This window comes from Abramis brama (genome assembly GCF_963993115.1).
Source record: "Abramis brama genome assembly, chromosome: 1".
In the NCBI taxonomy this organism is placed as follows: domain Eukaryota; kingdom Metazoa; phylum Chordata; class Actinopteri; order Cypriniformes; family Leuciscidae; genus Abramis; species Abramis brama.
The window spans coordinates 71,292,328-71,364,416 of NC_139963.1; the positions used below are offsets into that span (position 1 = coordinate 71,292,328).

Genomic DNA, 72,089 nt, shown 5'->3' on the forward strand with positions numbered 1-72,089 from the left:
GCTCAAGTCAGCAGGAGCGATTTAAATACAACTAAAGATTTTGTGCTAAACTGTGCGCTAATCATACGTGGGTGTATCTGCACTTTTTCACAAAGACCAACACTGGGAAGTTTAATGTTTATTAAAAATAAGGAGCAAGGAAAGTCTTGCAAAATCCAAGGAGCTGAGACTGAAGGTGAGGGTACAGCGTCAATGCAGGGAGTCTTCAGGATCCACTAGATCCCCTTTGTGCTTCTTGTGTTGAAAGAGACAAAGGACACAAAAATGGGACAAATGATAAACAGTAGTAGTAATACAGTTATGGTATTATGATTCCCCATTTAGCCTCGTGTGATTTGTTTGTTTAAAAAAAAAAAAAAAAAAAAATCACTGCTTTTAAGCATTGTTTTTAATCTTACTTATATAACTTCCATCTCCCTTTCCCATCAATCCAAAACACAATATAGACAGGTAACAGAAACACAATGCCTAAAAAACTCCACCCATACATTTTTGTTACTCAAATATGCAATCTAAAATAAGGATTTTTTTTTTCTGTTATTGCACATTTAATAAGGAATGAACTGGATATTTTCTTATTACCACTTCCACCCATCACTATCACACCAATGTTATATTTAATCCCTGTTTAGAAGCCGTTCCTTCTTATTACACAACAAAGGATAACAACTGTCATAGCCAGTGGCCCATGCATGCATATCGACTGTCACTAAAGTGGTAAAACGTGAGGAAATGCTAGATTTTTTTTATAGCTGGCAAAGTTAAAGTCTAATGAAATACACTAACGCCTTATTTTTGTCCTTTCAAAAGTAACTGAATGCCCTGCTACATATATTAGCCTACATTAATTATAATTGTATTTAAAACATATAACATGTATATGTATAATTATGTCATTATAAAATATATATTTGTTTATATACACACTATAAATGCATATTTGAAAATAAGAAATTTTCTGCTTAAAAAAAAAGTTCAGTACATAGCCTAGATCTACGCGCCCCCTAAACCCACATAATAAAGATGGACAGTGACATAGAAATTTGCACAAATTCGTTCCATACAATTGAGGTATTATCGAAATATCAAAAGTTTAATAACGAGTGATTATTTAACAAAAGGCATGTAAAACAATCAGGGTTACATTTTAGACACACACAAACCTCTGAAACGATAGAAAAGGAGGGTGGAGGGTTGCGCGTTGTTCATTATGCTATTTTAAGGGCGCATGCTTGACCATAATGTATAGCGTGTGCACAACGCGCATACACTTTGATTCTCTAATCTACACAGAAGCAGCAGTTTTCATTTTTGCAAATCATATTATTACAAACGATAGAACGATAGATAGATAGATAGATAGATAGATAGATAGATAGATTTATTATAAAAGCATACATCTAGCTTACACATTTACCCACATTATTATATACCTGTTTAACCGAAGCTAATTTGGGTGTGTTTCTCCATCCCCAATGTCACTTCTCTCTCTTTTACGGCCGTGACGAGAGCGTTGCTCTCCTCGGCTGTGAACCGCTCCTGGCGCGCGCCTGGCAAAACCGCCGTTATAATAGCAATACGCCAAGGAAAAAGCGCGTCTGCTCTTAAAGGGAATGTGAGATGATGCTCTGATTGGTTTATTTCACGTTACGCCCAAACCACACCTATGAATAATGAAGCTACTTCAGACCAACCCCTTTTAGATTTGCGCCTGGCGCAAGAGTCATTTATCCCGCCGGGAAAATAGCAACAGTGCCAAGACCCGCCCACAAAGTTACTTGCGCTTTGCGCTTTGACACTTGCGTTTCAGATCGTTAAAATAGGGCCCATAGTTTAGATGTGTCTGTGGTTGATGGCCAACTGCCCGCAGTCAGAGTCTAGCCCAGGCAGCATCGCGGGGAAAGATGCACTGGAACTTTTGCACCACGAAAACAAATGCGCGTCCCATCACATATTATCACATATTTATTTACTATTATTTATCTTTTGTAACCACCACAAGCATGAGGAGAATATGTTGAGTTCATTCAGACCTGAGCGATTTTGTGTTCGTTTGTCTGATTGTTTCGTCAAGTCAAAAGTCAAAGATTAAGATCTGTGAAGGGAATTAATGTGAATCGATCTCAAGTGTCATACTGGAACAGAGACTGCTAAATGCTTTACTAATAAATATGAATAGCGTTTTACTCTTGGAACAATAGTGCTTTTTAGTGGTGCTCTTTAACTTTAAAAGATTTATGAAAATTTTCAGTTTCTTCGCATATAAAATGTTATTCTTTTAACGATCTAACTACTTTATAGTGATTAATGTTATCATACGATCAAACTATATTTAGATTAATGTGGACATATTATGCTGCTGTAATTACTTCTCTGTAGTGGTTGATGAAGATGAGTGTCATAGTGATTGTTTTTGTGTTATTGATGTTTTATCCATGTCATACTGTGAGAAATTACAATATTTTCTTTCAGTAGAGCAGTTTTACAGGCTTTTATCATGTATCCTGACTCAAATAATGTGTTTCTAACAGCAAACACTCAGAATAAAGTGAGATGATCTGCTGATGATCCTGAATGGCTTGTTGAATGAGTGTTGATAGTCTGAGGCTCATCAATATTAACAGATCTGCTGAAAACACTCTTTATTTCATGACAATAGTTCCTGTTTTCACCTCATTTATTATGCTGATGTCTTCAGATCTCCTGTAAATTGACACTTAAAGCTCATTTCATTGGTGTCAGCAGACTGAGGGGATTTGTTGGCTACTTTATGTACCTTTTATTGCTGTTTTTATGATTTTAACAGTTTTTCTTACCATTATTTATATTTGAAAGAATTAAAATTATTTATATTATTTTCTATATTTCTAGATACCTGTATTTTAATGAAGAAGCAGAATAATGTTAGGATTAGCAATAAAAATAATTAATGAATTGGCATCAGTTACTGTACGATGAATAGATAGACAGACATAAATGCTTAGAAGTGTCATTTATTATAAAAACAAACTCAGTGATTTATATTTTTGATTTTGGCAGATCAGCTCCTCCCACTGTAATTCATCAGAGAAGCTCCTCCCACTGCAATCACATCATCAGTGAAGCTCCTCCCACTGTTATCACATCATCAGTGAAGCTCCTCCCACAGTAATTCTCCAATAAATGCTGTAAATTCCCATCAGCTACAAGTGAAGACGAGCATCAGAGCATCAGGAAGAGCTGAAATCTGCAAAGACTGAGTTTATTAAAGAGGACAGTGAGAACATGAGTGATCCAGAACCCTGCAGAATGAAACACACTGAAGATCCTGAAGAACAAAGAGGTTGGTGTTTATTCTTCATTCATTCATGATGCTGAAGAACATTCATGTTAGAAACATTCAAGCACTTCATCACATTTAGATAAACAGTTCAACTATGAAACGGTACAGAATGTTCTGGGTTTTTCTTCAACAAATGGTCAGTAAAGGGAGATTTGAGACATTTTTATATTGATTGTCAACATCAGATCAAGCTAAATACTATTTTATCTGTTTTATTTTACATTTATTTTATATCTGGTTCCCAATTTGCAACAACGTTACCAGAAGTTTAGTCATTTTCAACATAGTTTACAAAATATATATTTTTAGGAATAATCAGTAAACACCAAGTTACTGATAAAGTTGTATTTGTTAAATATCATACAAGTTATTCATAGTTATAGAGATTCTTCTTACAGTAACTTTGGTGACAGGGTTGATGAATACAGTCAATGCTACAGTTTGTGTAAAAACTGAGACAATGGATTGAGAATAGGCTTGTTTGAGATGCGCCTTGCCTCGCCTGAAATGTAGTCGAGAGTAGGCGGCTGCAGTGAGAGGAGGAGTGAAAAAAGCGCAGGCAAGCCGGACAGTTGTCTCTTCTCGCAGTGGATCTGACACCTGTGAGATCAGAGATGGATATCGCGGGATTCACCGGATTCACGCTCATGCACAGTGTTGCTAATAAACTGGATGTAATTTAAGTTCTGTTGCTTTTATATGAAAATAAATATAATAAACAAGATACCCAAAGTACTTGTTATTTTATTACATACCCCAAAGACGTGTTTATCATTAATTTTTACTTTAATTATAGACATGTTTTATAGGCTATATATATTTTTTTATATATAAATATGACAACAATCAAATAACCCATAGAGATTACTGTCAGAGAGTTTGGGAATACTCACACATAATGTATAGACATAAAAACACGATATCAGAGTTTTAAATTCAAACATTTATACAGAGAACAATACATCACGGTTGTTTAAACCAATGAGCAATAAGCTGTGTCGTCAGCAAGTCATTTCCCATCGTGCTTTTGATCAGCGCAGTCGGTGGAGAGCAACTGCCCTCGACTGCAGAATCTGCCTTGCGCTCGCGAGAGTTTCAGACACACGTCATCATGACATCAGAGCAAGGCGGACCGCACTCGGACACATTTCTAACCAGCATGCATCTCGCGGTGATCACTCTCGAGATGATTTTGCTAATCTCAAACAAGCCTATTATTTTCTTGTCTTCCCAGCATGCAGTAGAAAGAGCCCAGATTATGTCACTTCCTGTGTGTGTCAGTTTTTAAAAGGAGGAAAATCATGTCAGGAGTAACAGGGTTGAGTGAAACATTTAGGACACAGATAATGCTAATAAAATAGTTAATTTAAAGCCAGTTAAAGTTATGGCCACTCTACACTTTGAGCTTGTGAAGTTTCTACAGACGCTGCAACAGTCGTGAAATGACGTCAATAAATTTAACAAATAACAAATAATAATAATTCAAAATGTAAAAATAAACAATCCTCTCCACTTGAATGCTAAACGCTTGTGTTATTTCTCACAGGGTAATTCACTTGAGCTTGTGTTTCTGGTGTCCCACTTTCACATGCGCATGAATGGAAGTCAGTGCAAGGAAAAGTCTTCTGTGAACGGCCATTAATAATTAAAATGTTTTAGTCAAATAAATATCAATCTCAAAGTTGGTGTCAAAATATGGCAGTGTTGTATATGTAAGGGTTAATGCCCGACGAGGTGTCCATTATCAGGTATTAATGGATGACGGCAGAAGCGGTTGCCTCCGCCAAAGTCCATTAATACCTGACAATGGACACCTCGAAGGGCATTAACCCGCTTATACCATGGTCACTTGCCAAATAACACATTTTTAAAACATTAGTTTATATTTTAATTAGTTTTACAATCGAAATCTAAAGTTACAAGTTACAAACAATAACTTGGTTTCCTTGGTTACGCCTGACGGTTTATTTAGGTGTACATTATCACTTTTTAACGGACACCCTGCAGCCAATCAGAATCGAGTATTCACCCAGACCATGGTATAATTTAATGTTAATATCATGTTAGATAATTGTGTCATTGATCAAATATATTTAATAGTTCTTGCTAAAGAAACATGGGATTCGTGCCTATAATGTTTTAAAAATAATAATTGGAAGATAAATTTTCCTCATTCATGGAAAGTTTCAAGGACATATAATCAATTTATAAAAAGGTATCAAATTATCACAATATTTCATAACAGTTGTCTACTTTCTACTATTACATCAGGGCTCACTTTCATGTCCTTTCACTTTATATTCCTCTCTTTGAGTTATTTTGATGTACTGAAAATTAAATGTAATATTTGTTTCTTTCATGTCAGACCCGATGGAAGTGAAGGAGGAGAGTGAAGAACCGAGTGAAGTGAAGGAGGAGAGTGAAGAACCGAGTGAAGTGAAGGAGGAGAGTGAAGAACCCCGAGTGAAGTGAAGGAGGAGAGTGAAGAGCTGAGTGAAGTGAAGGAGGAGAGAGAAGAACTGAGTGAAGTGAAGGAGGAGAGTGAAGAACTGAGTGAAGTGAAGGAGGAGAGTGAAGAACCGAGTGAAGTGAAGGAGGAGAGTGAAGAGCTGAGTGAAGTGAAGGAGGAACATCATGTCCAACCTGGAGAAAAACCTTTAAGGCGAGACACGGCACGAGACACATTTGTTTCTTTCATGTCAGACCCGATGGAAGTGAAGGAGGAGAGTGAAGAACCGAGTGAAGTGAAGGAGGAGAGTGAAGAACTGAGTGAAGTGAAGGAGGAGAGTGAAGAGCTGAGTGAAGTGAAGGAGGAGAGTGAAGAGCTGAGTGAAGTGAAGGAGGAGAGTGAAGAACCGAGTGAAGTGAAGGAGGAGAGTGAAGAGCTGAGTGAAGTGAAGGAGGAACATCATGTCCAACCTGGAGAAAAACCTTTAAGGTGAGACACGGCACGAGACACATTTGTTTCTTTCATGTCAGACCCGATGGAAGTGAAGGAGGAGAGTGAAGAACCGAGAGAAGTGAAGGAGGAGAGTGAAGAACCGAGTGAAGTGAAGGAGGAGAGTGAAGAGCTGAGTGAAGTGAAGGAGGAGAGTGAAGAACCGAGTGAAGTGAAGGAGGAGAGTGAAGAGCTGAGTGAAGTGAAGGAGGAACATCATGTCCAACCTGGAGAAAAACCTTTAAGGCGAGACACGGCAGGCAAAAACGTCGATTTTTCATGCAGTGCTCAGTTTTGAGATTTTGGGCTAGTTTACTCCTTCAATATGTGTTCTTTCAAACTGCTATAAAGAAAACATTGAAAATATACATTAAGATGTTTATTTTATTACATTTTGTTTATTTGCGGCAGTAAGTTTCTCCCGAATTTACCAGGAAGTTATTATTCCAACGCGACATGCCAAGATCCGTCTGTTTACTGAAGTCTGTCATGACCGGTATCATTGTGAAGCTCTGAGTCTCCTGCACAACGCTATGTAACCCAAATATGGGCATTTCCTTTCTATCAGTAACCAATCGTGAATGTCCAAAGGGGGATTTAAAGCTAACAACGATTTCTCATTTAGAGCTATTTAAATCTTTATCTACCGTTTTCTCAAAATGATTTTTTTGTCATTCTCCAGTACAAACATCTCAGCCTATGTAGCAGCTGTGTACACCAAACTTTCCAGTTATACACTTAGCAGTATTCTGAAGATATTTTCAGAGGGATTTGTTAATAAATCATTCATGGCCTGATTTATGTGACATTTTAATAAAAACAAAATATGGTGAAAATAATTTTTTTATGGCTATGGACAGTATATTTTGATTCCCTAGGTAATGAAAGCATATATCCTGAAATCCCCCTGAGTTTTTATTTTCATCTTGTGTGTAAACAAAATGAAAAAAGAATTTTGCACCAGGCTTTATCATATGTTCAGATCTATCTACCGAAAATATATGCAAAATCGTGCATATTTAATGAGATAATGTCTAATTTGCATAATTAAACATACACATTTCTAAAACTTGTAATACATTTTTTTATATACTTGTGTAAGTAATCAACTGAGGAAGTTTCATGGAGATATCTATTAATTTAAAATTTTACCCTATTCACCTGTAGTGTCTCGCCTTAAGTCACTCAAAGACTAAAAATATATTTTTAAAGAAAAGAAGAGCCAAGAAATCTTTCACCTGCACTCAGTGTGGAAAGAGTTTCACAACCAAACAAAGTCTCGAGATTCACATGAGAATTCACACTGGAGAGAAGCCGTTCACATGTGATCAATGTGGAAAGAGTTTTACACACATAACACATCGTAATCAACACATGAGGATCCACACCAGAGAAAAGCCGTTCACATGTGATCAGTGTGGAAAGAGTTTCAGTCGAGAGAGTACATGTGCTTTGAGTGTGAGAAGACTTACTACAGCGGACGGTTTAAAACTGCACCAGAGAATTCACACTGGAGAAAAACCTTACAAGTGTTCACACTGTGACAAGAGATTCAATTAGTCATCACATCTTAAAACACATGAGAGGATCCACACTGGAGAAAAACCTTACAAGTACAGTACAGACTGCAACAAGCCTCTTTTTGGCCACAAAGGAAAGACAGGATTTGATTCTAAAGTAAAAACCCAATTTCATGTTCAATCTTTTCACCAATTGCTGAACATGAGCGCCAAAGGAGAGAGCGTCATCAATTAAAATCCCCAAATACCTATACTGAGACACAAAATCAATCTCTGAACCTTGGGACATAGTAATAGGAAGATTGAGGGATTGATTTTGATTTAGAAAACATGAATTTTGTTTTATCAGCATTTAAAACTAGTTTTAATTTTAATAAGTTACGCTGAACAATATTAAAACGCAAGTTGTAACAGAGAGCCAGATTGGGTGTGGATACTGAACTATAACTGTATCAGTGTAATAATGAAAATTCACATTATGAACATTTTAATTAATATTATTTATATAGAGTAAATAGGAGTGGTCCTAGGACTGACCCCTGTGGCACACCTTTAGTTACATTGAGTGAACCAGAGATAAAACATTCTGCCTGTACACATTACGTTCTATTTGAGAGATAGTTATTAAACCAACCAATAGAATGTTCAGATAATCCAATACTGACAAGTCGTTATCTCAGTAAGTTGTTGTATCAGTTGTTATCAACAGATTCAATAAAATCATTTAGTACTTTAAGGCGGCTGTAGTTGTGCCATGTTTTCTAAAACCAGATTGAAAATCAGACAGGGTATTATTAACAGACAGAAAGTCCTTAGACAAATGTTCCGAGGACTTTGGCCAAGACGGACAGCTTGGAAATGGGCCGGCAATTATTTGGCTGTGTGGCATCTCCACCTTTAAACAGGGGAATTTTTAATTTCCATAGTGTAATTTCATTTAAGACAAGAGAAAGGTTAAAAATATGAATCAGAGGTGAGGCAATAAAATCAGCTGCTAGCTTTAAAAAGTAAGGTTCCAAACACCCAATACACTCAAACAACTCGAAACAACTTATGAGTTCATTCACACAAACAATAAATGTACCAAACAGACCCCACAAACACACAGTCCTCCAGTTGAAACAGTGCGGGGGTGTCCAAACGGATTAATACTCAGGTCTCACAATCTCCTGATGTCAAGGTCACTTGATGTGGGCTTGTCTGACAGGTGCAAATGATGAGGTGAGACGGAACATTGCGGCAATGCGCAACAAAGTGTTCAGAACAACAGAAGATAAGACAAAAAGGAAGGGGAAGCCAGGTCACCGTCCCAATCAGCTATCCGTGATCACACAGACATATTACCAGCTCTTGATCTCTTCAGCTGATTATTAGCAAATCAGTCCTTCTGACGTCAACCACGGTCCTATTAAACATTGGACGTCGAATAGACATGCAGATCATGTCTATATTGGGTCCGTCAGTCCATGACCAATTCTGGACATCTTTTCGATGTCCAAACTAGGTCCACTATTTGGAGGTCCAACCATGACCCAAATTTGACGTCATATTGACGTTCAACATTTGACCTTTAAACTGGGTAATTTTTTTTTGGATGTCTATGTCAGGTGCGGGAAATTTACATGATTAATATGTAATATTTTACAAATATCAACATTGTTATTATCAACATGATTAATACATATGAATACAGATTATTTATAATGTGTATGCCTATTTATTTATTCAGTAGCCTAATCAAGTTATTTATTTATGCATATATGTATTTTTGCATGCATCCATTTATTTATTTGGAAATGCAATTTGTGGGAAATTAAAGTTCAGAAAATACTTTAATTGTAGCCTATATTAGGCCTATCCACCTTAAAAAGAACCAACAGCAGCAGAAAAGTCAAGGAGAGCCGAGGACAGCTCTCTATGGGCTTTGGATTTCAACCAAAGAGTCAGAAATCACACAGTAAAAAAAAAAATCCAGTAAAAAAGAGTTTCCAGACGGATTCCATTAAATTACAGCAAATAACCATTTCACAAAATTTAATTTTTGAAATTCCGTTTAAAAAAAATCAGAATTGACTTTACGGTCAAAATTAATTAAATCACAGTATATTACTGTTGATAATGGTTTATTTAACCGTGGAAAAATTATGTCAAATTACATTAAAAAACATTTAACTTTCAGGTTAATCTGTAAATTTCGTTTTTTTTAAGTTATTTTATGATAATGCTGTCTCTACAGTAATTTTCTTTTAATATATAGTTTTTCTGTGTAAAATAACTATGAAGTTATGTATAAAAATGCAATAAGTACATAAACTCAAATACAAAGTTTGTATATTTAGTTTTCATTTTTATTTTTACAGATCCAATTTCACAACTTTTTTTGACCAATCTCTAATTAAGTACTTAATAATAGCAAATTTAGTCAATTTATGTTCAATTAACTAAATGTATAAGTACAGAATAACAGCACATTTACAGTATTAGTCATTAAACAAACACTGAACATCAAGATATATGAATTATAGGAAATACAAGCTTAGTATATAATTTAGAACATGTAAAAATATCCACATTAAAAGGCAATTGCAGTAAACCTTTATGCTCTAATAGAACTTATTTTATACGTTTACAATTATATTTTATCCAAAGTGACTTACTAATTAAGAGAACAATAGAAGCAACAAGTGCAGTGACAAGTCCCAGTTAGTCTAGCACAGTACACATAGCAAGGATCTTGAAAATGTATTGAGTTGCGCCGGTCATCCCACCAGCAGGAAAACGTCCAGATAAAGGTCAATGAAAGTGATTTTGTGTCTCTTTGGGATGATGGCACCACAAGGCGTCGTTCACTTGCAGAACACAAGCTTCTGGAGACACATAGATCTGAAGCAGTGAGTTTAGGGCTTGCTGCAGCATCTGGATCAGCTGCAGAGGTTTGACTGATGCTGGAAGAGCTGCCAGGAGAGCATTACAATAGTCCAGTCTGGATAGAGCAAGAGCTTAGACAAGGAGTTGTGTAGCTCCGATAGGAAGGGACGGATCTTTCTGATGTTGTATACGGCAAATTTGGGTGTAAAATGAACTCCATGTGTCACAAAAACATGACAACAAAAGCAATGCTAAAACTGTGTAAATTCAGATAGAAAACAGAGGAAAATGCCACCTTATTAATGATTCATGCCCCAGTGCTTGATGGGAACACCAGTATCAGAGAGTAGAGCAGGTTTTACTTAATTTTATAATGTTGATATTTACGTTTTAATTTCTACAAGCTTAAATTGAGTGCTAATACAGAATTTACATTGTTTATTACATTTTTGCCTGATCTAACTTATACGAGTAAAAAAAAAAAAGTCTGTACTATTTACTTCAACACAGAATAATTTTTACCAGTGTAACTTTGAGTAACGGTGCCTCGTTTTTATGAATCAAAGTAGCTTTGTGTACTTTGTTGCTACCCTGCAAATAAAAGTCACCCTTTTCATCATCAAAATTGACTGACATACTTATATTTTATTTTTACTTCACACACTATAGAGAATTCTATTTAATTGACGTGGTAAGATAAGTTTCTTAAAAGAGTAAGATTCCTCTAAACTTTCAAGTGCGTCCTCCTTTGTGTATTTTCTCCAATATTCAAGGATCTCACCATTCCCCTGAAATGATTTCCCATAGTTTTTTTCAATATCATCCTGAAATCTGCACACAAACCACTTCCAGTATGGTAGATGAGAGAAGTCAGGGGTGATGCTCCACTTCGCATAAACTCCTCCTGCTCTTCGGTATTGTTTAAATGGGAACCACTTTTCTGAGTATTTAAAAGATTGATCACTTGTCACTACAGTTGAGCAAAACTCTATACAAAGATCCTTTGTTTCATTGTAATAGAACCCATTTAGCCCATTAATACGGTGGAAAGGAACTCTGTGATCTCCATCATGGTTTTCTATGGTGTTGGTGCAGACGGCTTTACAGAACGGACACTGAACCCAACAGCACCGACAGAAGTGATCAACCAGAAGCTCATCTGGTCTGTCTTTATAGTCCAGCTTCCAGAGAAAGTCATTGAAATGAGTGTTTATATCAGAAACAACTGTAGGAAGTTCATGTCTTATCCCATCTTCTAGGAGATTGAAATCATCAACATCATCATGTTTGACTCCACTGAGGTCTTTTTCAGAGAAGATCAGCTCATCTGAGAGCTTCTGTGTGAAACTCTTCAACCACAAACCAACATCTCCTCTGTTCTCTTGAACATGTTCAGTAGATGCATGTGCAGCTTCCATGATCTTCTGCTGCAGGAGTTTAATGTTCTCCTTCATCTTGGGTAAAACACTGACACTGAAATGATCAGTGATGTACCGACTGACTTCATCTTTGATGAAACTCTTGAAGTGATCTCTGGGATTATTAATGTAATCCATGTATTTGTCAAAATCCTCATCTTCTGCCAGTGTCTTCAGGATGTGTTTCTCCAGATTTGATCTGTTTCCATTCAGTGATTCACAGTTTTTCATTATTTCATCAGTCAGATCTCTGGAAGTCTTTTTGCAGACGCTCTGCTCAATAGGCTCTTTCAGTTTCTGACAGATGATCTCGCCAAAAATGGCAGCTGATGTTGCTCCATGACAGTATTTCTGGAAAATACTGTAGTACTCTTCTCTCTTCTTCGCAAAATGTGTTTCAGGATCATTGGCATACCTGAACAGTCTGTGTTGGTCAGTAATCTTCTTGTTTGCTCTCTTACAGATGGAAAAACACAAATCCATGAAGAATTGTTTCTTGAACTTATATTTCACTGGTCCTTTCTGATGTTCTCTTTCTCTTGCCTTGATATAACCTGTGAGTTCTTTAATATAGCTGATGTTGTAGCCCATCTTTGACATTTTAAACGACTGAATCAGTTTATTTGCCTGCTGATCAACATCAGTGACTAATGATTTTATTTGAGTTTCATCCTCGTGAGAAAGAATGGAACCAATACTCACTTTAACTGATCTATAGACATCTGTTGGAATTTTACCAGATTTCTTTACCTTTACATAATGTGAATAACTGGGCACAGATAAAATATCACTGCCTTCCCCCCAGTGGTCCATAGAAACACTTCCATAGATATCACTGAGGATCTTTTTCACATCTCTCATTACATCAATGTCTTTGATTGGAGGAGTGTCTCTGATGATCTTCTTCACACTCTGTTTCCAGAACAAATCAAACTCGTTCTTCAGCGTTTCTTCATCATTTGTTTTGTCTTTGAATTTTAAGGCAAATTCTTTGCTCTTTTCATAGAGAGTGTTTTCATGATGTGTCCTCTGATCATCAATCTCTTTCTCCAGGTCTGGATGAGGAAGAATCTCATTTAAATTCCTCTTTGTTTCTCTCACAATGTTTTCCTGAAGCTCTTTGATTTTGATTTCAAAAGATCTTTTCCAGTGAATCAGTATATCTTTATCTTTGTCCTTCTCAAAGAATTCTGACATTGATTTTTCCACTTCCTCACTTGTCTTCTTCAGTTCATTTTTAATATCACTTTCTTTAACCTCATGAATTGCTTCATTTTCTATTTTGTTGTGTAGTTTGTTCTCAGTTTCCAGTATAGCACTGCGAAGACTCCAGGACCACTTGCTGTATTCTGTCTCCAGCTTTCTGTAGACTGAAATCTCCAGAGAATTTCTGAAGCTGAAGACAAATTTTTCATTCAGTAAAGCCTCCCAGAGATCTTTAACATGATCTTTTAAGTGTGTCAGCATTAATCCATGTGACTTTGAACCTTGAGATCTAATCGTTTCCTTTAGTTGTTGAATATTTTCACAGTAGTTTGGGTTTGGTGGTGCCATTGGTGGGCTTCCCTCCCAGAGATGAGCAAAATACTTCACATCATTCTGAACATCAAACTTAATGACATCACTGAAACTTTCTGCATCAGAGTCTTCTTCTTTGGCAGCGAGTTTTGTCATCTCATCCAGTGTCTCCTGCAGTCGTCTCCTTCCCTCCATGTTTTTCTCTCCAGCTGTGACATCTGAAACGTTCTGATGCACAAACAAACAGCTGGGATTCAGTCTGACCTTCTTCATCCTCATGAAGGCCTGAACAACAATCTGAAGAATGTCCTGCATTTCAGCAGGGTTTTCTCCAAGGATGTTGATCAGTGTCATATTTCCCAGACCAACAACAAATGTGGCCAATTCATTGTCATGATGCTGTGTTGATCTTCCAGCCAGTTCTAGAGCACGAAGACCCTCAGTATCAACGACCAGAATATAGTCAAATCTATAGTTAATCTGTGGTTTCATCTCGTCTGAGACTCTGACCAACTGCATGAATGCTCCTCTGGTGCATCTTCCAGCACTGACGGCAAACTGGAGCCCAAACATGGCGTTCAGCATGGTGGATTTCCCAGAGCTCTGAAGCCCTAAAACTGACAGCACAAAGACTTTCTGGTCCCCCAGTTTCTGGATGAGTTGATCTAGAACAGCAGAGATCCAGATCACAGGAACATTAGCAGCATCTCCATCCATCAGCTCCAGTGGAAATCCAGAGATCATCATCTCTGCTGCAAGACTCGGGAGAGAAGAGAAGTGAACCTGCAGGCCTTTCTTTTGCTTCTTCACATATGAACATGATTCATAGATCTGACCGATCTCCCTCATGATGTGCTCCAAACCAAAGGCTGCAGCCTGAAGATCCTCAGATATTCTCTCAAGTTCTGCTTGTTCAGCTTTGAGTTGTTCAGATTTATCATGATTCTCTTTCAGTTTTACAATTTCTGACCATGTTTTATCATAATTGTGAAGAAAAACAGAAAAGTCACTTGAGGTATATTCATCCAGGAAGATTCTGAGCCATTTAATGAAAAACATCTTATATTCGACAGTTGAGTTCATTTTATTTATAAAGAATGTTGTGAACTCACTGATTTCAGATTCATGCTGCTGTTGACGAATTTCCATGAGTTCTCTGTGTTTTCTATTGATGTCCATTCCTGTCTCATCTGCTTGAGGTCGATGTAATTCTTTGTTCTTTTGACTCCACTGATGCCACAGTTTCCCCTGATGAGGCAGAAATGATTCTTTGATTTCTCTCAGATCTTTCTCCTTCAGTAAACTCATCATCTGCTGTGCTGCTTCTCTTCCTCTCTTGCAGTCATCACCATCTTCCTCATCTACTATAATATACTCTGATCTGTGTTTGGTCACATCTTCAAGTCTAAAAGTGGAAGATGATTCTGAGAGACAATCATTTATTGCTCTTCTGAGATCTTCAGATACTTCCGCCTGATTTCTGTCTTTTAGACCAATTTTGTATTTTCCTTCCTGTGACTTAATGACAGTATATTCATCCTGAGCAAAAAGGCAAATTAGTGGCTTTGAGACTTTGAAGAGTTGTTGAAGTTTTATCATGCTTTTGTCATTCCTCTGAAGTTGTGGTAATAGAACAACATTGACTGAAGCCATTTCAGAGAGGATCTGCAGCTGTTTCTCGTGGTCTCCTGCATCACCGTGTAGATTACAGAATGCAACACATTCAGTGAATTTATCCGTGTTTTTCCCAGAGGGACAGAACCAGGCGATTTCCACCACTCCATCCATCAGGACTCTGGATTTGCTGCTGCCTGGGCAGTGCCTGTGGAAGAACGTGTTGTGTTTCTCATTGATCAGACTGTTCATCAGCTGAGACTTGGATGAAGACACAGAGCCAAACCTGAAGAAAAATACCATTGGAGTTTCTGCCTTGTAGATCGGCTGGGTTTGACTGATGATTTCATGGTTGTTGTTTGTCATCTTCCAGCTCTTGTTGATTTGTCTGAATGTCCAGAGAGGAAACTCAATCTGTTCTGTGAATAGATCAGGAACAAGCAGAGGCAGAGCGTACTGACACTGGGACAGTTTAGTCACCATCAGCTGTTTCAGGAGACCATCAGCACAGTGAAATACGGCCATCTGAACATCCATCGGGTTAATTTGCTCAGAGTGACTTATTTTTTTCTCAGTCAAAGACTCTGAGTTGAAAAAAAAATCATCAAAGTCTGCCTCATTAAAAGAAACATTGCTTCCTTGAATTTCATCACTGCTCTCTTCAGTTTTAATGTGTCTTGCTCTGTAGTTCATCATCAGTAGTTTTTGTATGAAAGTTTGAATCAGCTCCTCTTCTGCACAAGACTCATGGGACTTTAATGAATGTTTAGTAAACTGAAGAACATCTGCAGCTCTCAGTTTAAAACGATGTTTGTCTTTGAGAGAGAGTCTTTCAAGAAGGGTTTTTGATCTTGTAAGTTTTTCTTCTTCATGTTGATCTGATCCTTCACTTTTTACTTTATACTCCCCAGTGGTTTTCTGTGAAATAAAAGGAATAATATTATTTTAATTTAATTTTAGTGTACAATTGTCACAGAAATGGTTGTAGAATGCTACTATGACATTACTCACTTTTTTTAAAAAAAGAGTCTTGTTCCCTTTCAAAAGCTACACTCAATGCTGCGCTTTACGTTATGTGAAATACATCTTTGTATGACAATGCTGTGAAAAATGTGTGTCAAGGTATATTTATTTCATACCCGCAGGTAAATTTGTTTTGCAGACAAAAAGAATTCGGTCATCCAAAAAAAGAAACATATGAGACATAATAAACATAAAAACATTTCACATACAAATTTAAAACGATGTTTGTCTTTGAGAGAGAGTCTTTGTGAAAAATGTGAGCATTGTAAGTTCAAAGTTAACCCTTTGGAGTCTGAGCGGTTTTCTGGGCCCTTGGGATGTTCTGACATGCTCTGACATTTGTGCTTTTTTCAGTTATTTATAAACATGTTAATGGCAAAGGTGTAAATTCACTCTATATAGCACAAACAGGGCTACCAAAATATGTGATCACCATGCATGTATATTTTTGAATTTTTAAGAGAATAATGTTTATGCGTGGTTATTGAAAAAAATAAAAATTAAAGTTGCTGAAATAAGACCACAAAACTCATAATAAATATGTGTCAATAAGACTTTTGACTAATGGATGTTGTTGCTACGAGTTCTGGCTTCAAAATTATGTGAAAATAGTCTTGCTTTATAGTTCACATAAAACAATACATTGATTTAAATTGATGTAAAACAGGTTTTGCTTGGAAAGGCAATATGCGAGGGGGGCGTGAATGAGGAGTGGTTTACACCTGAGAATACAATGTCCCACCCACTCTGCATAATTAGCCATTCATTCAGGTGTGACACTGACTGAGCCACAATGCAAGGACAAAATATATATTTGGAAGAAGACTTATATTGTCCATTTAAGATTTTGCTTACATCTATCTTGTAAATATGTTTTGCTATTTTATTAAAAAGGTTACAATTACAACAATAATTACAATTTCAACAAGTGTACTCTTTCTTTGTAAAAAAAAAAATGATTATAGGTCTACATTTTATCTATGTATTCATTAGTTTGAATATAGCCAACATTGGAACAGCTAACATCTTAGTTGATGACTTTATTTTTGACAAAAATAGTATTTTATATATATAGAAATTGCTAAACAAAAGCTTATTTGATGTGGCAGTATATTCTACAGTAAAAACTGTACCCAAATCTAGTCAACAAAATGTTGTCTTTCATATTTCGCCTGACTGTAACGTTGTTTTTATGAAATATTAGGGCATATAAATGTTAATTTGCAGTTTAATAAGTTGCTTATACAAATAGCCTACATTTTATTTCAACATATTTCAGTCAATTTTTACTCATCTCAGTATAGCAATACAGTTTGCTAAAACATCATCATTCATTCACACAGAAACGCGAGTGTGCGAGCTGTGGTAAACAGCGCGCATCTCTGCCGTTCATTCATTCACACAGAAACGCGAGTGTGCGAGCTGTGGTAAACAGCGCGCATCTCTGCCGTTCATTCATTCACACAGAAACGCGAATCACTTGAGAAGGGAAAAAAAAACTTACTACAGTATTCCTTAGCTCAGTCGGATCCTTGCTCCTCGAAATACCCGCACTTCTGAGGTATTTTCCATTATTATTATTCCTCACAGCGCTGCGAGACGGTGTAAATAAGTAATGATCTGAATAAACTTGTGTTTTCTCGAGCTGATATGGGGGCGTTCACAGTTTGCAGGATTGCCTCAGCCATTTGCGTTTGAATAGCGCGCGCTCTCCGTGGGCGGAGTCACATTACAAGTAATTAGATGAGATGAGAACGACTGACATCTCGCTCTTTTCTTACAGATAACATGAACTGAGAATATTTGTTTTTTATATAAATTACTTCATTTAAAAGAAGAGAATTCAAGCTTCATGCCTGTGTGTCTGTATGCCTGATTGACTGAGTATTCGCTGAGTTATTGTTCATTTTCGGACGCGTTTCAGAATGGACTTCACTGGCAGAGAGAAGGCAGAACTCGCTTCGTGTTTATTTTTCTTTATTTGGCAAAAAGCACAACACTTTGTTTTTATTGTGAGTATACACAAAAATAATACACATTTCACAGAATCGATTGATGTATGAAACTTGTTTGTAAAATCAAAGTCAAAAGAGTATTTCGGGTCTCAATTCAACTGATAAGGAAAAAAGCGAGCAGATCACGCTGGCGTGATTGCTGACCTCAGAGGGTTAAAGTGCTTCACATTCGCTTTGCTTATTTCAAAGGGGTAGCACCCACAATTCGATCGTGGGTCTCGCGTGATCTGGGCGAGAGACGGGTCCCTATCGCTCGCTCTCTTTCTAGATCGCAATGTCCTTTTGCCTGACTACCGAAGCATGCACACTGAATCTTGTGTTTTCCGTTGGAATGGAATGTGAGTTTGCTGCCTTTGAGCGTTCCTCCTGTGATGAAAAATTCAAGGGGAACTACTCTGGGCGATCACTCTGGCAGTGGCGAGATTCGGGTTGGTGCAGCTCTGAACACTATGACAGGGACAGAGACCTGCCATCAGGGCTATCATCTCTAAGAAGAAGTCCTCATGGCTTTACGCCCAGGTCTTTGGGGGTGGCCAACATAGGGACGGGGCGTGTAAAAATACATCAACCAGCAGTTTCCCGGCACCCTCACGAAATGTAAATCTATTTATTTAAAATTGATTTGATATTGTTTCAATGTTTTTTCAATGTAAGATAAGTGAGTTAATTTAAGCTGAAGAAATATCGATTTTATTAGTCAGGTTCATTATATTCAGATTTTAAACTTTGGGGGAATTTTTTGGGGGATTTGCTTAACTTTTTTTGGAAAGGTTTTACTTTTTGGAAAGGTTATTGTATAAGGAGTCAGAAAATCAATGTTTGCATTTGCTCAGATGTCTATATAGCGGCCATATTGAAGTTTAAAAAATGGCCGCCGTAAAACTTTAACTCTCGGCTTCTGAATAAACTGGAATGTTGATTTTTACTCCACACTGTAAGGGTCAAGGAATACAATGGTGCTAGTTACACTTTACCATATTAACCCTTCAATGCATGAGTAGGTAAAAAATTACCCTGTGTGGTTGTTTTCTTGCAATATCTTTGTAATGAAAAGTTAACATTTCATATTCCAGCTGTTCTTCAAAAAATAAAGATTTTTTATATCACTCATAAATGCTGGGTACACACAAAAAGATTTTTTACATCTTATAAGATTTTCAAAATGTGACAGACCACAACCATGAGGACAAAAATCCTAGATTTAAGGGTTTTGCTCCTATAGTGTGTGGTGTGCCATGATGTGACAAAGACAGCACACCACACACTAACAGATTTTCAACCGGAGTCTCGACTGTGAACACAGGAAATCTCGCAAAATCTTGCGAGACTTCAGAATAAGCATGGCGGATGATATGCAGGAAAAAATTGCAATGATAGTGTTTGGAATGATTTTGTTGTTGGAACAACAATAATTGTTGGAATGATCAACAAGCTGATCCTTTCTTTCAAGCTGATCATTTGTTATGTATCCGTCTTCCATCATCTCGCTTTCTGATTGGATATTGTATCCTTTCACATGATAATCTCCAGAGCGTGCGCGCGTTTGTCCTCAGAGTTCCCCCCACACATCAGGATTTCTGATCGTAAATATTCATCATGTTGAATATTTACGATTCGCGATCGGGGCGGCTCCGGCGTTCTTCCGAGCAGGTTCGGACACTCTTAACACACCTCACATCAAGGGAAAATCTGATAAGATAATCTGTTGAACCATCAAGATAATCGGGACATACAGTGCTATGCATAAGTTTAGACACCCATGCTAAAGTTGACTAAAAATAGGAATAAAAAATCATCTTTTGGAAATTGAACTTAATGCCTTAATTAAAAAAAATGGAAAAATCCAACCTTTAAGGACACCAATTTTCTTTGTGAATGAATAATGTATAGTAAATAAATAAATGTTCTTCCTTAAAATACAGGGTGTAATGATTCAGGTCTGTGTTCCTCTGTCATGTCCCGTGTTCATCTGTTCCCCATTATGTTGATTAGTCTCCTCAGGTGTTTCAGATTGACCACGCCCCCTTGTTATCTTGTTTAGCTTGTTTGCCCTTGTATTTAAGAGCTGTGTTTGAGTTCAGTCTTTGTGAGTTCTTGTTTCATTTTTGAGTGCTGTTCCTGGTTGTCCTGTCCTGAGTCATGTTCCCGGAATCTATTTTTGTAAAGTCTAGAGTCTATTTAATAAATTACACTGCATTTGGATCCCACTTTCTCTTTGTCTCCGCCGCAGCATCACACAGGGTGCATAAGTCTGGACACCCCTATGTTAAATTCCCATAGAGGCAGGCAGATTTTTATTTTTAAAGGCCAGTTACTTCATGGATCCAGGATACTATGCATCCTGATAAAGTTCCCTTGGCCTTTGGAATTAAAATAGCCCCACATCATCACATAGCCTTCACCATACCTAGAGATTGGCAGAATTTCACTCTGACACCAAGGGCACTGTTCGAACAATGATGGAACAATTCTGCCATGCCATGACAAGTCCAACTTAATCCATCTACTTGAGAAGCTGACAAAAGAAGACATGCCCCATAAAGACCATCAGCCGCCTCAAGTTGGAAGTTCTACTCACCAAGATGCAATGGATACAGGACTCACAGACCTCACACCTACTGATCAGCCAAGTCGGAAGATAGCACTGATGGACTGTATGGTGCTTGTGTAGAAGCTGAGCAAAAAAACAGCAACTGTATTGACAGTCAATGATCTGAGTGGCTGCTTCAATGACAGACTGATGCAACTAACACAAGATTTTGATGAAATCATCCTCATGTTTGACACATATAGGGCAGATTCTCTGAAGAGTGCAACTAGAGATAAACGAAGACAAGGAAAAGCTTCTATTCAGTATCAAGTCAGAGATGAAACCAACATCAAAAACCTCCCAATGAGCAGGTTCCTCTCCCATGACAAGACTAAGAGTGATCTGACTGAATATCTTGCTGCCAACACTCTGGAGTACAACAAGGGATCCTCCAAGTTGATCATCACATCTGCTTCTGGGCTCACTAGAAGCAACAAAGACCATGTCTTTGAAGAAAACAACCACGAAGAAGCAGACACACTGCTGATCCACCAGGCTGTGCTGGCTTCATAGCGAAACCCACATGATGCACAGCTGGTGTTTTTCTCACCAGATACAGATGTTTTAGTGCTAGTCACAGCAAACTATGATCTCATGTTGAAGAACACATCCATTTCTATGGCCTCTGGTGTTGTGCAAATTAAACCACTGTGGCGAGCTCTAGGTAAAGAAAGAGCAAAGGCTTTGCCAGCCTTCCATGCATTCACTGGGACTGACAACACAGGAAGGTTCTCCCACTAGGCAAGGCAACCTGGCTGGAGGTCTACCTCAAAGCAGATGAAGATATTGTCAAAGCTCTGCAGATGCTTTTGGATGAAGCAGATGTGACAGAAGAAGGAATGCTGTCAGCCTTGGAATCCTTTATATGTGCAGCTTACCTACCCAAGAGGATCATCATCAAGGCAATACCTCAACTGCGATGGCATCTCTTCTGCAAACACAGGGCAGAAAGTGACTAATTCCCTCCAACACTTGGAGCTCTGAAGCAGCACATCTTGAGAGTCCATGTCCAAACAAAAGTATGGACACAGGCTGACCACAGAGGTCCTCCCAGCCCCAAAGGCCATCCTTGAGTTGGTTCAATGCAAGTGTAAATCTGACTGCTCTTCTGGGAGGTGCTCCTGCAGAGCTAAGGACTTAGCCTGGACTGACATGTGTCAGTGCAGCAGCCAGTGCCAGAACGATGACGATTCCCAAGCCGTGATGTAGAAACTGTCTAATTAAAAAGGTTGCTTAATCATACTGTGGTCTAAATGTGCATGTTGATAATTCCAGAACATCCACGTTTTACATTAGCTAATTTTAAACTCTTCAATAAAAGGAACTCCCGAGTTATCTGACCAACTGCTTGTGATGTGTAGTTTTTTTTACCCATATTGTGGATGTATTTCAATGGGATGATTCAAAAAACATGTTTTTTAAGGAACATGGAATATTAAATGCGAACAACTTTTCATTACAATGATATTACAAGAAAACTAGTCATTTTTTACCCACTTATGCATCTATGGGTTAATGTGGTAATGTCTTGTAGCTTTTAACTAGCACCATTGTATTCCCTGACCCTGAAATGTGGGTTTAGCAGTTAAAATCAACATTCCAGCTTATTCAGAAGCCGAGATATTACAAATTAAAGTTTTACGGCAGCCATTTTTAAAAAAATCAATATGGTCGCCACATAGACATCTGGGCAAATGCAAATCCCCATAAAAATTCCCACAAAAATATAAAGTGAACCTGTGTAACGACACTGACCGTCTGTCCGGTCAGATGTTCTGAAGTAGCGAATCATGATTGTTCTTCTCATGCTGACTAAATATGAACACTACACGTTCATATTCAGAAAGCTCTAATTGACTAGCTTTCTGACACAAGTCTCTACAAGCAGGCCCTGGTTAATGTTTTACCCGACCTAATGAAATCAACGAACAGGCCCCTGTTTGTTTCTCATACTATCACGTGCTGCGACCACAATTCCCTTACTGTGTCTAACGTTTGTTCTTTGTGTACTGAAGGAAAATTGCAAGACTTACCCCATTCAGTTGTTTTGGGACAACTAGGACTATCTTGCTTCTCTCAGCAAGATTATATGACGCCTCAGGCTGTCAAGTTAGTCTGCCCACAGAACTACCTTTGTTTTTGCCGAGTAACACATTCTCAAATAGCCCCCAACCCCTCACGTGGTATGCACCACGAGATGCAACAGATGCCGACCTCACAGATATACACACACACATTGACATATATGGACTTCCACTGGTAAAATTTCATTTTACTAACTATTAAAAATTTACAAAGAGTGTTCCAGGTGATTTGCATGTTCACCAGTGTGATATTAGAATAGTTGTGTTTTTGAATTACAGTAATGTAATCTTTAAGTGCCTTTGTTCAACAAAAGAATGTATCTCTATGTTGCTATCTTTGTCAATATTCGTCCTTAGTATTGTTTTGATCTCCTCTGCATGACGAAGAAGATTTTTGATAAGAGACTGTGATAAACGTTATGGTTCCATGCGTTTTTAATTCCCTGAGCATAATATCATACTTTGCCCCCTCGTGATTCCACACGAGGGTCGGGCTACAATAACACACAATAAAATCTTCTGCTCGGAATGCTCTAAGAGGATTCGTCGACCACGAAAAAGGGGACGGTACACGGGACACTGATAAAAGCCTAAACCTTCAGTTTCCTCTCTCTCTTCTCCCTCCTCAAAAACTTTGGAAACCCAAGTCCGGACCGGCTTCGGCCTGCTTCTCTTTTCTTCTCTTTTATTTCTTTTTATGTTTTTCTATAGTCTAGTTTCGCTTTCCTATTCGCCTCTGTTCATTCACGAGCTGAATGAACTTAGCCTGAATCATTCCCGGCAACTTCACCTCAAAGAAAGAGACTCTTTGAACCTCCCGCGCTCGCGCTCGCATGGAAGACACAGCACGCGCACGCCTCCCCTCAGACGACACGCAGGACCCTGTCTTCCTTCCTCATACAAAGAGAACCATATGCAATGCAAGTATCGATTATTGAATTGAACTTTTAATGTAATTTCTTTGTGGTCTCTCGAGGGTTACTGTCTGTGATTTTTGCCATAGCCTACTGCGATCTCTGATCGCAGATTTTTGCTTTCACTTCCGATCTCATCTCCCATCCTTCTCTCTCTCTCTCTCATCCGCTCTCTCATCCTTTTATGTCATTCTATCTTTCTCCAATTCTGATCATTTTATTCTCTCTCTCACTGTTATTCGTTATCTTGTATTGTTTAACTGTATTGTATGTACATAGACATATAATCCGTGTGTATTGTGTAGTTTGATATATTCCTTAGTTCGATGTATTAGTCCAATTATTAAATTCCATATATACTTGATTGATCCTGTCTATAATTCTCACATTACGAGTCCCTGAAATGTTTGATCTAGCTACAGGCTTTACAATTTGATTATGGTTTAGTAACCTAAATTTTATAAGGACAAAAAGAATGGTTTCATGGCCAGAAGCTACTCCTTTTTGAAATTATAAGAAGTGATAACTTTATTGAGAAGGTTGGTAAGTTAATCTTATGGTCATTTGCGGGACAAACAACTGTTCGATAATTACATTAATTTTCCATTAAGGGTTATCTCATAATCGATCTGAAATAGGATCATTGATATATGAATGATGAATTATAATTCGTTGTGATTGATTATTCATATATACAAATCGATCTATTTTCAACTTCGAATAAATTAATGTAACTGCAATATGCAAAATATTAATCATATTCATGATTAATTATTAAAATTCCCTATAGATCATTTGAGCTAAATGTTAAATGTACAACTAATGCCAGTGCGGTTACAGTTTTGGTGGAGATACGCGACGCATTTCAAACTTTGTTTTATGAGCAATTCAGTTTCAATCTGTTTATATGAATATTAATAATTTTTGTGCACACATTTTATGAAATTATGAAATTGTGAGATAAGTCGCAAACGCGAACTCACTTCTAACTGACCAAGGCAAAAAGCCGAAGTCAGTAACGTCAACGTTACATTTTTAACAGCTGCTAAAATATGGTTATTTTTATCACTGTTAAGTGAGTACCTGCAGTATCAATGTTACAAATGTCCTGTTAGAGACGAAAGAATCGCTCTGCAGTGGAGACATTTCTAATATTTGTTGTAAATCGCTGTGAATGAAGAATTCTCACGTGCGTATAACCGGTATTAATAAATATGTTTTTAAGCGAGATTCCTTAAACATATATGGCCCTTGCATGCATGCTATCGTTATTGAATTCGTGGTTAGTCCAGTGATATTCAACAAAACGGTAAACTCCTGGTTAACATTGACCTAGCTAATCAATCGAAAACCTAAATACACAAATCATAAGTGCTATTTTGATAAGTGTGTAATATGGGAGTCTAGCAACAGACGGAAAATTCCTGTTGTCCACATTTGAGTATTTGTGGCGAAGAAACCCCGCCATACTCTCCTGTGCAGTATTAATAGCACCCAAAGGTCCGCCGAGACCTCTGTCTAATTTGTGATTTGTTGTAGAGAATCAGCGCGTGACGCGATCTGAATGCTCTTAAAATCACAGTGAAGCGGTTGTAATTCCACTGACTAAACACCAGAGGGAGTCCTTTGTGTTTAGCAGTCTCCAATTACGGCTGAATTCATTTCCCGGTGAATTAATGTCTAAACTCTAAATAACTATTCGCATTTACAGCTTGGCTTGTGCAAATATTATTTCATGTTTGACAAATTTTCCTGCTTTTGACTGATACATTTACTCTGAGTTTGGTTCAAACTAGATTTGAATTAAAACTTAGATTAAATCCCAGCCATTCACGTAGAGGAAACAACGGCACCTAGTGGCCGCCTCCCGCTAGGTCGGTTCACTCAGCTCTCTTTTCTCTCTCTTCAAATCCTGTCGGGAATTGTTTATTTCCACTTTTCTCTTTTGATTATCTTTATAATTATTGATGAGACTTCACTGTTACCATTAATTATTATGGGATATTATTCTGAGATCTCCTTTTACATTTTCTTTACATGCTCATTTAAATTTGATTTAAACGTTTGAATTTTAAATTTAAATTGAGTTGTCTATTCAGCCACTGATATCCACTTGGAGGAAACAGCACCATCGTGTGGCCTTGTGGATACTAAGTCGGCATCACTATTTTCCTCCTTTCACTCTTTTATATCGCCTTTCTCTCCTGATTATTTTTATAAATAGGACTGATACTTTAGTGTATCTGGATTATTATAGGATATCATTCCGATTTTTACATGTCCTTGCATGCTTATTTCAAATTTTAATTTAAACAAATTTTGAATTTTTAATTTGAATTAAGTTTTCGGTTTGCCAGGTTGAGCACAGAGAGGGAGCACGCCCCCTTGTGGTGAAAACCCACTACTGCGGCCTCCCTCTTCTCCTGGGTACCTCCTGTCATTTCATTTTGATTTTTATTTTCAATTTTTGTTTTTATTCTATTATTTTATTTCTACTTTTTTTTCTATCTCTCTTTTGGGTTAGGTTATTTCGATAATTACCATCATTATCATAATTTCCTTTTCATTTTATTATTATTTAGTAAACCCTTTGACTCTGATTGCTACACAAATAATTAATCCATTTGGTTTAAACAAACTAGCCTTAATTCACTTTAAGTTTCACTTGTTTATCCTTTGTGTATTTATAGGTGGCATTCACTAGAGCACTGTGGTGAGTTGCAGTCATCTTGGGTTGGTTTCCGCGAGCGAGGTCATTTGTCCGACGCTACCTGGCACTGGCCGTGTGTCTCGGACTCTTCCGAATCTCGTACCTCCGGTTGTGGCACGCCACCCCGACATCAGCAATTTGGCCCGCCAAAAGGTTAAGTCAACGTCAGCGACACACAAGGCAATTTTGAGACAATCACTCGAACTGGGGTCTGCTGAAAGGACCACTCCGAAAGGAGAGTTCCGAGGAAAACTCAATCTTTCCGTGCCGTCTGATGATTGACACCTTGGCGCTGCCACTTTGTGTTTAAAGTCGCAAGTGGTTTGAGTGGGCACACCGTGGTACCGAGAGACGAGGTTGCCCGAGAGCACTGCGGTCAAGTGTTGGAGAACCGTCGGAGAGGTTGACCGAGCCACTGGTTTCCACCTGAGTGGCCTCAATTCACCGCAGGTAAACTAAATTTAGTAAAACCCAGTCCACTTACTATAAGCCACAGAACACTAGATATCTCCCGGATATTTTAAGTGTTTGGCCCATCTCTTCTCTAAGCCACACCATCTTCCTAGGTTTTCTACCCCGATAGCCCCACTCACCTGTTGGCCCTATCTTAAACCCTAGCAGCAGGCTTAGGCCTCCTTATTCTCCCTAACACATACCGTGTTACTATTGTTTTATCTCATTTCAAGTGTTTTGTTTCACTTTGATCTTTTCTATCCTTTGTTCTGTTGTGATTTGGTTCTTTCATTTCACCTAGAGACAAGTAACCTATGAGAGCCACCAAGGAAGCTAAATAATAGGGCGACAAACCAAGCAGCCGGTGTCATCATGTGACCCGCGAGGCTACTGCCTGTCAAATCTCTAGTTCGGGTCCTTAGACCCAAGTCAATTGGCTCCGCTAACTGTCTAACTGTGCATCAGTTAGCCCAAAATTCTCATAAACGGCATAGCCCGTATGAGTATAGCTCATTAACCTTAGAACGAACTTGCATTGGTCTCTTTGTGTGTGTGCTGTGCTTCTCTCGCCTACAGTGAAGCCAATATGTCCCGTGCATCCAGTCCCGCGGTCCGTCGGGAGCACTTAGCCAAGGACGCCAGTGACCTGCAGCATCTGAGCCAAACGCAACTGGACACCGAGCTAGATGAACTGATAACACACGATCCTACCCAAAGCTACAACTACAAAGACGGGGCCAGGATCGTCAGCAGCGTCGCCCACAACGTTGTCGTCCAGGCGAGGCACAGCGAACGGAGCAACATCGACCTGGAGCAGCAAGCCGCAACGCTACAGCTTCAAGTGGAGGAGGCCCGGAAGGACCAGGCCCGAACCCAAAGTCGCCTTGATCAGCTCCTCCTCGAAACCCAGTACCAGCGCGAGAAAGAGGACGCCACAGATCCAGAGCTACAGAAAGAAGTAGAAAGACTTCGAAATGCCCTGCAAGATCTGCGCCTCGACACAGACCAAAGAGAACAGTTGGAGAGAGAAACCAGAAAAGAACTCAACGAAAAACTCCAACAAAGTGACGCTCTCCTAGAGAGAGCAAAGACTGAACTAAAAGAAACAGACGCAAAAGCCAGGGCCTGCGAAAAACACTTGCAAGTGGCCCGAGCTAAAATCGGCGAGCTTACTCTGCAGAGAGACGAGCTCCAAGATGAACTTGACACTGTTCATGCAGAACTGAGACAATCTTACAGACTGCAGAGTGGCTGGAACGGAGAAACACACATCACAGAGTTTCTCCCGGCCAGCCACCCCAACCCTTTCAGCCAAGAACCCAAAACTGAAAAGGGAGATGTAAGCCCATGGCTCAAGACATCACCAGCCAGCTTTCAAGAACACCTGTCAGCAGCAAAAGGGGGAGGACCCCTTCAGACAACCCATGCCACTAACCACGGCACGACCCCCCGAGAACTTGACAAGCTAGCTCGAAACATTCCTATGTTCGATCCAGATTCTGCAGAAGGTTGTGACATTCATGCTTATTTAAAAGACATTGACTTTCACTTGCAAACTGTCGCCAACGTGACAGCTTGGGACAATTTGTTGATGTTCGTAGCTTCCTAGACCGTCAAACTGAGGCTGTCAAAACGGACTTCCAACAATTACGGCAAGCTTTGATCCGTGAATTCTCTGATCCAGACTCCGATCAAGGTTTCATCGTTGCTGTAGACCTCAAGCAAGGTCGGCGTGAACACCCCCAGATCTACTACAACCGACTCCGACAAGCCTTCTTCGGAGCACGGAATGAGCCCGGGATGGAACAGGATGTTACCTTTAAAACTCTTTTCCTGCGGAATCTCCATCCAACCTTATCCCATCATATTGGGGTTTTGGCCGATGCACGGACCATGTCTACCCAACAGCTGCGTGACTTAGCCCATAAAGCTTACACCAAGCAAAATACTATTTCTGAAAAGACTGTGAAAAACCCCACAATCTATTCTGTCTCTGAGCACTGTTCAGAACTGACTTTAGAGGGTGCCCCACAACACCACAGTCACAGACATTTTTACAGAGAGTCACGACCGTTCCAAACCAGCAGAGGGCAACACAATCGCGGTGGTGCTCGTCCAAAGCACCAGAGCGAGCGCTCTGAAAGATTCTGGGAAGCCGGCCGGCGACCCAAGAAGAACCGATCTCCACCGTCCAGGACAACAAGCCCCGACAGAGAGTGGAACCACTCTCGACACGACACTGGTAAGCTCAAGCCTGAGCTCACATCAGATAACCACAGTGCAGCCACGTCTGAGACAGCAGAGATCCTAAGGGTGCTGAAAGAGCTTCTTCACCAGACACGTCGCAAGAAAGACAAGAAGGACGAGCCAGACATCTTATGCCTAAGCATAAGAACTGAAACCAAACCGTCTGACCGCCATCTGACTGAGCCAAGCACCTCGAACACTGCTCATCATCCACAGACCACAGAGCTAACTGTCACATCACAAGGTGACAGCATCACCAAAGCTCCACAACTGACAGCTGCACACCCTGAACGAGACGGCACACTTCCTCACACCAGGTACCAAAATACAAAGGTACCAGGAAACGCTGTTCTGTCTAACTGCCTCCACAGCAAACTACACGAGACCGGTCCTAACCACCCAACGACCGTTACACCTGTCCCGATGCCAATGTTTTTGGGCAACATGATCAAAAAGGGGGTGGCCCAAAAACTCTACCTGAACATCACGTTGGAAAAGGAAGTGAGCATGGAAGCCCTGATCGACACAGGATCCGACATTACGATAATTTCAGTCCAACTGTTCCAAAGACTCCAATATGAAGCTAAGAGACAAGATCAAACTCTTACACCTCAAACTTGTAAACTGAACGTACAGTCATACAGTCAACATGACATCCGGCTCGAACAGGTAGCTCACATTCACCTGACAATTGGTCCTCTGAGTCTACTCCATCCAGTGTTCATCTCAAAAATGGACACTTTTCCGTTCCTCATCGGCAGAGACCTTCTAGATCGTTTTGAACCGTTACTGGACTTGAAACAGCTCAAAGTCTGGGCTCAAGTACGAGAACTTTGCCCCCTCCAGTCACAGCCAGACGGTCAGGTCACAAAGGTCACAGAGTTCATGGGAACTCCCACAGCCAGCCAGGAAGACACAGACTCAGCACCAACTGAAGGTTCGAATCCGCTACCATGCACCTTACAGCCCACCAAAGACTTTGACACTTGCTGCCTCAATGTCATGACTGACCTGCAGCGACATGACCTCATTCAAGCCATTGCCAAGCCTGGCGCACTAAACAACAAGCTGTGGTCACTTTCAACCCACCCACCCACCCTAAAGAAAGTGAAGATTAAACACAGCATAAGAACTTTACAAGCTCAACTGCCTACCTCAGAGCCGCTTACGCTGGCTCCGCTGTTTGCAAAGACAACCATAACGGACATGCGGGCTTCTGACATCCACATAAAGACTTTAAATACCCACCTCTCAAAACCCTCCAACCACCCTTGCATGCCATCTGACCTCACTGACAACCAGTGCCTCAGACCACTGCATGACACCACGCACATGCTGCGTGAAAACAACATTCTGAGTTGTGCACCGATTGACATCACAATGCCAAGGCTTGTAATGCCACGGCGCACAAAGGGGGATAAACTGCTAATGTTCGTCTATAACGCATCATGTGCTACACACCGCAGCACCAGAGACACTGACGAGACACTGAAGCAAGCGACAAGCCGGCAGCAAGATGTGGCAAAACATGGGCCAAGGCAAACTAAACCCAGTCGACGCCCACGAAGTAAAAAGACTGCCCTGTCCAACCAAAGACAACCCTCGCTGGTTTCTTCCTCCCCTTTCTCTCTCTCTCTCCCTGTTGTCTATACCAGGTTGCTGCTGTGGTTCGCCATGCTGTACTGTCAGCCAACCAGAGGACAGCTGCTGCCACAGAGAGAACAACTGAGACTCCAGATCACTGACGGTAGGACCTACCCCCAGCAAATGCATGGTCGACTCATCCAGCCTTGCCCGGTCTACAGAGCACACTACCCCAGCTCCGTAGCCCAATACATCTGGACAAGTGCCCGACGGACAGAGGACCCCCTCTCTCATGCCGAGGCCAAGGTCGAACACATGCTCAACCAACTGGAGAAAGTGACTGTCGCACAATCGGGACTCCTAAGCACCAACCACCACTCCAGACGGCTCCTGGGAGTGTTGCTCCGAGTCGTAGCTGCCGCCAGAACTCTGTTTAACATTGGTATGTCCAGTGTAAATGCAGCGAACCAGACCGCAAACTCCATGAAGCTGCTGTTTACTGTCTACTGACTCAGCTGGTTACAGCGCTAACGACAGACATGCTGTGGGAGGTTAACTCTTCCAGTAACAGCCTAGCCACAGGCGTAATCCTACCGCACCTGATACCCTCAAGCCTCGTGCTCACTGTGCGGGCTTCCGCCGTCAACATGCCAGCTGACCTTCTACAAAAACACCTGGCCTACTCTCTGGGTAGCGCCATGCCACTCTACGTCTATCCCGAGCAGAGAGAAGTGGGTTTTCTCCCAAATCTGCCTATCATCGAGTCAAGCCAAGTCTACAGACTTACAGACATTGTCGAAGTCAGGTTTTGGGAACGCGACACCCACATCAAGGTACGCCCTCCAGACGTGGGGGCCTACCACGACAGCAATACACAACGGTACTCGGGTTCAAACCCGCACATGTGTACTTTGACTAAAGACATTCATCATCTCTGCCCTGCCGACGCTAAGCCTCGTACACAAGTCACCGAGACGCAAGCAGAGATTGCAGGTGACAGAGGGCTCGTCAACACTTCCGTGCGCACAGCCACTCTCACTCACGACCAGCATGACATAACCAGCCGTGTCAACATGCTTAACCAGAATACAGGACTTCAAGTACCGAAAAGTGTCACCCTACACCTTGATGACCTAGCATTGTACATTTTTCTGAGCAAAGAATACCAGACAGCACTGAAACTACCATCCTCCAAGAACTTCAACTTCACCTTGAATCCAGGACTGAAACTCTGGATTGAGAAAAGGGGGTCCCAACTCACTGACCCTGCTCCTGTCAACACAGCCCTCCGAGCACCGGCTCGACGGCCCGTTCGGAACACTTCATCTGCGGTCCGAGGCTGGAATGCTGCCGACATTGAGCTGTGCGTCTCTGCAGGTAATCAGCCACACCCTAACACTAGGTTGGCCTCCATCCTGTACAGAAGACTCAGCGAGATGCGATACAGCCAAGCTCATGAAAGCTGTGTCCGAAGGTCTCAGATGGAATCCCCGGAAAGGGGGTGTCAAGTCAGAGACCACGCCAAACCTCATCGAGCTGAAGCCTCAGCTCCAAGAACCACCTGCCTTCCCCCATCATGATCCACCTGCAATCCTACCATCATGATTCACCTGCCATCAGCCCATCGTGATGATTGTCGTCCGATGAAGTCCACACAGGGACTTCATCCGACGAAAAGGGGGAGATGTAACGACACTGACCGTCTGTCCGGTCAGATGTTCTGAAGTAGCGAATCATGATTGTTCTTCTCATGCTGACTAAATATGAACACTACATGTTCATATTCAGAAAGCTCTAATTGACTAGCTTTCTGACACAAGTCTCTACAAGCAGGCCCTGGTTAATGTTTTACCCGACCTAATGAAATCAACGAACAGGCCCCTGTTTGTTTCTCATACTATCACGTGCTGCGACCACAATTCCCTTACTGTGTCTAACGTTTGTTCTTTGTGTACTGAAGGAAAATTGCAAGACTTACCCCATTCAGTTGTTTTGGGACAACTAGGACTATCTTGCTTCTCTCAGCAAGATTATATGACGCCTCAGGCTGTCAAGTTAGTCTGCCCACAGAACTACCTTTGTTTTTGCCGAGTAACACATTCTCAAATAGCCCCCAACCCCTCACGTGGTATGCACCACGAGATGCAACAGATGCCGACCTCACAGATATACACACACACATTGACATATATGGACTTCCACTAGTAAAATTTCATTTTACTAACTATTAAAAATGTACAAAGAGTGTTCCAGGTGATTTGCATGTTCACCAGTGTGATATTAGAATAGTTGTGTTTTTGAATTACAGTAATGTAATCTTTAAGTGCCTTTGTTCAACAAAAGAATGTATCTCTATGTTGCTATCTTTGTCAATATTCGTCCTTAGTATTGTTTTGATCTCCTCTGCATGACGAAGAAGATTTTTGATAAGAGACTGTGATAAACGTTATGGTTCCATGCGTTTTTAATTCCCTGAGCATAATATCATACTTTGCCCCCTCGTGATTCCACACGAGGGTCGGGCTACATTAACACACAAGAAAATCTTCTGCTCGGAATGCTCTAAGAGGATTCGTCGACCACGAAAAAGGGGACGGTACACGGGACACTGATAAAAGCCTAAACCTTCAGTTTCCTCTCTCTCTTCTCCCTCCTCAAAAACTTTGGAAACCCAAGTCCGGACCGGCTTCGGCCTGCTTCTCTTTTCTTCTCTTTTATTTCTTTTTATGTTTTTCTATAGTCTAGTTTCGCTTTCCTATTCGCCTCTGTTCATTCACGAGCTGAATGAACTTAGCCTGAATCATTCCCGGCAACTTCACCTCAAAGAAAGAGACTCTTTGAACCTCCCGCGCTCGCGCTCGCATGGAAGACACAGCACGCGCACGCCTCCCCTCAGACGACACGCAGGACCCTGTCTTCCTTCCTCATACAAAGAGAACCATATGCAATGCAAGTATCGATTATTGAATTGAACTTTTAATGTAATTTCTTTGTGGTCTCTCGAGGGTTACTGTCTGTGATTTTTGCCATAGCCTACTGCGATCTCTGATCGCAGATTTTTGCTTTCACTTCCGATCTCATCTCCCATCCTTCTCTCTCTCTCTCTCATCCGCTCTCTCATCCTTTTATGTCATTCTATCTTTCTCCAATTCTGATCATTTTATTCTCTCTCTCACTGTTATTCGTTATCTTGTATTGTTTAACTGTATTGTATGTACATAGACATATAATCCGTGTGTATTGTGTAGTTTGATATATTCCTTAGTTCGATGTATTAGTCCAATTATTAAATTCCATATATACTTGATTGATCCTGTCTATAATTCTCACATTACGAGTCCCTGAAATGTTTGATCTAGCTACAGGCTTTACAATTTGATTATGGTTTAGTAACCTAAATTTTATAAGGACAAAAAGAATGGTTTCATGGCCAGAAGCTACTCCTTTTTGAAATTATAAGAAGTGATAACTTTATTGAGAAGGTTGGTAAGTTAATCTTATGGTCATTTGCGGGACAAACAACTGTTCGATAATTACATTAATTTTCCATTAAGGGTTATCTCATAATCGATCTGAAATAGGATCATTGATATATGAATGATGAATTATAATTCGTTGTGATTGATTATTCATATATACAAATCGATCTATTTTCAACTTCGAATAAATTAATGTAACTGCAATATGCAAAATATTAATCATATTCATGATTAATTATTAAAATTCCCTATAGATCATTTGAGCTAAATGTTAAATGTACAACTAATGCCAGTGCGGTTACACCTGACTATATGTCCATCTTGATCTATTTTTCACAATTGAAATAACATTGTTTCAGGCTGCAAACCTGATGAAACATGTAGCAACACTGACTTGGCATCCGGCCAGATGTTCTGAATTAGCGAATCCTGATTGTTTCTCTCATGCTAAAACACATATGAGCATATACATGTTCGTATTCAGAAATCTTTGAATAATGTGGCTTGGTAGCATGTCTCCAAGTTTGCAAGCAGACCGCTGGTTAATGATTACCACGACTTAATGAAATCAACGAACAGGCCCCTGTTGTTTCTCAAACTATCTCGTGCTGCGACAACACTCCTTTTTCTATGTCTAACGTTTGTTCTTTGTGTACTAAAGGCAAATTAAAAGACTGGCTCCTTTCAGTTCTCCAGAACTATCTGCTTCCCTCAGCATCAATTCTACGACGCCTCAGGCTGTAAGTGACTTTGCCACAGAACTACCGTTGTCTTTGCTGAGTGCCATTCTCAAATAACCCCCAACCCCTCACGTGGTATGCGCACCACGAGATGCAACCGATGCCGACCTCACAGATACACACAGACACGCACATTGCCATATATGGACTTCCACTAGTAAAATTTCATTTTACCAACTATTACAACTGTATAAAGAGTGTTCCGGGTGATTTGCATGTTCACCAGTGTGATATTAGAATAGTTGTGTTTTTGGATTACAGTAAGGTAATCTTAAAGTGCCTTTGTTCAACAAAAGAATGTATCTCTATGTTGCTATCTTTGTCAATATTCGTCCTTAGTATTGTTTTAATCCCCTTTGCACGACGAAGGAGATTTTTGATAAGAGACTGTGATAAACGTTATGGTTCCATGCGTTTTAATTCCCCGAGCATAATATCATATATTGCCCCCTCGTGATTCCACACGAGGGTCGGGCTGCATTAACACACAAAGAGAATCTTCCCGCTCGGAATGCTCTAAGATGATTCGTCCTCCACGAAAAAGGGGGCGCGGGACACTGTACACGGGACACTGATAAAAGTCCAAACCTTCAGTCTCCTCGCTCTCTTCTCCCTCCTCCAAAACTTTGGAAACCCAAGTCCGGACCGGCTTCGGCCTGCTTCGCTTCTCTTCTCTTCTCTTTTATTTCTTTGTATGTTTTTCTATAGTCTAGTTTCGTTTTCCTATTCGCCTCTGTTCATTCACGAGCTGAATGAACTTAGCCTGAATCATTCCCGGCAACTTCACCTCAAAGAAAGAGACTCGTTGAACCTCCCGCGCTCGCCCGGAAGACACAGCACGCGCACGCCTCCCCTCAGACGACTCACGCTGCTCTTAAAGACACACGCAGGACCCTGTCTTCCTTCCTCATACAAAGAGAACCATATGCAAGTATCGATTATTGAATTGAACTTTTAATGTGATTTCTTTGTTGTCTCTCAAGGGTTACTGTCTGTGATTTTTACCATAGCCTACTGCGATCTCTGATCGCAGATTTTTGCTTTCACTTCTGATCTCATCTCTCATCCTTCTCTCTCTCTCTCATCCTCTCTCTCATCCTTTTCTGTCATTCTATCTTTCTCTAATTCTGATCCTTTTATTCTCTCTCTCACTGTTATTCGTTATCTTCTATTGTTTAACTGTATTTTATGTACATAGACATATAATCCGTGTGTATTGTGTAGTCTGATGTATTCCTTAGTTCGATGTATTAGTCCAATTATTAAATTCCATATGTCCTTGATTGACTCTGTTTTAATTGCCCATGTTACGAAGTCACTGAAATGTTCGATCTTAGCTATAGGCTTTATCTTGGTACGATTTAAGTAACCTAATTTTACAAACACAGAGAGTTGTTTTTTTAAGGCCTGGAAAAGATACTCTTTCTTGTGTTTGTAAGAAGGATAATTTTCCTTGAGAGTTAAGTTAATCTTACATTTAATGTTTGCTGGACAAACAGATTGTTTGATAGCTAAATTAATTCCATTAAAGTTATCCCATAACTTCGAGCTGAAATAAGACTATTGATGTATTAATGACGAACCATAACCCGTTATGGTAATCATTCATATATCAATCTAGTTCAGCTGCGATAAATTAATGTAACTGTAATATCAAATCAAATCAAATCAAGTATATTTGTATAGCGCTTTTCACAATACAGATTGTATCAAAGCAGCTTCACAGTATTAAAATAAAATAATACAACAAAGTTTGTTTCTAGTGGAATTTATTTATTGATAGAATAAAATTAAATATCCCCAAAATATCCCCAACTGAGCAAGCCAAAGGCAACAGTGGCAAGGAACCGAAAAAACTCCATCAAGTGACCTAATGGTGTCCTAAAACTCCATCAGGTGACCTAATGGAAAAAAAAAAAAAAAAAACCTTGGGAGAACCCAGGCTCAGTCGGGGGCCAGTTCTCCTCTGGCATTTATGAACTAGAGGCCGGATTGTAGTTTGAAACTGTGAGATTAACAATATTATATGAATGCCTGGCTGAAAAGATGCGTCTTTAATCTAGTTTTAAACTGGGAGAGCGAGTCCGAGCAACGAACAGTATCAGGAAGGCTATTCCAGAGTTTTGGAGCCAAATGTGAAAATGCTCTCCCTCCTTTGGTTGATCTGGATATCCTAGGTATGACCAAAAGCCTTGAATTTATTGATCTTAAAGAACGCGATGGATTATAGGGTGATAGAAGATCCGTTAAATAGACTGGAGCTAAGCCGTTTAGGGCTTTATAAGTCAGTAGCAATACCTTATAATTAATACAGAACTTTATAGGTAGCCAATGTAGTGATGATAAAATCGGTGTTATATGATCATATTTTCTTGATCTAGTAAGAACTCTAGCAGCTGCATTTTGGACTAACTGTAGCTTGTTTATTGAGGATGCAGGACAACCGGCTAATAAAGCATTACAGTAATCTAGTCTCGAGGTCATGAATGCATGAACTAACTTTTCTGCATCAGAAACTGATAGCATATTATGTAGCTTAGCAATGTTTCTAAGGTGGAAAAAGGCTGTTTTTGTAACATACAAAATATGATTTTCAAAAGACAGGTTACAATCGAGTATAACACCCAGGTCTTTTACTGTAGAGGATAAAGTAACAGGACATCCTACGATGTCAAAGTTGTATTGTGAGAGGTTCTGTGGGCGTTTTTTTGAACCGATAAGTATTACCTCTGTCTTGTCTGGATTTAATAAAAGAAAATTACGCGTCATCCAATCTTTTATATCTTTAACACACTCTGTCAATTTGGATAATTTAGCGTTTTCATCCGGCCGTGATGAAATATATATTTGAGTGTCATCAGCATAACAATGGAAACTAATTCCATGTTTCCTTATAATATTTCCAAGTGGCATCATATATATTGAGAATAACAGAGGGCCCAACACAGATCCCTGCGGCACTCCATAGTTTACTGGAGTTATGATCGATTTTTCTCCATTTAAATAGACAAAATGGTAGCGGTCAGATAAGTATGATCTAAACCAGCTTAATGCTTGTCCTTGAACACCAGTATAATTTTGTAGTCGATCTAAGAGTATTGTGTGATCTATAGTATCGAACGCAGCACTTAGATCAAGTAAAACTAGTATTGAGATACAGCCTTGGTCAGAAGCTAAGAGTAAATCATTTGTGATTTTAACGAGCACAGTTTCAGTGCTATGATGCGGTCTGAATCCTGACTGAAACTTTTCATAGATATCATTTTCTTGCAAGAAAGAGCCCAGTTGAGTGGACACAACTTTTTCTAGTATTTTAGACATAAAAGGTAGATTTGAAATGGGTCTATAATTTGCTAGATTATTATGATCTAATTGTGGTTTCTTAATGAGAGGTTTTATAACTGCCAGTTTAAATGTTCTTGGAACATGACCTAAAGATAAAGATGAGTTAATAATATTGAGGAGAGGCTCTTCCACTACAGGTAACACTTCCTTCAGTAGTTTAGTTGGTATAGGATCTAATAAACATGTTGTTGTTTTAGATGAAGTGATAAGTTTATTTAACTCTTTTTGTTCTATAGTTGTAAAGCACTGTAATTGTTCTTGCAGGGTGATAATTGAGGCTGAATTATAAGGTGCGATTGAGGATTGAACGTTTACAATTGTGGTTCTGATGTTTTCTATTTTCTCAGTGAAGAAGTTCATGAAATCATTACTACTAAACTGTAACGGGATATTTTGTTCGGGTGACGTCTGTTTATTTGTTAGTCTAGCCACGGTGTTAAATAAAAACCTAGGATTGTTTTGGTTGTTTTCTATTAGTTTGCGGAGGTGCTCAGCCCTGGCCGCTTTTAGGGCCTTTTTATAACGTGACATACTGTCTTTCCACGCGATTCTAAAGACCTCTAAATTAGTTTGTTTCCATTTACGCTCTAAATTACGGGTTTCTCTCTTTAGAACATGAGTAGTATTATTGTACCATGGTGCTTTAATTTTCTCTCTGACCTTTTTTAATCTAATGGGTGCAACAACATCCAATGTTCTAGAGAGAATGGTGCTCATAGTGCTAGTTAGTTCTTCTAGTTCATCTGTTTGTTTGGGTTCAGGCAGCAGCTGAGACAGATTAGATAAGCAATTTGAGAAATTATCTATGGTGGATGGAAGGATTGTTCTGCCTGGTCGAAAACGCGGCACAGCATGACATATTACAGCAGTACGTAATATGCAAGTTACCAAGTAATGGTCAGTGACATCATCACTTTGTGGAATGATATCTATATCGGTTGGATCGGTTCCATATGATATAATTAAATCGAGTGTGTGATTAAGACGATGAGTTGGTCCGGTGACGTTTTGCTTGACCCCAAAGGAATTTAATAAATCTATAAACGCAGCCCCTAACGCATCATTTGAATTATCTACGTGTATGTTAAAATCTCCAACAATTAATGCTTTATCTACATTGACCAATAGATCTGAGAGAAAATCTGCAAACTCTTTTAGGAAATCAGCGTAAGGCCCAGGCGGTCTATATACGGTAGCCAAGGCTAGAGATAATATGGATTTTTTTCTAACATCTAAGAGCGTAACATTTAGTACAAGTATTTCAAACGAAATAAACTTATAACCCGTTTTCTGAGTAACATTGAGAATATCTCTATAGACCGCTGCAACACCGCCGCCACGACCAATCAGACGGGGTTCGTGCTTATAGGAGTATCCAGATGGAGTAGACTCATTTAGACCGAAATAATCATTAGGTTTAAGCCAAGTTTCAGTAAGGCAAAGTACATCGAAGCTATTATCTGTGACTATTTCATTTACAATAACTGCCTTAGGTGTGAGTGATCTAATGTTTAGAAGACCTAGCTTTAGAAATTGTTTTTGATTACTAATAGCAACATTTTCTGGTTTAATAACAATTAGATTTTTTCTAGATCCTGCAGTAGATTTATTATTTGATCTCACTAAACGAGGAATAGACACAGTTTCTATGCAATGTTCTACACTATTTATATCAGTTAATTTGGTGCAGCAGAGACTATGATTTGGACTTTTGGTTACTAGTCAAAAGGTATTTAACATTTTGGAGATGTTATCTGACAGAAGATCCGATCCGAATCTGCTTGGGTGTAAGCCATCAGCACGGTAAAGCCTAGGACGCTCCCAAAACAGATTCCAATTATTTACAAAGAGCAGTTTCTGCTCATTGCACCATGATATTAACCATTCATTTAGCGCGAATAATCTACTAAACTTTTCATGACCTAGTCGGTACGTGGGAAGCGGTCCTGACACAATGATCGTTATATCAGGCGATGTGCTGCGTACCGTATCGATCAGATTCCTGAAGTCTTTCTTCAAAACCTCTGTCTGTCGCAGCCTGATGTCGGCCCCTCCCGCGTGCAGGACCACAGTTCCGACGCGCTCGTTCAGAATCTCGGGAACGTGAGCAGCGATTTCAGAAACACGAGCACCAGGAAAGCAGTGACTATGCACCTTACTTTTATTTAACGTAGCGTGTACGTGTCGAACGATGGAATCACCGATGATCACAGCATCGCGTTCTGTTTCGCGAAGAGGGGAGAAGCGGTTTTGTGTGGATATCTCGAAAACCGGGAGGGTTGGAGAGAGTTTTCTTGGTCTAGACCTGACTCGCGTATTCCGCTGCGGAAATATCCAGGCTTCGTGGTGGCATGTTGGAGCCGGCGTAAACGAGACCATAGCTGATCGCGGCCTCGACGCTCGTGACCGATGCTGAGTAACGCAGTTAGTAGACGAGGTAGACGGAGTAACGGAGTAGACGAGGTCGGAGTCAGCGGGTTAGTAACGTTAATCACTGATTTGTGTGCATCGGCGCGTGATGTTTCAAGAGCCAAACGCCGGTCTATCAGCTCGGCTTTTCTCACTAAAAGGTCGTGGATCTGTTTCTCAACAACTTCCAGCTCAGACTGTACCGCGTGTAGCTCAAATGTGTCCTCACCTGCACCAAAAGGTAGACTACTTACATCTGATATATTCGCCATTTTAACAGATGGACAGTAAGTTAAGTTAGCAACGACGCTACCAGTGATGCTATCAATATTAATACTAATTTATGGCTTAAGTCTTGGATAAAATCCGTCTTTTTAGTGGTACGGGTGTGGAGTAGATGCACGATAGGCGAAAAAAATGTTTGTTTATAAATGAGTGCGGAGAAGACGCGTTCAGCCGTGATCCACGGACGTAACCTATAAGAGTATCCAGCGTTGGATCACTAGGCTTGAGACGCGTCTGCTCAACAGTCCGCGTTATAACTATGAGGTGAGGAAAAATAGAAAATGTTCGTTGTAAGTGAGTTTAAAGAGAAATCAAGAATTCTAAATCAATCGATGGAGCTCCAAAGACAACAACGCGTTCAGACGCGACGCATGCGCATTCGAAACAGGAGTTTCGTTATATGTTTTCGTTATATAGTTTTTAATATGCAAAATATTAATCATATTTATGATTAATTATTAAAATTCCCTATAGATCATTTGAGCTAATATTAATATTAATATTAATGTACAACCCATTGTTGCTACAAACATCAGTGTTAAGTTTTAACCTTCAATGTTGCTTCAATGTTAGTCTGCTATCTGGGACACAACAACAACAAAGAAAGAGATGGCTTCTGCATAAGGAAAGCCATTTTTTATAATATGGATACAAGTAATTGTCAATTTATAGCTTTATGAAGGACTTACAGCTTTTTAAAAATTTTCTGCATACCTCTGGATTTGACTTGTGTTGTTTTTTGTTGATGTTGTCTTCACTCTTCTTCTCTTCTGTCTCTTCAGGAGTGTCCATGTTAACATTTAGATTTGAATCTGTCATTATATCACTAGAGAGAAAGGTAAAATTAAACATAAAAAAATGTGCCACACAACATTCTGATAATAGCTTTGCCTTTGACCCATTGTGGTAATTAACACATTAATTTACACTATAAGTTAATGCTATATGGTATTAATGAATTAATACAATAAGACACATTTAATTAATAACAATTCCTATATAACAATCTATTAATCATGAAGAACCTTTATTAGTTTCTATGCAGTAATCATTAATTAATGGTTTAGTTCTTCATGAGTTATACATTAACATATGATTATCTGTGCATTAGTTAAGCATGAATTAATGCATACTAGTGCACCTGTATTGTAAAGTGTACCCCATATCATTTATAATAAGTTATTTTAAAGAAAGGGATCTAAAATTCAGCAACCCGAGCTTTATCATTTGCTCGTCGTCTGTATTATATATGCTAGACATATTATGTCTCCAAACTCTGTCCTGCAGAGTTTAGCTCCAACCCTGATAAACTCTCCTGCCTGTATCTTTCTAGTAATCCTGAATACATTGATTAGCTACTTCAGGTGTGTTTGATGAGGGTGCCAGATAGCAAGCAACCATCGAAACAATGTTAAATCAATGTTAGTCTATCAATGTTAACTGCACACAATCAACATCACTTTTGCACCCACAATTATTGTTGAAAAAATGTTGAAATTTCATCCAAAAATCAATGGTAATCCCAATGAATCAATGTTACAATGTGATGTTGATTTAACACCATGCTTGCACTCTCATAAAATTAAATACTATAACAGCCTGAAATCAACTGGAAATAAAAGAGGACTATAAATCACTCAAGATCTCAGCAGATATTCTCATAGTTATTCTGAGAATTAACAGAGGTTAACAGATGTTCATGATTTCTTGAAAATATGTGGTCATCAGTATGGTGATTAGTGTTTCCTTTAGTTGGACAGTTTGACTCTTGACTTTTTATGTGAGTGTGTGGTCTTTGTAAAAGTGTTTACCAAACCACATAATATGTTGCAAAGAAAGCCCGAAACAAAAAGGATCAGGTGATATAGTATTCAGCATCATAATTCACTAATCTTATCCCTGACCAAAATCGTGACATGCCTCAAATGGTGATTCTTGATGGCTGTGTGTGTGTAAAAAAATCCTACAAAGTACTTAAAAATCAAAAGTGTCGAAAAGACACTTGATCAGGAGTAAAATTTGTGAATATTTCTACTTCTATTTATGCTGAAAAACAAATATCACATGATCAGCTTTGTTTGTGGTTTACTTTTCAACAAATTATGTGTTTTGGAAAACAATGTTACAAAGACCAAAAACTCAAACTGTCAAACTGGCAGCTATCCGTTCATTCAGCGCATCTTCTCCAGAGCGGCTACACAAGCTCTGATGACGACACAGCTGTTCCACAATTGGCCGGATTCACCGCATTACAATGATCAAATGTTTTTATTCCAACACCTTCAGTTTCACTAATGTTCACAAATCTGTTTTTTTTATAATGTGTCGAACACCTAATGTGTTTTTCTTTCCTACAGCAATTCTGCTTGTTAGCAGCAGGTGTTCATCACTAATGCTCAATCACTTAATTAATCACTTAATCATTTTAACTATAACACTGATTCAGAGTTACTTAAACACTCTGTAGAATGGGACTAAATGTGTGTCCCAGCACTCTCAGTGCTTGGTTGTGTGAAGAAGGGCATCTGATGTAAAACTGTGCAGAATCATGTGTGTGTGAAGTGGACCCTGCAAATGAGCGGGAAAGAGAGAGAGAGGGACCAAATGTACTCTGAGCAGAGTTAATTTAACTCTGGGTGTTTTATTTTTTATATTTGTTTATTCAATAGACATATACCTACCGTGACTGAAAAATATAAACCATTGTTTATTTAATTTGTATATTATGTTGTGTATTTTTAATGTGTATCTTTGTTCTTATTTTTAATAACAAAGATAAAATAAGAAAATAAATATTTTTTTATCTTCTCCCACTATGGCCTACATGGTCTGACTTTCTTTTTTCTGTTATAGACTTGTGTAAGGGTGGATCTCCTGCAGGGGTTCAGGCTGCAAGACTGCCGAATGACTAAAGAAACGTTGTCAGCAAGATGATAGAAAACTGTACATTTCTTTTCTATTACCACCCACTGCCACTTATACCAACGACGGAAATAAGCGCCGTTCAATAGCTTAATATGTGGGAGAGCGTTGCTATATAGAGTGACAATATTGTATTGCAATAGCTAGCACTTCAAAGTCAATAAAAAAGAGGAGGTAAAGAGAGAGTGGGAGCCAGAGAATAAGAAGAGAGCCAGAGCATAAAAGAGCAGAGAGCCCCAAGAAAGGGACCCAGAGAGACAAAAAATAAATAAAAAGAAACAGAGCAACAGTTACAATCTTCTTTTATCCTTTCCCTGACCATGTGACTAAAACCCAAATGTGAGACATTCAAACTGACCATTCAAATAATTACAACGTCCCCCATTGTACTAAAGGTGTGACATCGACCCCCAAAGTACACACATCTTGGCCTACAGTGATCACTATCAGCCCCTCTGTGCCTTTAGGAACAGAGATTGCTGTAGAAATTCCAAAATATATTGTTTATATCCTGTGAATTTTGATTAATGTTTCTTGTGGTGTCCAAGATAGCTAGGATGTTTGATTTATCTTTCCTGTGTTGAAGTAGATTTGCTAAATACTTACTGTTTACTTTATTACTGTATTGAAAACCATTATATTTCAGTTGCTGAATTTGAAATTGTGTTGTTTTTTTTCTGTATAATATCGTAAAGTTGTGTTTTAAGTTCCTTTAATTCCTTTTGTTTTGGTTCACTGGGTTGGCGGGATATTTCATTTGTTAATTGTTTGATTTTGAGTTCTGGTGTATTTTCCATTTGTTGATGCTGTTTTTTTCCTATATGAAGAGTATGATATGATTTTTCCTCTAATTACAGCCTTCCAAGTTTCCCACAACAGTGAAGGTGAGGTATCCGGAGTCATTCAGGTTGTAAAGTTAGGGTCTTCTAACAGTGAGGTGTTGAGGCGCCATCTAGTCGAAGTTTTGGCATACGTTTGGGTGTTTATAGACAGAGAGACTGGGGCGTGATCACTGATTACAATTGGATGAATTATGTTATCTGATATCTTAGCAAGTTAGCGAGTTACTGATAATAAATAGGTTGATTCTTGATGAACATTGGTGAACTGTTGAAAAATATGAATATTCCCTTAAGGACGGGTTTCTCATTCTCCAACTGTCGCTAAGGCCATAGTCCCCCATATATTGCTTTATTATGTCAGTTGAGTGCCAGTTTCTTAAGTTGCCAGAGGTGCTTGAACGGTCAATTGTGGGATTTATGACAGTATTGAAGTCTCCTGCTATAATAAGATTGTTTGAATTTGATAGCATAGAGAAGAGTTTGTGGAAAAAAGATGGATCATTGTTTGGGCCATAAATGTTTGCTAATGTAAATGTTGTATGGTTGATGGTTGCATTAATGATGATGAATCTTCCTTCTCGGTCCATAATAGATTAATTTAGTGAAAACTGAATATCTTTATTTATTAAAATTGAAACCCCTCTTTGTTTCCTGTTATAAGTTGAAGTGTATATTTTGTCAAATTGTTTGAATTTAAGATCCTGTGATTCTGTGTCTGAGGTTAATGTATTTCTTGTAAGAAGCAAATATCAGCCTTTAATTTTATTAGATAATTAATAACTTTAAGTCTTTTGGATTGGTTACGGAAACTGCGTATATTCCATGTTATCAAATTAAGTGGTTGCATGTGTGTATGTCAGGTATATCCGAGTTGTGGTCCTAGTACGTGTATGTAAGTTAATAGTCATATAATGTGATAAAGAAAGAGAGGGAGTAAGAAAGAGGAAAAAAGGTGTTTGTATGAGGGGATATGACGTGTATGTTTATGCTCGTCAGTTTTGAGTGTATGTGTCGGGGCGTAGCCAGAATTTTATTTTTGGGGGGGCCCATCTTAAAATGAGGGGGCAACTAATATATATATATATATATATATATATATATAGCCAATATATATATAGCCTATATATATATATATATATATATATATATATATATATAGCCTAGGCTATAGCAGCCTACGACATAGCTCTGCGATTATTATCTTTTACATGAGTCTACGAGGGCGATTATAAAAAGTGTCAATGATGTCAGCTTACTCAGCAAATATATGAAGAGTTTGGTTCCAAAACGCGACAAACGTTATATTTAGTTCCCGCAAAAAATAAAATGCGATATCCGCCGTGTTATTCTGTCATGTTTTCTCCGTTTCCTTTTCCCTTTCTCTGCAAAATGCGATACGCTCAAGCTCAACTAATCACAGCGCAGTGAGCGCACCATTCCACGCTTTGTAAACCGTAACAGCGGCGCTTTGAATAAGCCCGGCATCCTAGTTTTCCTTCTACTTTGTGATCCACACATTTTTTTCTTTTTCTTTTTTTTTATAATAATTTTGACGGCATTGGTGACCCTGTGGTGGTTTCTGCGGTGGGGAAGAAACGTAAGCCATCGAAATCTAATCATTTTAGGCTACTTGAGGAGATTAAGAAGATGAGGCACGCGGGAGGAGGAAAAATGCCAATTGTTGCTTGTTCTCACACGACGACAGCATCAATCTGTCATGCTGACACTTTGGTGATGGTGATCTTTTGAAAAACTTTAAATTGTTTTACTCAAAGTCAACGAAAACCGAGCAGGACCAAGCCATTTTACAGCTGATCGCCGTAAAAAAGTTCAGGAGGTATTTCTTAGCGATGGTGATTTAATGTCGGCTATTTTTAGTCCAGTGCCTGTAAGCTATATAAGATTAGTATTGACCAAGTTCAGAGGCTGATATATGTGGATCAACTTACTTTGTTGTGTATTTTCAACAGTTAAAATATGAAAAATAACTTTTATGTTGATTCAATGGATTAATTGCGTTTTGGAAAAAAAAAAAACTGTCATGAATTTATTGCATTTTGGGGGGAAACTAATCCTTTTTTATAATAAATATTTGAAAATCAAAATCTGGATTTGAAATTTTGATGTTATTATAACCTATGTGAAAGTTTGAAACAAAAAATAGGTTTCATCTTTCCACTCTATTGGTAAAGAAAAACATTATTACTCAAATTAATCATGGATTTATTGTGTTTTGAAACCAAACACTTTATACAACAGATATAGGCTATACAGGAAATGTGGTCATCACTGGTTGTGAAGGCGGTTCATCAATTGCAAACAAGTCATTGCGCATTGTGCCGATCTGAGTCGAAGTCTCACCGCTATTCCTCTGATGAAATATGTGCGTTTCTGTCTCCTAGCCGCTTCACTCGCTGTCATCTTGTAGTAAGCTGAAGCAAACTCAGATGTAGATGGCTTATTTTCTCCTTCTCGCTCATCTGTTCGTGCCTAATATTGTACTTTGCACAACGCTGCCATTGTCACCGCATGAACTCTCACGCGAAGATGAAAGCGTAGGTTATGCATATTTTATTATTTTATTTTAAGCAATCAGAAATCTGAGGGGGCCGGACATGCAAATGAGGGGGCCTAGGCCCACCCAGGCCCCCTCGTGGCTACGCCACTGGTATGTGTGTCATATCTTGCATAACATGTTTCCCATCGTTTTTGTTTGAGGTTGAATTAAGAAGTAGTAGTGGTATAAGAAGTTTATTGTGACATCCTGAGTAGCATGACCATTGAAAACATTTTTTTTTTTTTTTTTTGTGGTATAAAACATGAATATAAAACTAACTAACAAACATTGTGCAAAGGGACTTTACATGTATAGACAAGGACAGTCAAAATGACAAGATGTAAACAAGCAATATGCAAAGAAAGGCTCATGCCTTATCAGAGAGAGAAGGAGAGAGAGAGCTAGAGCACAGCAAAATGTAGACGATGGTGTAGCAAATTAGCTCTGTGAAATATTAATAATCAATCATAACTTGTTATAATTGATTATGAATATTTGGATCAGTTAATCGGATTAACTTGATGTAGCAACATTAACATTACAACCAATTACTCAGTTCATCCTGTGAACCCTCAAATGTCTTTCTTACAGTACAGTACTATTCAGAGCCTGTAGCCAAAAATCGATATGATTAGTGACTCCGGATATGAGCTTGAGACACAGATAACTTTACGTGTCATATGAACAAGACTTTATTAAATAGACTAAACATTTAAACTACTCTAACATACACACACATACATGCATACAGTTTACCAAGGGAAAGAGAGCTGAAGCAGAATACAGGAAAGCAAGAAGTTATAGCATTGTTAAAGGGGTCATATAATGTCATTTTTGTACAAGCTAATATGATTCTTTAGGGTCTAAATTAAAAGTTTGTAATATACTTTAATTAAAAATTCTCATTAGTATTGTAAGAAAACACTAATTTTACCTAGCTCTGTTTTCAGCACGCCGTTTCAGTGCATGTGTCTTTAAATGATAATGAGCTTTGCTCACCCCGCCCCTCTGTTCTGTGCGTACACCGTTTTTAATAATAACACAATAACCATAACGCGTCGTTCATTATAAACGTGGGATTATGAATTATATTGATAACGTCGTACATAGAAAACATGCCATAATGTACCCTGAGTGTAAAAATAGCCACATTCATCGTGAAGCGTGCAAGCTATTTGCAAATATTAATATAAAGATTAATATAAAGGTCAATAAAACGTTACACTCACTTGTTCTTCTGGAGGTTCAGCAGGAACACGAATAGTTGGTACTGATCCTTTTTTCAGGAGCAGCTTCTTAGCAAATAACCAGCTTTATACTGACCCTCGTTTGTAAAGCAGTCTGGTGAAATGATTCGCGCAAACATGACAGCATTGACGTTGATCGTGGGGAATATTCCCTTCGAAAATAAACTCAGCCACTGCGTCTTCAGCGTCTTCAGCGGTTCGGATTTAGGAACATCATCAATATGACTGCTGTGTTCGTTATTACACCCAAGAACAGAACACCACAATCGCTAGACGCCATTCTACTCAGCACTCCAAAACTAAAATATCTCAAACTGTGTTCCGAAGATGAACGGAGGTCTTACGGGCTTGGAACGACATAAGGGTGAGTCATTAATGACATTATTTTCATTTTTGGGTGAACTAACCCTTTAAGACCCGAACAAAGTTTCAGAACGAAGAAGAACAAAGCGGGAGATGAAGAGATAAGTCAGACAGACTAGCAACTATGTAGACGCGCAGAGACAAAGAACCCAAATTAAGATCAGAAGAACATGGGTTAACAGCTTCATTCAAGCCATATAACTACTCTCGTCTCAATTTTCTTTCTTTTCTAAGTTTTCCTTTCTTTTCTGTTGTGAGTCTCGGTTCTAAGTTAAGTTTTGCGGCAAAGTTTCGGTCCACGACGGCAAAACCAGCTTCAGACAAAGACTTTCATCCATCCGCCAGCACACCACGTGATTGGCCGCCCCAGACTCAGGCACAAGGAGACCAGCCAACGAACTCGGGAATCCCCTTTTACTCCGACAAAGGGAATCCCCACGCAACACAAGCAAGTAGCCTCCAGACTCTTAAACTGAACTGGTGCATTGATATAGATTTAATAACCCGCCTAAGAAACGATAGAAGGGTTAAATTAATGATTGATGGTTCGTTCAGGCCTGTCTTATAAGTGCATATAATTTTGAGATTTCATTATCTCACTCTTAAAACTCATTATTTCCTCACTCTCTTCCTTTCTGCAACTCGTATGAATGTGTGTGCGTGTGTTTGTGTTTGTGTGTGTGTTAGATATTAGTTTTAGGTGTTAGAATAATCAATAAAGTCTTGTTTGTATTTTAAAGAGAAATGTTACTTGTGTTATGTGCTTACGAATTTAATGTCTTAAACTGCTGAGCTAAGTTACCTTGCTGATAAATAGTTTTTCACTATAGTTTGGATATTTATATCCGCTGCAGAGCTGATAGTTACGGCCGGTTCAAATGAACCCTGCACTGTAAACCCTAATAAGTTCACAGAACTCAAAAATTATTTTGTAACAGATTACACAAAAATATTTTAGTGATGTTTTTAAAAGTTTTAAGTTTACATAAAATAAAAATTACATTTCCAGTTGCCTTAAATTATCTCAATGTTACCTTATAAATATTGATATTCCTCAACTTATAATTAGGGAGTAATTCACTCAAAATTTTCAATATTTTTCAACTCATATAATGTGGGAAATACACTAAAAATTTTCAACAATTTTCAACTCATAATGTGGGACATGCACTCAAAATTAATTCTAAACTGAAATACTGATGTCGGCCCACTACACAATTATAATCAGCTAATAATGTTAGAAAACATGAAAGTAACACCACAGTGACAATTTAACAACTTTTTTTTATTTAACAAAATGCGCTTTTTAAAAGGCACGAATCAAAGGAGCTCAGTCAAAACAAAGTGCTTGTGATAAATTAAAACAAAAGGAAAAGGAAATGAATCCATAAAAACAAAATGTGTTTTAAAGTACATTAAGTGTTAATAGTTACATATTCTGATAGTGGTCATTGCTACAGAGGGTAGATTCAGTATTTTGGGTCTCCATCTCACATTATTTCAGTAAACATTATGATTAAAACTCACAAAGGATTCATGATAAAATTCAATAAGATTCTAAGTATAATCCATCCTCAACAGCAATGACAACTATTAGAATGTGGAGCCATTTAACACTGTTTAAAAACATTTTGGCACTTACTGTACCTTGAAGGCTGCAACTCACTTTTTTAAAATAAAACATTTAAATAAAGTACTGGTTTCTACTGTGCCGTACTTCACTGGCAACATAAAGTTAGTGCATCAAGGTAGGTATTAGGCAACTGAACATTAAAAATGTATAGTGCATGAATTGAACAGTCGTTTCCCACAACGTGGGCTGGGCAATACATCAATGTTGTGATATTTATCTATTAACAATCAATGTATTAAATCTGAGGTAGAAGAGGCAAACAGTGTCACATCTTAAATCTGAGGTATAAGAGGCAAATGATTACATTTGTAAAGAGGGGGAAAAAAACAAAAACTTCCTCAATACTCAACAGTGATTCACTCATTGAACAAATCATTCTTCAGCGTCAGTAGACGCCCTTTCAGTGGTTTGTTGTCCTCAAGACACATCACAACTTTTTGGATAAATGTGAATGTAAGCTCGAGGTTCTTTGGGTACTGTAGGTCTAGTGCATAGACGTACCCAGAGCAGGAGAAATGAGTCAGCCAGATTTGTGGGACCACTCACAAGTATTTCATCCTCCACGACAATACAGATGCTCTCAGGGCTGAAGAGGGCCGCATCAGTAGTGTCACCCGTGACGACTGTCAGGAGAGTCACCCGAGTGTCAGTGAGGTCTGGACCATCTGCTGACTATAAAACACAAATAATACAAGAATGAGTTCAGCCCCTCAAGGATACAAATCATGCTAATGATGTCTAAACATTACTGTCACTTAGCACTTAGACTGCAACTAAGCCATATGTTAACTATTTTCTTTACATATGCTTATATCTTATGTTAGTTTCACACCTATCTGTTAGCATACTTTGTGTTTAGTGGAATACTTTATACTTACCTTTTCATTTATGTAATTTCTACATGTCAGTTTACAGAATAACAACTCAAGTAAACTTCATAAACAGGTCCTGGGGGGTATTCCAGAAAGGAGGTTCAACAAACTCTGAGCCTAACCCTGAACTCTGAGTTGACTTACCCTGTGAAGTGAAACTCTTGAGTTTTCAGTTCCAGAACAGCTGATCTGAGTTAGGTAAGTCTACTCTGAGTATGTTAACTCTGAGTTGAGCTCGTGCCTGACGACTAGTAAAAAGCCATCATCAATGGAGCTGTGATTCACCATGGCAACAGGGGAGAAAACAGGAAGCAGACATTTTCTGCCACGTCCGACAGAGGCAGAGGAGCTGGTCCTGGGTTAGTGTTAGGGTTTCCCTCTGGAATGGATAACTCAGAGTTTCCCTCATCTCAGAATTCACTCTGAGTTTTCACATAACCTGCTTTCTGGAATACCCCACTGGTTCTCCTAGAGTTCTTTGAGTGATGTCATATGTTTAAGCTGATTGAATAGCTAGGCAAAGGGATTGATAGTGAGGCCAGTACACTTACATTACAGGTCCTGAAGAACTTGAAGGCATCTTCACGAAGGTACACAGGAAGTGCACGAAGGACGAGGGCCCGTCTCATATTTACATCACGTTGTTCCTAGATGGACCAAAAAAAATATCCATTACAATAGTAATTACACAAATGCAGAGCAAACACTTTAAAAAAAAAAATCAAAGTGTTAAATAGCTCCATATTCTCATGGTGGTAATTGCTATAGATGGTAGATTCAGTATTTTGGGTCACCATTTCTTCAGTAAAACATTTTTCAAATTAATAACTTTCTATTGTAAATACTTTAATAACTCACAAAGGAAAAAACTTAAAATTGTAAATCAAATTTTACGAAAACAGTAGTTATTTGGACTTCTTCAAATTGAAGGTTCCTCTTTCTGATAGAATACATCTTGTCAAGACGTCTATCTCTGATGAGATGACAATGTTGTGTTCATGGCATAATCACTTAACCTCGGGGCACAGTCGAGGCAATTCACACTATGGCTTCTTACAGTTCTCTGCAAACAATATGTTAATAATCTGTTTCTGAATCATGCCAAGTTAAAAATTCACCTGAAGGTCATAAATCCTCATGAGCTTGGCTCCTCCGCTATCTTGCCAGTCTTGGTGGCCTTGTCTCTGAACGTGATGAGTTTAGGCGTGTGTCTGTCCAGCTCCTTGTAGAATTGAATGCGCAGGTTAACGTTAATTCGGTGGAACTCTGCAAAAATTATTATTATTATTATTTTTTAAGTTAAAATGTGTGTAAAATTTTGAATGAGGGGGGGGAATGAGTACGCCAACCAGTCGACAACACATCAGTAATTTGATTAAGTCTGTTCTGCTGCAAAAAACCTAAACATTGTGAATAATTCAGGGCGAAAATCTTCCTTTTTTTTTTTTTTTTATTCAAATTAGTACACAATTTTACAAAACTCACCTATTGGCATCTGTCTGATGGTGAAACGCTGACTCTCTGTAGCACTCTTTGTAGTCTGATATCTGTACACAACATACGCACAAAGATGATTTTAAAAATAATACATAATGATAAATGAAATTTAAAAAAGTGAATATACAGATAAAAAAAGTTTCCAAATCTGGCACAATAAGATCTGCTATTTCTGTTGTTGTTGTTTTTAACAAAGTATTAATAAAGGGTTCAAGTGATCAACTGTGGATCCCACAGTTGAGATAAAAACATTTAGAGAAATAGCAAAAGAATGACTGTGGAAACACATAAAATAAAACCAATTGTTATTAACACTATTTCATAATACATCCTACCTGAACTGTTAAAAGGATTTCGAGATGATCTCACAACCACACACTTGAGCCTACGAAGAAATACAAACACAGGCCTGATTAGCATCATAACACACTCACATTATGTTGTTTAGCATTGTTCGTTTCACGCTAGCACACACATACACACTGCTCGACAACGTAAAATATTGACTGTGTAACGCGGACACTTATTGAAATAAGTATAACGTTACTCAAAGTACGCACATGCATTAACGGCGAACAGCGAAAACAACCACCGGCAGAAACCGGGAAGCAGGGATAACGTTATGCTTTCGGCCTCCGCGCCAGAGAGTTCAAACTCATGGACCTTCCTCCACCGTCAATGTCCCGGGCAAACATGCATTATAGGAAATGTAGTTCATCCAGGAAACCGCTGATAACGTTAACGTTAACTTACACCGTTGTAAGATGAAGTAAGGTAACTTAACGTTAACGTATTTGTCACATTCAACAACTTCTAAAATTATAATTACTTGGATTTGTAAACTATTTACAACACATATTCACATATTTTTAGAACCGTTTATATTTATATAAAATATAAAAAAACGTTAAGAGTTACTTACCAAATCAGGGCTGATGATAAGACGGCGCTTAAGAAAACGAGGGCAATAAGACTAATGAAAATAACTGAGGTGGTGGTGGTTTGAAGCAGGGGGATAAAAGTGCGCATTCCAAACAAATAAAAACAAATTAAACTGTGTTCCACATCCACATGGGCTGGCCAAAACTTGAGACACCCAACTTCCCCGCATCAAGGCAAATTCAAGATGGCTGACTCAGCTTTCCTGAGGGAGCGATAAGACCCACCCACCAGAACGTCATGACGTCGATAACGTCATGACACTACTGTATGGTTCCTAAACTTTTTGAGCGTTCCACACAAATTAGCTATAAAATATTGAGCCCTATTAAATTAAAGTGGCATAAATCTCAACAGAGCTCAACACTTTATAGTTTGGTCAACTGCACAACGACATTTGACTCTTATGACCTTAATAGTTATGAGCTAGTACAACTGTTTGGGATTACAGTGTGGACGAGTCATTTGCTCGGTTGTAATAAGTGATTCTTTCGAATTCCCTATAAATTAATAGTTCAGAGCAGTTAGGTAAGTCGTCAGCAAATAGCACAGCGTTTTAAACTGGGTTCCTCCTAAAGTGAAGTGACCGTTCTCAAAAGGGAACGTACTCAGTTACTAACGTAACCTCGGTTCCCTGAGAGTAGGGAACGAGTATTGCCTAGCGGGATGTGCTATTGAGCTGTACTTCAGGTCTGACGCTTCAGTCGATTTAACCTGATTCCTATGGCGAAATGGGCAGCTTATATAGTCTGTAGCCACGCCCATTCTGATAGGATTGCGCTTCCTCTCCGCTTCACCATAGGTTCGTGCAGTTCCCTCAGCCAAGCCAATCAGCGCAATAGTCAGCTCTGCTGTGTGCTGGCTGAGCAGCTGCACTGCGTTTTAAATAAAAGGCTTCAATATATATATATATATTTTTTGTCACTGCGTATAGCTACGCAATACTCATTCCTTACTCTCTGGGAACCAAGGTTACGTTGGTTACGGAGTACGTACTTTCGGCTGGTTCCCTTTCTGATTCACTTTAAAGCGGGTTTGGTTCTTTTAAAATTAAGTATATGTGAAAACACCATCAGTTGTAGTTGTTGTTTCATTTTCTGAGAGTGCAAGCTTTATGTTGAACCAACATCACATTGTAACATTGATTCAATGCCATTACCATTGATTTTTGGATGAAACAAACTTTTATTGTGCATGTAAAAGTGATGTTGATGCAGTTAACACTGACACATTAATATTGATTTAACATTGTTTCGATGGTTGCTTGCTATCTGAGAAAGTAGTTTAATATTAAACAGTTAATCAGTTGGCAAGAAAAGGCAATGAATGAGTCAAGTTATTATCACACACTAGGATACAGATCCTGTCAAACAGATCCTGTCAAACAGGATTTGCGGCTTACAGAAAATAAAAAAACATCCTGTCAACTCTTGTAAATCACATGACATTTAGTAAACCACATCGGTGCATTTCAGTCTGTCAGATATAACAGGAAGAGTTTGACCAGAAAAGGTTTTTCAAGTCTGTTTTTTGGTTAGTTTGACTTTTACCATCTTACATGTTATATATTTCAATATAGTAGTTATAGTATGAGACATTTTGATGAATCCAAACAAAAACTCTGAGTAAAAGGCTTTAAGTGTTGTTGTTCTACATTACACATAATGTCGAGTGTCTCTGTTAGACCTTTTTAAATTTGCAAAAAAAAAGGTTGTTTGCAGTTTTTGAAGAACACTTGACAAGAAGTCCATGTCAATGTACATTCTAATTTAATACTAGACTATTTGTCAAAGTTATGAACTACAGTTATATGTTTACATTTATTTAGTAAAATGTGTTTATCTGTTGTACTTATCTAGCAGCTTATCTAGCAGCATTCTTGACCTGACAGACATAAGACATATTTTATTCTATCATTGCAACGGCTGATATTTTATGTTTGGAAACCAAAACAAGTTTGTTTGTTTTTTTGTTGTTGTTGTTGTTTTTTTAAGTAGACTTAATTTCACCGTGGCTGCAATTATTTGCTCAAAAATATAGTAAACACAGTAATACTGTGAAATATTATTGTAATTTAAATGAACTGGTTTCTGTTGAAATAGTAGAATGTAATGTATTCCTGTGATGCAAAGCTGAATTAGTATTACTACTTTACTAACAGTATTACTGTCAAATTTTCGATAAAAAAAAATGCAACTTAGATGACATTAAGAAACTACTTTCAAAAACCTTAATAAAAACCTTAATGTTTCCAAACTTTTGAATAAAATCTGTATATATATATATACAACTAATACAATTGATCTTATTAAGCACTAAAGTCAAACCTGGGTGTTGATGTCTCTGTCTGTGTGTCTGTGCATGTCCTGAATTCCAAATAGCAAATGAAAGTCTTAAGCAGGCCTTTATATAGACGCATAAACAATGTCTGTGTTCCTTGAAATCACATGACATACCAGAAAGTGAACTTGTGAGTATTCTGAATGGCAGATTCTACGCTTGCGAGAATACTTTATTAGTTGATTAAAGTAATTACACATGAATGAGCACATATATTTTTGAAAGAACAAAGTGTTTTTTTGCTAAGAATCCACTTAAAAAGTTACACAGTGTAGCTTTAAACAGCACTCAGTTTGGACCGTGATAATCTCATTTCCTCAAAGTTGTCTGAAGGATCATGTTACACAGAAAACTTATTGTTATTCATTGGTTCACATGAGGTTGTTCATGTGACTTAAGAGAAAAAGAAAGCAAAAAATGCCTGTTTCAGTTACTTGTCTTTCCTGTTTAAATACCTTGTTAAAAGTTATCAGGCCTCTGACAAACAATGCGAGTGGAGATGCAAGAACATCTCAATGCATAACAAACTAATCAACTAGTGTTACTAGGACACATGCTTAGACCTGCTTAAACACAAAGTCTCAAGAAAGAAAAAAATTACTTCACAATTAATTAATTAATTAATTAAATTAGTTATTTATATTTATTCAGACATATTGGACCAAAAAAGCTCTTCATGTAAAACCGAGCAAGGGCTCATACTGCATACCTGAAGGACTTTGTCAGTTTCTGTACATACTAGGGCTGGGAATCGATTAAAAAAAATTAACTAATTAATTGCACAATTTCTGTAATTAATTGCAATTAATTGCGTTTCCCCCAAGCTTGTAATCATCAATATTTTAACTTAGAATCACCTAATTAAACAACACAGGGGAAAAAAGGAACAGAAAATAGCCCTATTAAAATATTAAACATCAATATATCAATATATTATTCTTTTTATTTCTTTTTTAAACTAATTATCAAAATAAAATATAGTCCTACAAAGCTGTTATTACCAGAGCATGCAGAGCAGGTCATTTACCATTGTTGCCCAGCATGGCTAACCAGCAAACAGAAGTCTACTGAGAAATTTCCCGTTATTTGAGTGGAATTTACTTTTCCAGTGCTCGGTACATGATTGAAGCGTTTGGGCCATTAACGACAGAGCCGCCGACACACACACACACACACACACACATACACGGAACGGAGAGCGCGCCGCTGGGCCGTTAACGACAGAGCGCGCCGACACACACACACACACACATACACAGAACGGAGAGCGCGCCGCTGGGCCGTTAACGACAGAGCCGCCGACACACACACACACACACACATACACGGAACGGAGAGCGCGACACTTGGCCGTTAACGACAGAGCGCGCCGACACACACACACACACACATACACAGAACGGAGAGCGCGCCGCTGGGCCGTTAACGACAGAGCGCGCCGACACACACACACACACACACATACACAGAACGGAGAGCGCGGCGCTGGGCCGTTAACGACAGAGCGCGCCGACACACACACACGGAACGGAGAGCGCGACACTGGACCGTTAACGACAGAGCGCGCCGACACACGGAACACAGAGCGCGGTGCGGAAAAGACCCGCTCATGAAAGCTGCGCGAGAATGAAACCTAATCGCCGAAAACGGAGAGGCGGGAGGGCATATTTAGGTCTTTTCAATAGCAGCCGCAACAGGAAATCATTAAAACGAGGCAAAAAAAAAGTGCTGCGTTAAATGCGTTAATTTTTTTTAACGCGTTAAACATTTCAAATTAATCGCAAAAATTAACGCGTTAATTCCCCCAGCCCTAGTACATACGAATATGTAACATGTTAATGATGGAATTACTTTATTGCAATTAATAGTTAAAGTCACACTATATTTAGATTCACATATTATGGTGTTGTAGTTATTTGCCTGAAGAGGTTCATAAAGAGAGGTTATTTAATTATTTTGTTTTATTATTGATGATTTATGTTACACTGTGAGATATCTTTCAGTAGAGCAGTTTTATAGGCTTTTATCATGTATCCTGACTCAAATAATGTGTTTCTAACAGCAAACACTCAGAATAAAGTGAGATGATCTGCTGATGATCCTGAATGACTTGTTGAATGAGTGTTGATAGTCTGAGGCTCATCAATATTAACAGATCTGCTGAAAACACTCTTTATTTCATGACAATAGTTCCTGTTTTCACCTCATTTATTATGCTGATGTCTTCAGATCTCCTGTAAATTGACACTTGAAGCTCATTTCATTGGTGTCAGCAGACTGAGGGGATTTGTTGGCTACTATATGTACGTTTATTTCTGTGTTTATTATTTTAACTGTTTTCCTTAACATTATTTAAGATCACTGGGCCATGTTTGCAGCATTATATGTGGGCCACTTTTGGCTCACACCCAGATGAGCCAGTGCTCACTGAGCCATATCTTTGCCAAAACTGGCCCAGATATGTTTTAAGATAACTGGGCCACATTTGCAGCATTATATGTGGGCCACTTCTGGCTCACACCCAGATGAGCCAGTGCTCACTGAGCCATATCTTTGCCAAAACTGGCCCAGATGTGTTTTAAGATAACTGGGCCACATTTGGATCATCATATGTGGGCCACTTTTGGCTCACACCCAGATGAGCCAGAGCTCACTGAGCCATATCATTGCAAAACTGGCCCAGATGTGTTTTAAGATAACTGGGCCACATTTGCAGCATTATATGTGGGCCACTTTTGGCTCACATCCATATGAGACAGTGCCACTGAGCCATTGCTTTGCCAAAACTGGCCCAGATGTGTTTTAAGATAACTGGGCCACATTTGCTGAAACATAATGTGGGCCACTTTTGGCTCACACCCAAATGAGCCAGTGCTTACTGAGCCCTATCATTGCCAAAACTGGCCCAGATGTGTTTTAAGATAACTGGGCCACATTTGCAGCATTATATGTGGGCCACTTTTGGCTCACACCCAAATGAGCCAGTGCTTACTGAGCCATATCTTTGCCCAAACTGGCCCAGATGTGTTTTAAGATAACTGGGCCACATTTGCAGCATTATATGTGGGCCACTTTTGGCTCACATCCAGATGAGCCAGTGCTCACTGAGCCATATCTTTGCCAAAACTGGCCCAGATGTGATTCAAGATAACTGGGCCACATTTGCAGCATCATATGTGGGCCACTTTTGGCTCACATCCAGATGAGAGAGTGCCACTGAGCCATATCTTTGCCAAAACTGGCCCAGATGTGTTTTAAGATAACTGGGCCACATTTGGAGCATAACGACTTTATTCCACTATTCATTTCCTTCTCTCTGGGCCTCGAGTTGGTTCACGTAGTGTTTTTGCACAGCACGTCAGTGTTGTACGTCACACGCATCACACACATGACCGGCGTCGGCCAATAGTTAGCCTACGTGGTGACGTGTAACACAGACGCACTGCGCAAAAACACTAAGTGAACCAACTCGAGGCACAGAGAGAGAAGGAAATGAAAAGTGGAATAAAGTCGTTATTTTTGTTTTTTTTGCGCACAAAAAGTATTCTCGTCGCTTGATATACTTAAGATTGAGCCACTGTAGTCACTTGGACTATATTAATGATCTCTTTAATAACTTTTATGGGCCAGCAAGTTTCAGTCCCTTAGAAGCCTATGGAGAAGTGATCCAGCTCTCAGATTTAATCAAAAATATCTTATTTTGTGTTCTGAAGATGAACGAATGTCTTACGGGGTTGGAACAACATGAGGGTGAGTAATTACTGACAGAATTTTCATTTTTGGGTGAACTAACCCTTTAATAGTTCTTGCTAAAGAAACATGGGATTCGTGCCTGCAATGTTTTAAAAATAATAATTGGAAGATAAATTTTCCTCATTCATGGAAAGTTTCAAGGACATATAATCAATTTATAAAAAGGCATCACATTATCATAATATTTTATAGCAGTTGTCTACTTTCTACTATTACATCAGGGCTCACTTTCATGTCCTTTCACTTTATATTTCTCTCTTTGAATTATTTTGATGCACTGAAAATTAAATGTAATATTTGTTTCTTTCATGTCAGACCTGATGGAAGAGAGCGAGGAGAGTGAAGGGCTGAGTGAAGTGGAGGAGGAGAGAGAAGAACTGATGGAAGTGAAGGAGGAGAGTGAAGAACTGAGTGAAGTGGAGGAGGAGAGTGAAGAACTGAGTGAAGTGAAGGAGGAGAGTGAAGAACTGAGTGAAGTGAAGGAGGAGAGTGAAGAACTGAAGGAGGAGAGTGAAGAACTGAAGGAGGAGAGTGAAGTGGAGGAGAGTGAAGTGAAGGAGGAGACTGAAGAACTGAGTGAAGTGAAGGAGGAGAGTGAAGAACTGAAGGAGGAGAGTGAAGAACTGAGTGAAGTGGAGGAGGAGAGTGAAGAACTGATGGAAGTGAAGGAGGAGAGTGAAGAACTGAGTGAAGTGAAGGAGGAGAGTGAAGAACTGATGGAAGTGAAGGAGGAGAGTGAAGAACTGAGTGAAGTGAAGGAGGAGAGTGAAGAACTGAGTGAAGTGAAGGAGGAGAGTGAAGAACTGAGTGAAGTGGAGGAGGAACATCATGTCCAACCTGGAGAAAAACCTTTGAGTCGCTCAAAGACTAAAAAGACATTTTTAAAAAAAAGAAGAGCCAAGAAATCTTTCACCTGCACTCAGTGCGGAAACAGTTTCACATGCAAACATAGTCTTGAGCGTCACATGAGAATCCACACCGGAGAGAAGCCATTCTCATGTGATCAATGTGGCAAAACATTTCTTAGTGCATCAAACCTGAAGACACACCTGACAGTTCATACGAAGGAGAAGCCGCATTCATGTTCTGTGTGTGGAAAGAGTTTTTCACTGCTGCAAAATTTACATATACATGAGAAAACTCACACTGGAGTGAGAGAGTACATGTGCTTTGAGTGTGAGAAGACTTTCACTACAGCAAACCGTTTAAAACAGCATCAGAGAATTCACACTGGAGAAAAACCTTACAAGTGTTCACACTGTGACAAGAGATTCAATCGATCATCATCTCTGAAAACACATGAGAGGATCCACACTGGAGAAAAACCTTACAAGTGTTCACACTGTGACAAGAGATTCAGTGAGTCATCATCTCTGAAAACACATGAGAGGATCCACACTGGAGAAAAACCTTACAAGTGTTCACACTGTGACAAGAGATTCAGTGAGTCATCATCTCTGAAAACACATGAGAGGATCCACACTGGAGAAAAACCTTACAAGTGTTCACACTGTGACAAGAGATTCAGTGAGTCAGCACATCTGAGATCACATGAGATGATCCACACTGGAGAAAAACCTTACAAGTGTTCACACTGTGATAAGAGATTTAGTGTGTCATCATCTCTGAAAACACATGAGAGGATCCACACTGGAGAAAAACCTTACAAGTGTTCACACTGTGACAAGAGATTCAGTCAGTCATCATCTCTGAAAACACATGAGATGATTCACACTGGAGAAAAACCTTACAAGTGTTCACACTGTGACAAGAGATTCAGTCGGTCAGCACATCTGAGATCACATGAGAGGATCCACAGCAGAGAGAAGTTGCACACGTGTGATCAGTGCGGAAAGAGTTTCTCTATTAAAAGTCACCTGAAGCGACACATGAAGATCCATGCAGTGGAGAAACCACATCAACACAGTGTGTGATCACGGTGAGTAGTTTATCTTTGTGTGCTGAGCAACAAAACCTGGAATCTTGAAGTTAGTTTGGCTTGTGTGCTTTTCCTGCAGCAGCTTCACCATTAAAGTAACACTAAGGAAGATTTTTTACCTTAAAATAATGTTTCCAAAATCATTTCAGTGGTTCATCAAGTCGTAACAGGGTGAAAGGCACTTATGCCTCTGCTTTGTGGTCCTTTATCTGCTATAACCACACATGTAAGATTGCCAGATCGGGTCGTGTTTCTGTAGTTCTAATGAGACAATTCCGCTTCCAACCTGTAGGTTGACCGCAGGGGAAAAGTTCCATAGTGTTACTTTAAGGGTTAGACTTTATTTTTCATGTGCATTTAGTCCATAGAAATTTTATTTACTGCTATAAATTGACACGTTTGGTAGACGTTTTCACACAGTGACCCTCATTTACAAAACGAGCGTACTACAGAAAATTGGGCGCACGGTTTCCATGCAAAAAATTGGCATTTATTTATCAATATGGACGTGAGCAGTGGCTATGTTTAAATCTCACATCAGGTCTGAGATTGTGTTATCGTTATGAGAACACCAGGCATGAGATTTACACTGAACAAAATTATTAATGCAACACTTTTGTTTTTGCCCCCATTTTTCATGAGCTGAAAGATCTATCAAAAAAGATCCAAGACTTACATTTTAAAAGGCCACTCTAAAATGTGCAGTTTTACTGGTCCGGGGGGGTCCTAAAACCAGTCAGTATCTGTAAGCACCATTTTCCTCACGAAGTGCAGCACATCTCTTTCGCATAGAGTTGATCAGGTTGTTGATTGTGGCCTGTGGAATGTCGTACACACTGTCGTATTCGCAGATCCAGAGCATCCCAAACATGCTCAATGGGTGACGTGTCCGGTGAGTATGCTGGCCATACAAGAACTGGGATGTTTTCAGCTTCCAGGAATTGTATGCAGATCCTTGCAACATGGGGCCGTGCATTATCATGCTGCAACATGAGGTGATGGTCGTGGATGAATGGCACAACAATGGGCCTCAGGATCTCATCACAGTATCTCTGTGCATCAATAAAATGCACCTGTGTTCGTTGTCCATAACATACCCCTGCCCATACCATAACCCCATCGCCACCATGGGCCACACGATCCACAACGTTGACATCAGCAAACTGCTCACCCACATGACGCCGTACACGCTGTCTGCCATCTGCCCTGTACAGTCAAAACAATGTTACACATGGTCTGCGGTTGTGAGGCCGGTTGGATGTACTGCCAATTTCTCTGAAACGCCTTTGGAGACGGCTTACGGTAGAAAAATGAACATTCAATTCACGGGCAACAGCTCTGGTGGACATTCCTGCAGTCTAATCAGCATCTTGATACGCCACACCTCGAGGTGGATAATAATAATAATAATACATTTTATTTATGATGCACTTTACATTTCAACGAAATCTCAAAGTGCTACAGTAACAGGAGGTTAAAAACAGTCCAAATATAAAATAAATAAAGAAAGAAAACAGTAAATAACAATAAAACACCACAAAATTAAAATCAAAATCATGAGAGTTAAAAGGCCTGTTGAAGTAAAAATGTCTTTAGACCCTTCTTGAAAACCTCCACGGATTCTGGGAGGGCATTCCAGAGCCGTGGGGCGACTGCCTGAAAGGTTCTATCTCCCATGGAGGAGAGTTTAGTCCTTGGTTGGTACAGGCAGTAGGTAGAGGTAGAGGAGCGGAGGTTACGTGTGGCGGTGTATGGAATGAGGAGTTCACTGAGGTAAGCAGGAGCAGTTCCATGTATGCACTGATGGGTGAGGAGACAGATTTTGTACTGAATTCTGTGTTGAATGGGCAACCAGTGTAGTAATTTCAGGACAGGTGTGATATGATCATATTTGCGCCTCCTCGTCAGGACCCGGGCAGCACAGTTCTGAATATGCTGTAGCCTTTGCAGGCTTCTGCCAGGGATCCCGACAAGGAGGGCATTACAGTAGTCCAACCTGGAGGAGACAAAGGCATGGATCAATCTCTCAGCATCCGGTTGGGAGAGGGAAGTACGTAGTTTGGCGATATGTTTAAGGTGGAGAAAGGAGACCTTACAGAGGTGACGGATGTAGGTGTCCAATGTGAGATTTGAGTCAAGTCTGACTCCGAGGTTTGTAATAGAGGTAGACAGAGCAATGTGATGGCCAAAGAGAGATATACTACTAAGGGAGGAGGACTGGGTTTGGTGAGGGGTACCAATCAGAATGGCTTCAGTTTTGCTGCTATTTAATTGAAGAAAGTTGTCAGACAACCATGCCCCATCTCCTCTAGGCAAACTTGAAGTGCAGACGGCAGCGCTGAGAGGAGTGAAGAGTCCATTTTTATGTATAATTGTGTATCGTCTGCGTAACAATGGAATGAAACTTTATGTTTATGGATGATGTGAACAAGGGGTAGTAAGTAGATGTTGAAAAGGGTCGGACCAAGGACGGACCCTTGTGGCACTCCACAGCTGACCATGTGGGGTGATGATTGGGACTGTCCTAAAGCCACATACTCCAGCCTGCCTGCGAGATATGACTGGAACCAGCTTAGTGTGGTCCCCGAGAGTCCAACCACAGACTTAAGACGATGGAGCAAGATGTTGTGATCCACGGTGTTAAAGGCGGCCGGATAGGTCCAGCAGGAGAAGAAGAGATGGTGAGCCCTGGTCTGCAGTGATAAGTAGGTCATTCATGACGCGTACCAGAGCTGTTTTCGTACTGTGTGCTGCTCGAAAACCAGACTGATATTTTTCATATATGTTATAGATGTGAAGATGATTGTGAAGTTGGGCTGCAACAACTTTTTCCAGGGCTTTGGACAAAAACGGCAGGTTTGAAACGGGTCTGTAATGAGCCAGAATTTCCGGGTCAAGTGACGGCTTTTTCAGATGTGGACGGATAACTGCAGTTTTGAGAGCTGGAGGAACCTGACCGGATTTGAGTGACTGGTTGATGATTTCTGTGATCAGTGGACTGATGGCTGTAATGTTGGATTTTAATAATGGTGTGGGGATAGGGTCCAGTGAGCATGTAGAGGTTCTCATGCACTTTATGATCCTCTCCACCTCTGTCTGAGAAATGCATGAGAAGAAAGAAAATGTTTTAAATGGATTTGCGAGACTGATTTTGGAGGAAAGTGAACCTGTAGCAGAGAAGTTGGATCGAATTGAAGTCACCTTGTTGGTGAAAAAGTCCATAAACTTATTGCACTGGTCTGTACTGGTGTCAGCGTGTGCATATGTGGGAGGTTTGAGAAGATAATTTATTGATGCGAATAACTGTCTTGAATTTCCAGTGCAGTTTGAGATTTTTTGTGAGAAATATTGAGACCTGGCTATGGTAAGTGCTTTGGAGTATGATTTTTGATGTTCACGGTAGGCCTGTTTGTATACATGTAAGCCACTGGAGGTAAATTTCCGCTCCAGGGCACGGCCAGCCGTTTTCATCCTCCTGAGCTCTGATGTATACCAAGGGGCTGACCTAGAAAAGGTAACTATTTTTGTTTTGAGTGGTGCATGTAATTCAACGATATTATGAAGGCTGGAATTATAATGGTCAACAGAACCATTAACCGATGCGAACTGTGTGACTAGTGAAGCTTGCTGTATATCTTGATTGAAGAGGGTGGTGTCTATTGCTTTTAAGTTTCTGAACCGGATTTGACGTTTTGTTTTATGATAGGGACTTGCAAGAGGCAATTCCAAGGAGATAACCTTATGATCAGACACGCCCAAGTCGTAGACTTTCATGTTGGTAATGGGGGCGGTGTCTGTTATAACTAGATCCAGAGTGTGGCCTTTTCTGTGTGTAGGTACTGTAACATGTTGTATAAGATGTAAACAGTCCAGGAGATCCGGGAACTCTGCAGCAGGGCGGTTTGTGGGGGAGTCAACATGAAGGTTGAAATCTCCCATAATGACCATTACGAAAAAAAAGTATACTTCAAGTTCATTTTATGAAGTATACTTGAGTAATGTTCAAGTATATTTTTAAGTATACTTTATGTAGTAAGTATACTAATGTCAATATGTACTAGTAGTAAACTTGTAAGTGTACTATTTTAATACCGCTTGGGACTAAATTGGCCCACTTGAAGTATATAAAAGTATATGTTTAAGTGTACTATAAGTGTAACAGTAGTAAACTTTAAGTGTAGTATAAAACTACTAAACTAGTAGTTTTCTTTAAGTGAACTTAACATCATACTTATAGTTTACAATTTATATATTATTTTTACTCTTTTAGTGTACTCTCAGTAAACTACTAGTTTTGTAGTTTTATTCTACAAGTTTTCTTTAAGTGAACTTAACATTATACTTATAGTTTACTATTTATATACAATTTTTGCAGTTGCAGTAGGCCTACAGTATACTACTATGTTCAAATGTTATTTTTTATACTTGAAAAATACCTTTAACTCTACTTTAATTTTAAAAACATTTTATTAGCTTCATGCATGCTTTTTTATCAACACTCGAATGTCAGTAAGTTTCATAAAGAAAGGCAACATTTTGTTAAAATGTTGAGAAAATAGTTGAGAAAATCACATTTTTGTCAAAGACTATGCCTTGATCAGATCCAGAACGATGATCAAAACACAGGTGGAGTAGATCGAGTCCAACACCCCCAAAGCTTCACAGTCGTTTTCTCTTCATGGGTTAGGCCTACGCTTCACTGACTGTTTACTTGATTTAAATTTACACTTCACTTTACCTGCTTTTCTTATATTTTGCGCTTGTGTGTTTTAGGGTGTACTCACACTAGGCACGGTTGCCATGAACCGGGCCCGAGTACGATTGTCCCCCCTCCCCACTCCCCCTCTGGCCTGCACTCACATAGGGTTTCAGCATTCGTGCCGGAGCACGCTTACGTCATTATGGTGCGACGGTTTCGGGATAAACAGGAAGAGCGGCGCTCTCACTGAACACAATGGAGTCCATCGCTCTGTTTACTTTGTGGATAATTTTGAGTCGTTTGGTCCACGGTGGTCCACAGCCCTCTCACAGCCTGTTGGTATGAGGAGGTTTGCAAGGTACCAGCTGAAGTGCAGCAAGGACTTTGCAGCTTTGATTACGGACTACAGTTCCCGTACATCGACAAGGTAAGAATTAATATACTGAAATGTCATTGAATACAATTGAAAAGTGTATTGTGAAATTTGAAATACAATATGTGTATAATGTTTTTTTTGTAATTATGACAGTAGCGTTCTAAAGCTAATAATCATGTAACTTAATATCATTTGCTGGTTAATATTAGCTACATTCTTGTATTAAGACACCTGTATTCAACGGGACACATAACTGTTATGTATGCACTGGAGTAGTAGTTTGTTGTTTATTTAATTACACTTCAAAGTGCTGTAAGGTAATTGTGTATGCATAAACTATATACAGTTAACAATATTTCTCCATTCTGCTGCAGGACCATATGGATTCGGCAGAGATCTGGTGTGTGGTGGCAGCATGTTCTCAGCAGCTGGACAGACTGTGAGTGGAAGGCTAATTTCAGAATGAGAAGGACATCATTTTTGCAGTTGTGCAACAGCCTGCAGCCACACCTTCAAAGACAGACCACTTCATTCAGAAAACCAGTGCCCGTGGACCAACGTGTTGCAATATGCATATGGTGACTGGCCACAAATGTAGAGTTCAGAACCATCTCCCATTTATTTGGGATTGGTCAGTCAACTGCTGTTAGCATTACCAACCATGTAGCCTCTGCAATTGTGAAAAATTTGCTTTCCCTTTTCATCAGAACACCCTCTGAACAGGAATTTGAAAGCATAATTCAGGGATTCAGAGACAGGTGGGGCTTCCCACAATGTGGAGGAGCTATTGATGGCACTCACATTGGGATTTTGGCTCCACCTGTTAGCTCTGCAGACTACTACAACCGGAAAGGTTTCTACTCTGTTATGCTGCAAGGTGTGGTTGACAACCGACTTATGTTCTGGGACATTAATGTGGGATGGCCGGGCAAGGTTCATGATGCAAGAGTTTTTGCCAATTCATCCTTGTTTGAGAGGGGTCAGAGTAATACACTGTTCCCTCGGATAACAGAGAGGTTTGAAGGAGTAGATGTGCCAGTGGTGATTTTGGGGGATGCTGCATATCCATTACTGCCATGGTTGATGAAACCATATCCAGAAAATCAACAAACAACCCCTGCACAGGCCACCTTCAACAACCGCCTCAGCAAGGCACGGATGACTGTGGAAAGGGCATTTGGCCTCCTGAAAGGAAGGTGGAGATGCTTAATGAAGAGGTGTGATTGCCGCATAGACAACATAAACACTATTATCAGCGCATGTTGCGTTCTGCACAATTTTTGTCAAGTAAATGGTGAGGAATGTGAGGAGATTGCCACAGAAGAGGAAAATGTGAACAGTGAATGGAATCCTCGTAATACAGCCACTAGTTCAAATGCCACCAGAGATGCATTGTGTTCATATTTCTCAAATTTGTAGAGAGATAGTGTATATTTCAGGAGGATGGTTTTCATTACATACTTCTGTGTCATGCCGCTACTACATTCAGTGCATGTATATTTATTGTACTTATTGGTTTACTATGACTTATTTTTGTGCTGTTGTCAATAAAGTCATATTGTTCATTTCAAGAACAGTGCAGGAGTTATTTGCGAATAACACACAAAACATAAGATGATGCCGAAAAAAGTTTTAATCATAAACTCAGGAGCACTTCTCACAGAAAAAAAAAAAAAACAGTACTTCACAGAACACGACCATGTGCAGTGGTGAAACAAAATAAGAAAATAAATCAAATACAAAGTGCTATGTATCAAGGCACTGCTGGGAAAGAAGTTTTCTCAAAAATGACAATTTGCTTGCAGTATACCTTACTTCAATTTGCAGACATACCTGAGTGTCATTATTCAATACAGCATAGAAGAAGGTATATAAACATGAAATTCAAAAAGTTTGTGTGAAGTCCAGTGAGTGTATATGGAAAGGTTTGAGAGAACTATAGGCTACCTAGTGTGTGTGGTGTATAATTTATGGAAGTGTGTGGTATATATTGTAGAGGTTCGAGGTAGAATTATAAAGTGTAGAGGTTTGAGGTAGTGCATAGTGTTAGGGTAAAGTGCATAGTAAATATATGCTACAGGAAATTAAACAACTTTTGGTCATATTTACCTATTACAAACATGTTATTAATTAAAAAAACAAGATAAAACTTAAATAACCCTTATAATGAAAGGCAACGTCAAAATACAATAACAACATAAAAACATGGACGTGAACAACTGTGCCTTTACAGGTTGCGATAAACATGTGTAGAGTTATCAAGCTCAGAGTAGGATGATGATGTCTCAGCATGGTAGGGATACTGCAGATGAGGAGGAAGAGTAGGAGGAGGAGTAGCAGCAGGAGGAGGTGTAGGAGGAGGAGCATGAGGAGAGGGATGGTGAGGAGAGGGCTGGTGATGAGAGTGTGAGGGAATCATGGCATCAAACAGTCTGTTCATGGTTTGCAGGAACATCATGTTTGTTTCTTGGCGTTCCTCCCTCTGCTGTTGCAGTCGACGCTCCTCCATCTGTACTTGAGCCTTCATCCAGTTATCAAGCATTTCTTTTTCTTGCTGGTAACGCAAGTGCTCCCCTTGCATGAATTCTTCATGCTGTTTTTTCTGCATATCTAGAAAGGCAGTCATCATGTCACTCACTTCTACCTTTCTCTTTCTCTTTTTGCCTTGTTCTGAAGGTATTGTCTCAGTGTTATCTGATGTGTCCTGTGTCTCATCACCAGTGTTTGAAGCGATTGTTGAGTCTGAATTGACCGATGTAACTACAGAAATAAAAGCAAAATAAACACAAAAGGTAATCATTTTAATAATAACATTAAACAAACATCCCTTATGTAAACTAATTTTTTTCTTTTTGTAGTAAAACCCAGTTTTAACAGCATACCCATGGTCAGTTTGTGGAAACCAAGATTTTACTACAGTAACCATGGTTTCTTGGTTGGATTCGTAGTAAAACCTTGCGTAATTTACTTTAGGGACATGCACATACTGATTTAACAGAATAGCTATCAAATGGAACTGGTATGTATGTTAACGTTACTCACAGCTCTGTGATCTCTCCAGTCCTGTGTTCTCCGTATCAGATGACGTAGAATCCAGCGATCTTCGTGGATGGGACTCCAGCACATTCGGTTGGCTAGAAGGTTTGCTGCCAATTATACTGTCGACAGCGTCATACCATTGAAATTTTTCCTTTTCTTCTGCAGAGCTGCCCGATTTACGGAGTGCATCCCGTACCCTTAAATACTGTGCCCGCAGTTTTTTTACCTTGTCTCTACACTGCTCGGTAGTTCTTTGATATCCATGACAAAGAAGATAGTCACGGATTTTTCTAAATATATCTGAGTTTTTATGCGTTTTGTCCAGCTGTTCTTGTATGCTCTCATCTGCCCAAATTTCCAACAAGCATTGCACCTCTGCCGTAGACCAAAGCGACCCTTTCCCCGCCATGTTGGTTTTGGAGCGTCGCAAAACCGTGACGTCACGCGTCCTGTTCCAGCACGGTTAGCGCTCACACTGCATGCGAACCGCGCCCGAGTCCAACTGAACCGTGCTCTGGCCCACCTCTTCCAAGCAGGCCAGGGCCGGCTAATCGAGCCGTGCCCGGGCACGGTTCGGAGCACTCACACTAGTCAAACGAACCGCGCTTTGGTGGTCAAACGCACTCGGGCACGGTTCAAACTGGCTAGTGTGAGTACACCCTTAGACTTACTTTTGTGGTATTTTGCACTTTGAACAATTGACTTGACTACTGTACACTGTAAGCACTGGTGTTTTGTGTTCATTTTGTATTATCAAAAATGAATTCATTACGTTTTATTCATATCATGCACTTCTCTAAAAACTAAAACAAACCAAAAAATATGACGGTTAGGTCTCATTTGCGTAATGTCAGCAAATAGCATTTCAGTTCGTGCTGTGAAGGGGCATGTAATTGGTTGGATCTACTGAACGAATACGCCCATCACTGACCGAGATCGCTCTGTTTTTAGTCTGAACGAGAGAGAGATCTCGTTTGTGAATGAAATGAATGAGAGTAGCCTACTGGGTAGATCGGTCATTTAGCATGTGATTCAACCTCATTCAAAGCGCAGTTACAGGTGTGCACATACAATTGTTTATATATTCATATTTAACATAGCCTACAGAACATAACTCAATGTTTAATATAATCCCAGATTTATGAATGTGTATGTCTGACCAAACAATTAAAATGTTAATTATGCAAGAAAACCTTGCTTTGGTCGTGTGAACCACTTATTTAGACATATTTTATTAATTTAGTAAATAAGGCACACATTTTAACAAAGCCAAATCAGTTTGTTTTTTTTGTAACAAGTAAATACGTTCGTTAAAACATAGTAATAAAGACACTATTTTTCGCCACCTGCTGCAGTATTTATGTAATATGAAGAAATTGTCACTGAACGAATCAGTGAATGAATCTGAATGAATCATTTTGGTGAACGAACTGAAAATGAACGAGTCTCTGGAAAGAATCAAAATTTCCATCACTAGGGCCAAGTAAATCTCCTAGTTTTAACATTATTTTTTACCCGTAACAAGTATTTTAATAAATATAAAGACAAGTAAACAGTGCAAGTAAAAAGACCAAAGATCAGGTCTGGGGCCCCTGGGCTTGAGTTTATGTTCGGGCCCTACATATGCTGCGAATGACCTTAACTAGAACATCATTACAGAGTAGCACAACATACACAACAATTAAAATATAAACTATCTGAGGTTCCTAGAACAATTAATATGCAACATGCCAAGCCTAGTCAAAGTTTAGAGGTAATATTAAATAGTCATTAAAATACAATACAGGATGTGCTCTATCAACATAGTTGCTTAATCAGTGTTGGGTGTAATGCAGTACTAACTAAATAATTACTGAAATTTAATTACTTATTATTCTAGAAGTAAAATAAGGAATTACTCTTTAAAATAGCACAGTATTACACTGTTGAAGATGTAATTAGTAGCTTTTAGTAGAATACAGTGTAAGTTATGAGAATACAGTCTTCTGTAGAAGT

At 39.2% G+C, this 72,089-nt stretch overlaps 1 protein-coding gene across 5 annotated transcripts; it reads right to left on the bottom strand.

The window, feature by feature from the left end:
• Positions 1–10,136: 10,136 nt before the first annotated feature.
• Positions 10,137–56,357, bottom strand: LOC311094412 (interferon-induced very large GTPase 1-like). 5 transcript variants are annotated; one of them, XR_014608651.1, is made up of 6 exons: positions 56,276–56,330; positions 53,345–53,394; positions 52,998–53,059; positions 52,631–52,778; positions 52,064–52,159; positions 46,387–51,312 (listed from the first exon to the last, which is right to left on the bottom strand). XR_014608651.1 is itself a non-coding variant. In XM_084132372.1 (3 exons), the coding sequence occupies exons 2-3, from the start codon at positions 41,893–41,895 to the stop codon at positions 11,305–11,307; spliced, it is 4,917 nt and encodes a 1,638-aa protein (XP_083988498.1). In that variant the 5' UTR covers positions 41,896–41,902; positions 56,276–56,357; the 3' UTR covers positions 10,137–11,304. The 5 variants fall into 5 exon arrangements, 2 of the variants coding, with proteins under 2 accessions (XP_083988498.1, XP_083988499.1); XR_014608652.1 differs by lacking the exon at positions 56,276–56,330 and adding an exon at positions 53,932–56,223; XR_014608653.1 differs by lacking the exon at positions 56,276–56,330 and having other exon boundaries at positions 52,631–52,734; positions 53,345–56,223.
• Between the last annotated feature and the right edge of the window lie 15,732 nt (positions 56,358–72,089).

Excerpts from the sequence above, each read along its gene's own strand:
- LOC311094412 (XM_084132372.1), bottom strand. The coding sequence starts at position 41,895 with ATGACAGATTCAAATCTAAATGTTAACATGGACACTCCTGAAGAGACA. Across the intron at positions 16,117-41,790 it reads AACACAAGTCAAATCCAGAG|AAAACCACTGGGGAGTATAA; the intron begins GTATGCAGAAAA and ends TTTATTTCACAG.